The sequence below is a fragment of the Gigantopelta aegis genome, chromosome 9, assembly GCF_016097555.1.
Source record: "Gigantopelta aegis isolate Gae_Host chromosome 9, Gae_host_genome, whole genome shotgun sequence".
NCBI lineage: Eukaryota > Metazoa > Mollusca > Gastropoda > Neomphalida > Peltospiridae > Gigantopelta > Gigantopelta aegis.
Window position 1 is genome coordinate 55322250 of NC_054707.1, and position 51482 is coordinate 55373731.

Here is a 51482-nt window from a genome sequence, read left to right on the forward strand (position 1 = left end):
AGGTGTAAAGTGATTGTCAGTATGTGACAACATTATAATATTTCCCAACATTTCTGTGTTTCTGTGCCCGGCTGTGGACAGTTTTGGCAGACGGGTACCACATTTGCTTAATAATTAAAAATACACAGTTTAACCAAACACATTAAAACTTGGAGGATAACTAGCTAAGATAACACAGAAAAGTGTGCTCATTTTAGTTTTTTGTTAAAGTATTATATCTTGCTTTGGTGAGGAGGGGACGCTTTTTAGCAAATTTGCGAAATTGGCCTCTGGAATATCCATTGACGTGTCATGTTTACATCTATGCTGGACAAGATTTATGATGAAATGTTATTACATTTTGTGTGTTTTTCTTCTAATTAGGTCCATTTGCTTCAGTTTACATTATAAAAGTCATATAAAAAAGTCATATGTTAAAAAAAATGCTTGTTGTATGCTAGTAACTGACTCCAGTTTGAACCCCGTTGCTTCCACCTCCGAGTCACCGACATTTTTAAAGCAGTACATAAATATATAGCTGAAAGTAAGAGATTCGAGATGAACTAACTTATTATTCTGATTTTACTGCCCCATATAAGGTTAGCTCCAACAATAAGATCATTAATATCATATTTTTTCTCGACTATCCCATTTCTATTCTATCTACTCTCTACCTTTCATTACTATATATTAAAAAATATTAATTATGTTGATATTTCATGCCATTGGACATTGTTATTATGTTTTATATATATATACATATAATATTAAATCTACATCTGATGAGTGAGAGCAATAATTCAACTCTCTCACGAAACAAGCCTGTCATGTAGAGAAAAACATACACTTTTTAACGATATATATATATATATATATATATATATATATATATATGTGTGTGTGTGTGTGTGTGTGTGTGTGTGTGTGTGTGTGTGTGTGTGTGTGTGATTATGAATATTGTCTGATGTCCATCTTATTTAGGAGAGCACTTATATAGGCTTTGCCTGTTGTGCAATCCTTTTGATTCTTTTTTGATCAATAAAATATCTCAAAACAAAACCGACATTACCACGCCTATGCTAAAAACGCGCGTTGTGAACAGGAAAAAAGATAATGTGAATGATAAACACACGAATGAATGGTTTTTATTGTTTCTATTAGCAGCAATGGATCTTTTATATGCATTTCCATATACAGAACAGCATATACCATAGCCTTTGATATACCAGTCGCGGTACACTGGTTGGAACAGGAAAATCTCAATGAGAGAAAGGATCGGACATAATCTAGTAAGGTGATTTGATCGCGCGACGCAAGCACCTCAGGCGAGCATTCTACCGAATGAGCTAAATCCCGCACTAATTCATGAAAAGAAATGCATGCTTTCTTCGGACGAGCATTGTTCACCTTTCACTTTGGGGATTGGTTGTATTATAAAGTAGGATGGGTAGGCCCAGTCAATTAATGATATTTTATTTTTACCGTTTGGTCACACTTAACAGGTGCGTGATAGCGCCCCCTACCAAGAAACTGTTGTAAAACGTAGTGCGCAATAACCGATAAATTAATCATTTCGAAAAAGCTTCTGTTTAATATCCAAACATGGTAAACACGAGTAAAGCTGGTTTTAGTTATATGTCAAACTACAACACAAAATTATAAAATATACGTATCGGTTTTATCTGCATGCACCGAGCTTGTTCTTCTGGTATCGTTTAGTTTGGCCTTTTTGAGGCTAATAAACAAACATGGCGGACAGTACTAAAATGAACATCGACTGAAGCGAACAGATGACATATACAACATACATGGCACTAATTCACAGGTAACGTCATAAGTACTTGGTACATAACTGACTATAGCTTAAATGTTGGTCTTACACGTGTAGCTGTAGGTACACGCGTTTGCGTGCGCAGTACCCGCGATCGTACTTCAGTAGGTTATTCGATAGGGGATCGTGAATCACTGGCGCTGCGTAACCCCGAAGGCATTCACAATAACGGCAAAAAAATACGTGACTATCACGCCAATGATATCCGCCGTGTGTGTGTATGTGATTACATTACAGTTCGAAAGTTTATTATTAATGCATTGTAAAGATACCAGTAACAATCGCGCTGTAGTGTTCGTTAAAAAAATCTCGATGGATCTACGGGAACGATGGATGATTTTTCGCTTGACTGCGCCTGACCCAGCGGTTGAACGAACGGCGCTCATTATCGTTAGATAGGCGAATCGGATTACCGTGGTGCGGCGCTTTTGTTAAACAGCGAACGGCGGGCGGGCTATTTTTAGCTTCCATATACGAGTTGCTGCTACTGCGCCGACCTTGGCGTTTTGTAGAAGTATCACAGAAGTAAATAATAAAAGTAATTTGGATAACTTAATATGAAATAAATTATACAGGTAGGTTGTATGGGAGGGAAATATAATAATATTATATTAGGAGTCCATTATTAAGTGTTAAGGTCTTGTTTTTGGTGGATTTTTTTTACATGTAAGATAATTAATGTAAGTAATATTTATTGATCCAGCTTCTACTAAAAGTTCTAGTAAAATTTATTGAAGTGCTTTTGATACATGTACATATATGCTTGTCGCAGTATGCCAAAAATGCACGGAGTTACAGAATTCAGTAAATGAAACAGAATTTGTTTTTTTTCGACCATGCAAATTATAATTTTTTATTCATGCATTATATAAATGTTAAATCCTCATTGTCTCCATATTAAAGCCACTTATTCTAATTATTAGGCAATGTGAAATATGTTTGGTTATTACAAGATATTTTTGTTGTTGTTGCTGCTAAATTACTACAGTAACAATCTTTTACTTAAATGATTGAGTTTGGTAAACGTAACATCTCTCGGGTTATCCTAGGGATTTAAAATTTTAAGGGCTCGGGATATCATATTTTATTAAAAATTATTTATCGGTTATCTGCTCTTTGATCATCGGAACCTATTGGAAACTGTTGGGTTTTTTAATTAATCGTGATAATGGTGCCATACGTTACATGATAATGGGTTTACATACAACAGTGTTTTAGTTTCACGATTTTGCTCACGCACTACTGGAAGTAATCATTGCAGTGACATTGGAGAAATGCTGGAATTAATAGTAACTAAAAATTAATTTTATGCGAAATAAAAATAATATATAGTGGAACCTGTCTAAACCGAACCATGAACAAACTTAAATCCTGTCAAAACCGGCCAAGTTTGATGGTTCCAAATTGTTTTTAATTCTAAAAATGCAACCCTCTAAATACCAAATCCTGTCTAAATGAGATAAATATTGCGTCCCCCGTGTGATCCGGTTTAAGGCAGTTTCACTGTACATTATAGATAGATATTTTGGGATTCAGATGTGTGTGCAGACATTTTGTAGCACTAGCACTAGTAGCAGGGAGGTGGAGGTATAGACTATGGCAAGTGAAGTTTCTTGGGGGGGGGGGAGGTGGTAACTCGAGTCACTAGTTAATAATTAATTTTCAGTTGACTAGAAATATTGCTAATCACGATTTTAAAAACAAAATGTTCCCTGTAAGTGTAACATAAAAAATTGAAACAAATTAAATGCTGCAGAAGAAAAATGCTGGTGCAATCTCCATGACATTTCTGATTGCAGTAGTTAAGTGCCAGGGTAGCACTGTACAACTAATTATGAATGCGGTATAGCGTTAATCATTTTGAAATTGTTATGACATGTTGACTTTTATTCGAAAGTTTAATATATATATATACAGGGATGTGAGAGCTACGCGGAAACACGTAAATGCGCTTTTCCATTTCGTCTAAAAAAAACAACAACATGATATTCAATACCACACAAGGTTCATTTGCATGCTTTCACGGTTTCAAGTTTATGATGTGTGCCTTATATTGTAAGTTATAACCAGTTTAGATTTGTTAGCACTGAATGCAATTTTTGGCAGTTCTAGAGGTTGCAAACAACCATTTTCCTTCAGGGGCCCTTGAGCGGTCCCTGGACCCCAGCCTCAGTAGTATAAATTTATGTTAAAGTATATTAAAATTTGGAGGATATAAATATCACATGTAAGTATATATATATATATAGATATAGATATATATATATATATATATATATATATATATATATATATATACTTACATGTGATATTTATATCCTCCAAATTTTAATATACTTTCACATAAATTTATACTTGCTCAGCTCTTTACACCATGTTTTACTTTGGCATTGGAATTTTTATCTTGATGTTTATTATCAATTCATTCACAAAATTTATTTGATGTATTTTTGTGCCAATAATGTTCCAATGATATATTATAATTAAAAAATGGTCAGTTTAACTCTACTTACGTGATGATCGATTGAACAAACCAATAATCGATTACTGTAAATCAGGAAATGTTAGCGAGCGTAAACATTTAGCGAATTTAGCGAGTTTATACAGGATGCTAATATTTCATAATGCTAAATTTAAAAGACATACAATGTCAGACTGTTCCAAAACATGTTTTTGCAGTTGTTTTATCTGTGATTAACTGCAGGCACAACAATGGTTACATATATGTTATTGATCAAACCAAAAGGATAGCAAACAACAATAGTTAGTTAGCATGCACCTTACTGCAGTTTTTGACTAAATTCAAGATGTCTGTAAGCTTCATAATCGTCAAGATTCGGCAAAAACATTATTTCAGCTGATCCTACAACTTATGCTTATTCTTTTTTCAGTTTTTGATATATGATGACCTCACTTAAGTTCTATGTCGCTAATATGTCACTTAACTGGATTTCACTAAATTTTAAGATTGCTAATATTTCATGACTTGCAGTATTTGGAAAAATATTAACTAATTGTTAATCCAGTTTAAAGACTGTCCAGAGTTTATATTAATATGTTGGCTGTTGGGGTTTTCATGTGCACATACCATTGTTCGAAATAAGCACTTGTCTGTTTGTCCCGACAAGTGAAAATGTATTCGGACAAGTAAAATGTGCCTTAGTGGTTGTCCAGTGGACAAGTAGAAATTTTCAGTGCAGTTTTATTTTGAGCAATGAATAAAACAAATAATTTATTTGAATTTAAGTGAAAATATTGGTGGAGAAGTAGATTTCTGGGTGTGTTTGTCCGGTGGACTAGTGAAGTTATTCTGCTTATTTCTATCACTGCATACAAGTACATGTAAATGTAAATGAAAAAAGATAATAAACATTTATCATTGCGAGTGCGAATAATTTTTACATGCTCATATACCACTAGAGTTTCGAGCATGTCCGTCTCGGGGCCTGTCTCTGGATAGCCAGGGGCTTGTCCCGGGACAGAAAAAAATTAAGCGGACAATTTTGAAATTTACATCCAAAAATTAAATAGTGGGCCTTTAAAATTTTGATGCGCATCTCTAATATAATTAGTAAAGAAAATTCTACTCATTAAATTTGGTCGCTAGATTAGATTGGGTGGTCAAAAAGAAATTAGATAAGATGGATTGGGGGGTGGGGGGGTTAGAGTTGAAAATGGGCAGAATTTTGAAAATAGCAAATAGTAAAAAAAAGTTAATAGAATTTAAAAAAAAGAAAAAAAGAAAAAAAGTTACAAGCCAAAAATAAAAAGAATTGACTGCTCGGTCGAATATTTATATAATTTGGAGCATTTTAGGAGGACAGTCCAAAAATAAATAAGAGAAAGAAGAGAGGATCGGACTATTTAATAATATTAAAAAAAGAAAGTAATTTCGACATAAACTTTTGAACGAAAGTCTAAAACTTTAAAGACTGATCTATATGTCCACGTGAGTGGCCTCGTTAAGGCCGTTAGGGTGCACAGCTTGTAGGGACGAGATGGGTTGCATCCCGTCAAGAAAACCCCTAGATTGACAGTCAATAGACGTTGAAGGTGTAGTGCTGTGCTGAAATACAGATCTTGAGAAGCCGGATCCGTCTGAATGAGAGAATCAGACTAGGGTATAGTCCAGTCGTCATTGGTTGGTATAGTGGTGCGGACGGGCCCGACTCTGGAGGATACGAGATGGTATCACAATAAAACAAAGTAAAGTCTAGAAAAGAGTAGTAAGGGCCGACCCTGCTTCCTATTTCTTCTTATAGTGGGGCAGTCAATCTTCCAGTGCTGCTAGGACAGGACAGGCTCGGACATGTAGAGACTAAACGCGAACAACCGTGGTGTTCTGCAGAATGGCCATCATACGAGTCACGAAAAAAGCAAGTCAACATAGTGAGACAGAGAAATGACGTGGAGGCAAGAAATCTCGCTAAAAAAGAATCCAACCTGGTGGTGCAGACTGTTGAAATGAGAAGTGTTCCAGCGTGCAATCAGTTCCAATGGCCGCATACATCCCAGTAGAAAACTTCATTTCGCCGATAAAAACAACAAAAATGAAGGATCTCCAAGTCAAATGTAAAATTAGCGATGACAACAGGTGTATGGCAGGGTTGAAACTTAGCAGTCAGCCGGTTGCCCATGGTGATCTTTATTGGCTGAGGGCGACTAAGAATCTTACAAAGATAGTACATTGGGCGACCATCGATTTTAGGGTCTGGCGAGTATGGTGCCAGTTAGAAAAAGAAACGCACTGAAACTGAATCAAATGTGACAAAATACACTGCATCTGTGCTGGCGCGAACTACAGATGTGGCACAAAAAGACATAGAACATGAAATAAGAACTGATCAGAACCAATCAGATCTAAAGTCATGACACCAAGACTTACATGATGACATAACCGTTCAAATAAATACTCATTTCTGCTGTGTAATATGATACATCGTATATTTTTGTAAAATATTTGGTATGATTTTTTCACAGATTTATTTTTCAAATTTATTATATTAGTAGCCTACTACTGTAGCATTTACAATATCCAAATTAAACGCACACATGTTCGTGCACCAACACCCACACTCGCCCATACCCACACATTACATTTTACTGATCAGGCAGAAAATATTAATTTTGAAACTATTGTCGATTTGTATCAAAATGGAACTGATGAATTGGCATGTAGCTTCATAAATGAATAAACATAAAATTCATATAAAAAAACATATCAGTTTATTCAGTTTTAAACCCATACTATCTCAAATAACATTTTTTTTTTGGGGGGGGGGGGGGGGGGGGGGGAGTTCAGTAAAAACATTTTTATTTATTTATTTTTTAAAAATTACCATGAAACTGCGTAGGTTAAATCTTCTTGTTTTACATGTTTTAAGGCAATTGTTGGAAATCCAAGTTAATCTGAACAACAAAACCGAAATACATGATCAGGGCAGTATCTCTGCACAATGCAGAGTTGAATGAGCGTTTGGCAAAATAGTGGATTATTCCATGAATCTCTATCAAGTGCTTCGTCTATAGGAGGACAGCCACTGCCGAGGAATTCCTTCACTTGAAATTTCACCCCTCTTGCATTGCCACAAAGTTTATTCCTCCCCTCTTGCATCCCCACAAAGAGGACTGCCACTCCCAGACTAGTTTACTAAAGCATGTGCAATTCTGTTTGTACTGCATTATATTTTACTTCAGAGACAATGCAAGTCAATTAAAAATGAAATTTAATCTATCTATATAATTTAATTATAATTTTGTAAAGAATTTTTTTTATTTATGATGAATTTCTTTTTCAAATTTTGTTATTTCAGTTAGTAGGCTATGGGCTAAAAACTTAATAACATGTTTTAGATGAATTTTAACTATTCATTTGTTTATTATTGGTTTCCTTTTGACGCAACTGTATACAGTCAGCACATGGTTGTTAGTTAACAAAGAACATTCTAGTTTTAAATTTAGCTGCACAGGTATAATTTCAATGTGATAATTGGAGGGCTAGTTCAATATGAGAAGGGCCAGTAAGATTTATTTTCAAGTGGCCCTGCTTGCGACCATGGTTTTCATGTTAATTGTCAACCCTGGTATGGTCCTTATAATTCAAATCCTTCTTTTGTTCATATAATTATAACCGAATGTGTCGAAAATTTATTGGTTGGTGCAAACCGATTAGAATCAATGGTCGATGATGAAATTTCAACTGATTCCCAAAACTAATTATAATTTTTAACTTTATGGTTCCAAGTGAATGCTGGTCAACTCGCCCCTACCAACTCACCCCAGTGGTTGGTCAGTGTACCGTAACAGGTGCCACCCCCCCCCCCCCACCACCCCCCCCCACTTTATAGCAGCAGAGATGGGTTTAAAAAAATATATTTATACATATATATATATGTGTTTGTGTGTGTGTGTTTGTGTGTGTTCAGGGCTAGCTCTGGGTCAGAAGATAATTTCGCCAAATGATCTATTAAACTTTAAAAACAACACAAACCCAGTTATTTTCTAACAAAATATCAATTATTACATGAAATTATTTCGCCAAATGATCTATTAAACTTTAAAAACAACACAAACCCAGTTATTTTCTAACAAAATATCAATTATTTTATGAAATTATTTCACCAAATGATCTATTAAACTTTAAAAACAACACAAACCCAGTTATTTTCTAACAAAATATCAATTATTACATGAAATTATTTTGCCAAATTATCTATAAAACTTTAAAAACAACACAAACCCAGTTATTTTCTAACAAAATATCAATTATTTTATGAAATTATTTCGCCAAATGATCTATTAAACTTTAAAAACAACACAAACCCGGTTATTTTCTAACAAAATATCAATTATTACATGAAATTATTTCGCCAAATGATCTATTAAACTTTAAAAACAACACAAACCCAGTTATTTTCTAACAAAATATCAATTATTTTATGAAATTATTTCGCCAAATTATCTATAAAACTTTAAAAACAACACAAACCCAGTTATTTTCTAACAAAATATCAATTATTACATGAAATTATTTCGCCAAATGATCTATAAAACTTTAAAAACAACACAAACCCAGTTATTTTCTAACAAAATATCAATTATTACATGAAATTATTTCGCCAAATTATCTATAAAACTTTAAAAACAACACAAACCCAGTTATTTTCTAGCAAAATATCAATTATTTCATGAAATTATTTCGCCAAATTATCTATAAAACTTTAAAAACAACACAAACCCAGTTATTTTCTAGCAAAATATCAATTATTTTATGAAATTATTTCGCCAAATTATCTATAAAACTTTAAAAACAACACAAACCCAGTTATTTTCTAGCAAAATATCAATTATTTTATGAAATTATTTCGCCAAATGAAAATAAAGTTCGCCAGTTGTTTTTGAAATTCGCAGATTTGGTGAGTGACAGAGGTAGCCCTCTCTGTATGTGCCTCCCTCCCTCTTTTTGGCACCTTCCTATGCCTGTTTAGTTTACTCTCTTACAATTTACCAACTCATCTCAATGATTGGTTAACTTTCCCCAAACCCACTTTATTGTGTTCATAAACTACATGTACACAAATTATGACTAAATGACATGCCAATTTAACTTTTAAGGTTACAATCCCAAAATGTTTGCAAAATAGTTTTTTTTAAAATGGTATGTTGTTCACCAAATCACCAAATGCAAATTAAGGTTGAATTTGGTGATTATATAATTTATTATTAACTCGCCATAAAGCTAATTTGAAAAATGCTTGCGTTTTGTAAATCTAGCACCATTTTTGGATGTTGGGCTAATTGAAACTTTAATTCGGCTATAGACTTGAAGTTTTTATGACCAAATTCGCCTAACAGCTAATAATTTCAGGGTCCAGGTTGAACCCTGGGATAAATATTTGTATGTTCGTTCATTTCATTTTATTTTTATGCAAGCTATGTACATGTACACTACACATGTATATATCTAATTAAAGAAAATATGTCTCAGTTTGCAACTATTTTAACATAATTCTGGCTTATAGGGAGGTTTAGATTTCTTATAGGTACTTTTATTTCAGGGCTGGCCCTGTCATTCACCAAATTCAACAATTGCACAATTTCAAAAATAATAAATGAATCACTGAATTTTATTTTAATGTGTAAAGAATTTTATGTAGTGATTGATGTTTCGTAAGTTACTGCACATGTTTTTCAATTTTTGTATTTGATAGATAATTTGGTGAAATTTTCTGCTTATCCAGAGATTGCTCATTTTATGTTTACATGTGGGTACGTTAACATGACTTGAACTTAGGAATTTGTCTCCCACAGCAATTTAAAACCAAAATTGCCATGGGTGAAACGGCCCATGGGTGAAACGGCCCATGGGTGAAACGGCCCATGGGTGAAACGGCCCATGGCAATTGAAATAAAAGAAACCTTTGCAGCAAATAAATAACTTGGAAAGGTTATTTTTGCTGTATGTATATTTTAAATGGACTAATGTTATATACTGGCAGCTAATGTTCACCAGGTGTATACATTTTGCCATCATTGAGGGGCTTTACTGACAACACTTTTGTGCCTTCGGTGATGCTCCCGACCTACGGCAATTTATATCTCAATGACAACAGTTGCCATCTGTGCCATCATTAAGTTTGAGCACCGTGCACAGCATTAACATAATCTTGTACTATATATACATGTATGCAGTGAACAGGGCACATTATTGTACGTGAATTGTCGTTCTCTTTGTGTGTCAGTTACGCAACTTTAGATTCAAGCAAACAGCCAATCGGTTAGGCGGTGAACTTTTATATTATAAAATTAAAAGCTGAAATTTCAGGGTCACCATAATTTTATTTGTTATGCAAATATATTTTGTGTAAACAGTTACCTTGGTGAAAACCATGTAACCCGAGTTCCAGTTACCTATAATTTTGAAATATTGTCCACTGAGCGAATATATATTTAATGAAAGCCACTATGCTACTCAAAATTGAGTATTTTTTGTATTTCCTCATAATAATTTAAATCATATAAGAAAACTTATGTGAATACACAGGGTGAGCAAAACATTTCGCCAAATTATGTAAACCCAGTTATTTTCCAATAAAACATCAATTATTACTTTAAATTTTTTCGCCAAATTTGGCGAGTGGCATAGCTAGGCCTGATACAAAATGCAGGGTCCGAACTTAAGAATTTGTTGCTATGGCATTATTTTAAAAACATTTTCATGAGTAAAACGGGGGTGGGGGGGCTTTAGTTGACTAACCACTGGGGCAAGTTGGTAGAAGCCGGCCTCTGAGAATGGATCAATTTGCGTAAATTCAGGTAACTCATTTCCTTTTTCAGAAACCCATTATGTCCATGTAAATGAATTAAGTATTAAAATTAATATGTGAATGAAAAATAGGTTATATTATATACAAAAGTAGATTTGCGAGAGCGATTCCCAAATGAAACAATTGTTCTCACAAAGTTTCAGAGGTATGAGGAGGCGAGTTGGTTTGGGACGAGTTGACCTGCTCCCACAAGGAATTGTGAACTGGCAGTACCGTGACCTGACATGTGTACAATGTAGTGGAGTGGGAACATGAACATGACAGCTACATGTACACCACATAGAAGCAGACACAGTGGACTTTTATATTAATCACTGAACCATTTGACACAGGCTTACATTGTCTAAAAGTTTTAGCATGCATTTATTGGACTTGTTTTGCCTCATCTCCCCAAAACAACTGTGAAAATAGGGTGGATGCAGGATTTTTCCAGGGAGGGAGTGCAATGTTTAAAAAGGGACCAGTCTAGTTTTCAGGAATGGGTGTAACTTTTTTATTATTATTAAAAGGGCACTTATAAAAAGAGTATAATATTAAAAAATTCAGTGACATGCTTTGTAGCTTGTATATGGCAATACTCCTCCAAAACACCAAGCAATGTTTCATGACACCCACTAAACACAAATAAAATTGTGTTCATGAATACTTTTCAAGGCACACCAGAATTTGGAATCCCTAGTATCCACATCTGTCAGAAGCAATATAATGTAAATCATAAAAATATTAGCTAACTTAAAATTTAGCGAAATCCAAATAAGTGACATATTTATAATTAGCAACATAAAACTTTAGTGAGGTCATCATATCAGAAACTAAAAAAAGAATAGCAAAAGTAGGATCAGCTCAAATAATATTTTTGACCACTTTTGACATTATACAGCTTACAGACAACTTACATTTAGTAGAAAATTGCAGCATTGTGCATTCTAACCAACTTTTGTTTGTTATCCTTTTGGTCTTTAGAATCAATATCATGTACATAACCATTGTTGTGTGTTCAGTTAATGACGAAAAAAACAATATCAGAAAAGTGTATGGAACCATTGTTGTGTGTTCAGTTAATCACGAAAAAAACAATATCAGAAAAGGGTACGGAACCATTGTTGCATGTTCAGTTAATCACGAAAAAAACAATACCACAAAATTGTACAGAACCATTGTTGCGTGTTCAGTTAATCACGAAAACCCCCACAATATCCTGAAATTGTACGGCTCTTTAAATTTAGCGTCATGAAATATTAGGGATTGTATGGTCTCGCTAAATTCGTAAACTTTTATGCTCGCTAACATTTCATGATTTACAGTATACAAATTTTGGTGTGATTTTGACCGTGATACCACTTTAAAAAAAACGTGTTTCCCATACTTAAGGTTCAAGTATGCTGTCCTGGACATAAACCTCAGCTATAAGAAAGAAAGAAATGTTTTATTTAACAATGCACTCAACACATTTTATTTACGGTTATATGGCATCAGACATATGGTTAAGGACCACACAGATTTTGAAAGGAAACCCGCTGTCACCACTACATGTGCTACTCTTTCCATTTAGCAGCAAGGGATCTTTTATTTGTGCTTCCCACAGGCAGGATAGCACAAACCATGGCCTTTGTTGAACCAGTTGTGGATCACTGGGTTCGGTGCAAGTGGTTTGCACCTACCCATTGAGCCTTGCGGAGCACTCACTCAGGGTTTGGAGTCGGTATCTGGATTAAAAATCCCATGTCTCGACTGGGATCTGAACCCAGTACCTACCAGCCTGTAGACCGATGGCCTAACCACAATGCCACCGAGGCCAGTTAAACCTCAGCTATATGCACAATGTGTTAACAGTTGCAATTATTGGTGCTTAATTGAGAGAGAGAACTCGAAATGCTCTCTTGCTGGGAGTTGGTATCAGGATGCGAACCCAGTATCTAGCAGCATTATTTCAATTGTCTTAAGGGGTGGGATTTAGCTCAGTTGGTTGAGCGCTCGCTTGAGGTATGTGTGTCGCAGGATCGAACCACCTCGGTGGATCCGTTCAACTCATTGGGTTTTTTCTCATTCCAACCAGTGCACCACAACTGGTCAAAGGCCGTGGTATGTGCTTTCCTGAATGTCGGAAAATGCATATAAAAGATCCCTTGCTGCATTAAGAAAATGTTGCGGGTTTCCTCTATTGACTACGAGTCAGAATTACTAAATGTTTGACATCCAATAGTCAATGATTCAGTCCTTGGTTTTTGGAAAATCGCACACCTCAATATGCTAAGGCGAGTGAAAAATCACTCCAAAATAAATAAAATAGGCAATGTAGCTCCAATTGGATTTTGACTGGTACATCTACAAAATTGTCTATTAAACCAGTATTTCCCGATTTGTTCAACAAAGAGAAATACCAGTTTAATGACTGCATGGAAGCCACTAGCTGCCATGTTTTTAATTATTATTGTTTTAATAAAAGGATCTTCCTATCAGCTAAATGAGCTATGGAAACTGTTGATTTTTGTAAACAGTGGAAATAAATATACTACTAATATTTTACGTGTGCCGTTTGTTGAGTATAATGTGCGCAGTTTTTTACAGTCAGATTGAAATTATGTGCGCTGTACGAGCGCGATCGCACCCGCACACATTAAAAAGCAAGGTCTGATGATTAATATATCAATGTGCTCTAGTGGTGTTATTAAACAAAACAAACTTTACTTTACTCAGTTAACTTAAACCACACTACCACAGAGGCCTGCCTGACAGAGTGAACTCCTCTCACTAGGTACTCCAGGTGGCGTGGTTACCATTAGCCAGCTACGACCAGTTACATAACCAGTGGTCTCACTGAACAAAGACTTGTGATCACCAGCCCATCAACATGATGTCCACTCTCACTGTAGTGCTCCACAGGTCTAGACCGTGTACATGTTGGCCAGTGTTCTTGTATGTTTAGCGGCTCCTTGCTGTGGTAAAACTTAGAATAGGATACACGTGTTTAATTAAATCATTTGCATAGTATTCGCTCTGTGCTCTGTTTACATCTGTACATTGGTTTCAATACCATTGCTTTAAGTTTAACATATTAATACATGTAATCAGAAGATTGAAGCTGGTACCAGTGTAAAAGTGCCGTAACCAAAATGGCCGGCTTGTTTATACACACCAGAAAATATGGTAAGTATAATCTTTAAATAGTTTTATGCCTTCGAAAATGTTCATGCATAGTTTCTCAAAGCGACAAGACTTCTGAATGTTCCAGCATTCATTTCATTCAGGCTTAGGGTTAGGGTTAGTGATAGTACATGTATTAGCATACATGCTGGAACGTTCAGAAATCTTTCCTAAATTTATAAATAAAATGTAAACACTGTCAATCAGGAAATGTTAGCAAAGGTAAAAGTTAATGAATTTAGCGAGGCCGTACAAGACGCTAACACACTGTATTACATGATGCTAAATTTAGAGACGTATACCACAGATTGTTCCAAAAAGCATTTGTGCAGTTTTACCTGTGATTAATTGAAGGCACAACAATGATTAAAACAAAAGAATAACAAACAATACTTGTTAGTTAGCATGCACATTACTGCAGTTTTCGACTAAATTCAAGATGTCTGTAAGCTGCATAATTGTCAAGAACCGTCAAAATTTTTCTACAAATTAAGTTTATTCGTTTTTTAGTTTCTCATATGATCTCGCAAAAGTTCTGTGTCGCTAATATGTCAGTTATTTGGATTTCTCTAAATTTAAAAATTGCTAATAATATTTTTGTGATTTACAGTGTATACATACTGGAATGTTAACAATTATAAATAGCTATATTTCAGATGTGTCTACCTTGAGCACAACCTCTGACCTCACCAGTGAAATTATTTTGGTGTACTTGGCCAGATATCTAATTCGTAAACCACTTTAATGTGCCCATATTCAAGTACGGTTCAGGCAAGAAGCATGCAACACTCGGGAAGAGTGATGTGTTTGGGTGTGCTTAACAGTTGGTGTTTCAGAGTTGTATCATCGTAAACTTGAACAAGTTGTTTGCATTTGGGTATAGGGCCATGCACTTGTAAGGACATCTAGGTCATTAATGTATGTCACTTACAAATTCAGGTTTTTTTTGGTGGGAGGGGTTTGTTGGAGATGGGGGGGGGGGGGGGGAGTAAGGTGTTACCAATAATAAAACAAATAAATCTTAATAAAAAATAATATAAAAAACCTAAATTATTTGGCTACACCATTTAAATTTTATTATTTTAACGACTCAATTGGTTGAAATATTTTATATATATACAGTGAAACTCTGCTATTGCAACCATCGACAGGACTGCTTAAAATTGGTCTTAATAGTGGGGTGGTCCTAATACTGAAGTACTAGCATTACCAACATTAACCCTGACACTGCTATATGATCTGGGACAATAAATATTTATTTTAAAAAAACAAAAAAAACAAACAACAAAAACATTACCAACAACAGCAAAAACATTACCAACATTCAAAATGATTAGTTTTTGGTAAATATTGTGAAGTTTATGTCCCTCCTTTCCAGTTGTCAGCAATGTCTAAACTGATAAAATTAATGCACAGTGACAATGTGCTGGCGTCTATATTGAACAGCAAGAATAATCAAGTGTCAAGACTGCTTCAGTTATTTGTGAGCTTGGGCCTGGTCTTTTTCTAAATTATAACACAATAGAGATTAACAACCGTGTGGACAACTATCACCTTCCAAATGTTTTCAGATGTCCATTGCCTCAAAGGTAATACAAATGCCTGACTTCTGGCTCACGTGACTGATTGCAACCAGGGCTTCTAGGATTTGAAAAAAATCCACTATCCATGGGATCAGTGATCTTTAAAATTTACTAGCCACGATTAAAAATTAACTTGCTCTACTTTACATTAAGTTAATTATATAATTTTACTAAATAATAGTTATAATCAGATATGTTGCCTAAAGAGGGAGATAGAGATGAAAAACACTAACATTGGGGGTTGGGGTTGGGGTCAGGATATTCATATTTACAAATAGACTTTAACTGCAACATTTTACTTTTTTTTTCTTTTTTTCACTAGCTGTCGGGCATGGTAATAGTAGTTATTCACTTGCCCAACTTTGAGTATCACTAGCCATGGGTGTTGGGGCTACCATAATCTAGAAGCCCTGGTGACTAATCGTTGCATTTGTTGACATTTTGTGTGAAAAATAAAGTACTATTATCCTGTTCAATTATTTAGACCCAAAGTTTTTTGCAAATGTTACGTTTATTTCCTATTCGATATTTGTTTTCTTTGTATTTACATGAAAACAAACCCAAACCCTGACAGGTTTTATATACAAATCATCATATAAAATGCACGAAGTTGACTTAATTCCACTTTTTAAAAATCTCTGTGTGTTCGGAATGCACGTTATTTCTCCTGGTTTCTCTACCAATATAAATGTGTCACCAGAGTACCCATGCTAAACAAAAGTCCCCTTTCTAATAAAGAACAATGACTTCATTTATCAGACAGCACCTTCTCCCATGGATACAATAACATCACTAGTTGTCTAAAACAAACTGTTCATCCATCCTGTTGCATAAATTTCGCTTAATTAGAATTGAATCATACCTGTTAACATATCATTAATATCTATGGTTTTCCATCAAACTGACGAGTGTATCATGTGCCTTACTGGTACTAAAAATAATCTCCATCCACTTTTAGAGGCCTAGTTTCCTGAGATTACAAAGAATGCTGCATACTACCTGAAAATCCCAAGCTAGGCCCCTGAGTTTTGAAACAATCGATTGTTTTCAATGGCTTATTTAAAATGTTTACTTTATTTTTATCATTAAATCAGTTTCAGTGCCATTTTTCCTGTAAATTCAAAGGTGAAGTCATTCAGGTATTTGTTGTGTTTTTCTGAGTTGACTTTTGAATGTTATTTCAACTCGTAAGCTCACTGAACCAGAAATTATGAGCACACTCAAACAACTATACATGCATGTGTGTAGTCCCCTGAAGTCTCTTGTTTACGCCATCAAGGTACGTACATGTATGTTATGAGGAAGATACACACAGTTGAGTCATCGTTTAGTTGGGGAAATATACATGTAGTGCAGTACAGTTTATGTACATGTTCCCTTTTGATATTAGTGTTTAACAGAACTTTGTAACTTGCAATGTTACTGTCAGCACAGTATGTTAGCGTAATAGTCATTGTGTTAACGTAACACAGTCAGTGTGTTGGCGTAACAGTCAGTGTCTTGGTGTAACACAGTGTGTTGGCGTAACACAGTCAGTGTGTTGGCGTAAAACAGTCAGTGTGTTGGCGTAACACAGTCGGTGTGTTGGCGTAACACAGTCGGTGTGTTGGCGTAACACAGTAGGTGTGTTGGCGTAACACAGTCGGTGTGTTGGCGTAAAACAGTCGGTGTGTTGGCGTAACACAGTCGGTGTGTTGGCGTAACACAGTTGGTGTGTTAGCGTAACATTACATGTACTGTAGAGTACTGAAATATTTTTTTTACATAGATGAACTTGTCAAAAATAACAACAAGTTCAAGTTGAAGTTTGTTTTGTTTAATGACACTGTTAGAGCACATTGATTTATTAATCAATGGCTGTTGGATGTCAAACATTTGGTAATTTTGACATAGTCTTAGAGAGAAAACCTGCTACATTTTTTCATTAGTAGCAAGGGATCTTTTTATGTGCACCATCCCACAGACATGATCGCACATACCACAGCCTTTGTTATACCAGTCATGGTGCTCTGGCTGAAATGGGAAATAACCCAATGGGCTCACTGACGGAGATTGATTCCAAACCCGACCGTGCATCAAACAAGAGCTTTGCCACTGGGCTATCTTCCGCCCCATTTTCCCTTTTGATATTAGTTTTTGATAGAACTTTATAACTTGCAATGTTGATATATATATTTTTTTATGGATTATGCAAAAACAAATTCAAGTAACCCATTCGTTTTTAGGTAACCCATTCATTTTTAGGTAACCCATTAGTTTTTAGGTAACCCATTCGTTTTTAGGTAACCCATTATGAATGAAAAATGGGTTACGCTAAACTTTACTTACAAGAACGACGCACGAACGAAACCATCGCTCTCGCAAGTATCAGAGGCCTGTAACTTATTGAAAACCCACAAAAAACATGTTTGTTAATCATACAATAGTTTAGTTTGTACGACTGCCACGGTGCATTTTCAGTGCTGTTCAGTATTTGCATATTAATGAGGTCTAGCTCTGGCACTCACCAAATTTGCCAATTGCGAATTTTAAGAACAATTGGCAAATTTTATTTTAAGAATAATTGGCAAAATAAATTCATGTAATAATTGATATTTTGTTCGAAATTAACTAAGATTCTACATTTTTTGTATAGTTTATTAGATAATTTGACGACATTTTTCTGCTCAGCCAATGCTAGCCCTGTTATAGTGACTAAAACTACATGCAAGTCAAACAGACTGCCATACATGTGATTGTTTGGTACAGGCATTAGTGTGCGTTTCTTGGGTTGATTTCTGTTTGAACATCACAGGAGACCACCAACGCGTGTAACCCGATGAGTAAGGGGAAACGAGTTTACAAGCCTGTGGTGTAATAAAGCAGCTGATAACATTCTCAGTAAATATTCAAGTAAAGGAAAGGAATGTTTGTTTGAAGACACTCCAACACATTTAAACTGTTCGCTGCAGGTGTCTAACATATACACATTGTACACATGTACATACATGTGTATCAAAGATATGGAATATTTATTTTACAAAACTTCAGCACATTTTAAGCTAAAGCTATTTGGTGTCTGACATATATATACATGTATATGATTATATCGGAACTTGGTAGGGAGAGGGAGCGAGAAAGCAACGGGGAAGGGAGGGGAGAGAGAAAGGGACGCATGAGGTGAGAGAGGATGATGGATAGACAGGAGAGAGAGAAAGGGACTCAAGAGGGGAGAGAAAGGGCCACAGGAGGGGAGAGGAGGGTGGAGAGACAGGAGAGAGAGAAAGGAATGCAGGAAGGGAGAGAAAGGGACACAGGAGGGGAGAGAGAAAGGGACGCAGGAGGGGAGAGAGAAAGGGACGCAGAAGAGGAGAAAGGGAGGGACACAGGAGGAGAGAGAAAGGGACACAGGAGGGGAGAGAGGGTGGAGAGATGGGAGAGAGAAAGGGACACAGGAGGGAGAGAGAAGGGGACACAGGAGGGGAGAGAGAAAAGGACACAGGAGGGGAGAGAGAAAAAGACACAGGAGGGGAGAGAGGAGGGTGGAGAGACGGGATAGAGGAAGGGACACAGGAGGGGAGAGGAGGGTGCAGAGACGAGAGCTGCCACCACATACATGTAGGCTATATGTTCCAAGAACTTTTGTTTCAAAGAATCTTGTGTCTGCTCTTTCCTAAAAGTTAGGACAGTGTGTACCATGTCGTACCACAGACAAACATTAACATAAATAGAAGAACACAAAAAAAGTAAAGTTTGTTTTATTTAACGACACCACTAGAGCACGTTGATTTTTTATCTTATCATCGGCTATTAGATGTCAAACATATGGTCATTCTGACACTCTTTGTTTTTAGAGGAAACCTGCTGTCGCCACATAGGCTACTCTTTTATGACAGGCAGCAAAGGATCTTTTATTTGCGCTTCCCACAGGCAGGATAGCATAAACCATGGCCTTTGTTGAACCAGTTATGGATCACTGGTCAGTGCAAGTGGTTTACACCTACCCATTGAGCCTTGCGGAGCACTCACTCAGGGTTTGGAGTCGGTATCTGGATTAAAAATCCCATGCCTCGACTGGGATCCGAACCCAGTACCTACCAGCCTGGTATGCATTTTCAACAGTATTGCTTAATATCAACATATTTAATGAATAAAACTGTTAAATGTGACAGCTATTATATATAACTGGCGCAGCCATTTTGTTCCATTCCAGTGAAAATGCCCTCTGGCGAGCCAGTGGTTACGTAATACTTAATGCATAACATCAGGAATGAGTCTTAGAACTAGAGAAACAAATCTACCTGGTTTTTGCGGGATGATAAAATAGGCATACATTGCAATGTTCTGTAATAATATACATCCCAGTAAGCTAGCAATAAGTACATATTATTTTTCAATACAAAGTAAACCACCATTGTCAAAGTGGCTACACAACAAGTCAAAATAATTGTACCATGTTTTGTCCATGCATTAACCTATGTACTGAAATGACACAAGGAGTGTTTTTTTTTAGTTAAATGGCCTATTCTGTTAGTTGCCTCTACCTGTGATTCCTGATTGGCAGGTGTATATTTGATAGGTAACCAGACAAGCCAATTAATTACAGCTGTCTAGACACAAAAATACATACCGGTATTGTGGAATAACCTGTTGCCCCTTAAATGATAATGGATATGGTTTATTACTGTAAATAATTCTGTAAAACTATTGATTAAGTAGACTTTCCCATCTAAAATCACAGAACTGACCAATTATGAAGTCCCAAAGAAAAGAAAATGATCACTTGGGTATTGTCGTTTTTGCACCAACGTGGCATATCAATAGGCCTAATAGTGTACATTTTGTCCTTTGGATTATTTAACAGAGAAAAACACTATAACCTCATTTCGTTCCGTTAAAGGGGTGCTCTCGCGCAAGGCTTTTGGACTGGTGTGCATATTCAATGATATATTCCTTAATATCAACTAATAAAATCATATACATGTACTTAATTAATAAAACGGTTAAATGTGACAGCTATTATATTATTATGCAGCCATTTTGTACCATGCCAGTGAATACGCACTCTGGCGAGCCAGTGGTTACGTAATATTTAACGTGTCATGTCAGGAATTAGTCATAGAACTGAAGAACCAAAATGTACCTGATTTTTGTGGATGCATTGCAATGTTGTGTAATAATATCTATCCCAGTAAGCCAGCAATAAGTATATATTATTTTTTAATACAAAATAAACCATCATTGTCAAAGTGTCGAAATAACTATTATGATTTGTCCATGAAGTAACCCACATGCTGAAATAGTAATCAGAGTGTTTCTTAGTTAATTGGTCTTTTCTTTCCATGGCCTGTGCCTGTGGTTCCTGATTGGCAGGTGTATATTTAGACAGTCCCCAGTCAATGTGTCTAGACACAGACCCTTAAAATCACAGGGTATTGTGTGATAACTGCACAGACATTATCAGCTGTCCTGCTTTATTACTGTAAATAATTCTGTAAAACCCTTGATTAAGTAGACTTTCCCATCTAAAATCACAAAACTGATGAATTACGTGGTCTCAAAAAAAAAAAAATTATCACTAGAGTATCATGAGTGGTCGTTTTTTTTTGAACGTACCCTACCAATAGGCCTAATAATATGCTTTTTTTCTTTGGATTTTTTTAAAAGAGAAAAATACTATAACCCCATTTCATTCTATTGATGCAAATTGAAATATATTTAGTTAAATAGTTTATTATACTATCAAGTCATTTATGTTTTACAAGTCTGGTTGATGAAAGCGAAGTGCCTTGTAAATTAGAGCATTTGTTTACACTGTGCATATAGGAGTTGGTCGGAGCTGACGTCACTTCGCCCCAAGCTGTAGCACCGGACGCCACAAAAACAAAACAAAATGGATGTCCCCCAGTTAGCAAGAATAATCTCTTTTTTTTTTATGAACTCTAAAATTACGCGTTTTTCATTTGTTAAAGTGTCAGTATATGTTTGTGTTGGTGGTCCGGGTATGCATCTTTCTAACATATAAGGCTCTTGTTTAAGTTGACTGTCCCTTTAATGCAAATTTAAATATATTTAGTTAAATAAAAAAAAAGTAAAGTTTGTTTTATTTAACGACGCCACTAGAGCACATTGATTTTTAATCTTATCATCGGCTATTGGACGTCAAACATATGGTCATTCTGACACTGTTTTTAGAGGAAACCCGCTGTCGCCACATAGGCTACTCTTCTTTACGACAGGCAGCAAGGGATCTTTTATTTGCGCTTCCCACAGGCAGGATAGCACAAACCATGGCCTTTGTTGAACCAGTTATGGATCACTGGTCGGTGCAAGTGGTTTACACCTACCCATTGAGCCTTGCGGAGCACTCACTCAGGGTTTGGAGTCGGTATCTGGATTAAAAATCCCATGCCTCGACTGGGATCCGAACCCAGTACCTACCAGCCTGTAGACCGATGGCCTGCCACGACGCCACCGAGGCCGGTCATTTAGTTAAATACTTTATTATATTATCAAGTCATTTATGTTGATTTATGTTGATCAAAGCGAATCGCTTTGTCGTAAAATTACTGCTTTTGTTTACGCTGTGCATACAGGAGTTGGTTGGAGCTGACATCACTTCGCCCCAAGTTAGAGTACTGAACACCTTGAAAACAAAAGAAAATGACTGCCTCCAGTTAGCAGGAATAATAAAAAAAAAATTTTTAACTCTAAAATTATGCTTTTTTTATTTGTTAAAGTTACATGTACAAATATGAAATACAAGCTCAAATGCACTTTTTAAAAAGTCGTGTGTGTGTTCGCTATGAACGGATATCGTCAAACGTATACACTTGATTCGTCGACTGTGCCACCATAGCTCGGCAAAGCACAAATGACAGCCTGTAGTCAGTTTCAGTTAACATGTGCGTTTGCCGATTTCAAATTGTAGGGTTTGTCTCAAAATATTAAAAGAGAAATCTTGCACTGTACAAAGAACGTTCGGTTGAGGATACCTTACTAGAGTCTAGTTAAAACTGGTTTGATCTTGACAACGTATTATCAACAGTTGTACCTTCCTATTTCAGAATTGATATTTTATAAAGTGTTAGTAGAACTTTCAAAGTTTAGTTCGTATACTACTAGTAACACATTAATCATGTATATATTTTTAAAATAAAATATACTAAAGTAGACAATGAATGTTTTCACTTCTTAATTTTACATGTTAAAATCGAGAAATTCAAATAAATATTATTTTGTTTGGAAAAGGTAAATTTGGGGGGGGGGTTAACGACATCAAAGATAAAGCATATTGATTTAATAACCGTAAATAAAATGTGTTGAGTGCATCATTAAATAAAACATATCCTATCCTACCTTCCATCTGCTGTTGGATGTCTAACATTTGGTAATTTTGACATATAATTTTAGAGAGGAATCGGGTGCATGTGCAGGGGGAGGGTATTGGAGGTTGAAACCCTTACTTGCCCAAGCTTAAAAAAAATTGAAATGTATTTTTTGGGGGAGCATGGCCCCATATAAACTTCACTTAACAGTCTATAACCCCAACCCCGCTGAAATCCCTGCACACGCGCCTTGGAAACCCGCTACATTTTTTTTTTAGTAAGGGATTGTTTATATGTACCATCCCACAGACAGGATATCACATACCATGATCTTTTTGTATACCCGCCAATGGGGATCGATCCTAGACTGACCGCGCATTTCCAAAAAACACCTTTTTAGGTCTAAGTAATGAATAAAAATAACATATAGTCTTGAAAAATGTTATGTAAATCGAACACAGTACCCTCTTCCTCTACCCCTAGAGCGTTACGTAATTAGTAACACCCCCTTACATGTAACGCGTATGCCAACAGCTGGCCACTGTCAAAATTTCAAGGCAAATTTACCACTTACCGACTCCTGGAAAGGCGTTGTACCATACCTCTATGGATATAAATATGTTTTAGAGATATGAGATGACCCCTCAATCTCGAAATCTCACGTGATCTCTTGTTGGGGAATTCTATACTTGTGATAAGCCAATGAAAACCGAAATCGGTACGAGCCCATCAAAAGTGTTCCACTTTCAAAATCATGGCTTTGTTTTTGACCTGGATAAGCCAGCATAGTGAAACCAATGCGGAGTGCGGCATCATATATGCACCAAACGTAATTGGATTTTCTGTTCTATATGCTTAAATAAAAATATTCCAGGGAATGTAGTTTTAAAGTGTTAGTATGTGTTGGTGGTCTGGGTATGCAGCTTTCCAACACATAAGGCACAAGCCACATGTTTATCTTTATTTTATGGAATAAAAAACCCACAACAAAAACCTCCAAATAATTTGAAATCATGTTGGGTTTCTACAGGCCTACAGGGTATATTCATTGTTCTAGAACTTCACACACATACGTGTGCATGTTCACTATTTCTGATTATCAAAGTATACGATGCATATTACATTCGTGAACATGTACCATGATTGAGTGTTGTATGTGTAATTTCCTGTAGATTATGTGTACCTGTATAGTACTTGTGCTGCATTCGGGTGTACATGTTTGGAAATTGATATTTCTGAGTTGTCAATTGGTAAGTATGATCAATCACGGTCACTTGCTAGACTGGTTTTTGTGCCCAACGTTAGAGGAATGGGGTATGATTGATAGAACATGGTACCAGTCAAAGTGATTGTGATCGTTCGGCGTCCCGGACACACCACTTGTTTGTGTTTGGGTGCACTTGTAAGCAATCTGATTAAAATTAGCTCTACTGGGTCTAGCCAGCATTGCATGGACTGCCATGTCCAGGTGACATTTCATCTATAAATAACAATTTACATATCGTCCAATTACACTTCGCCTTTTACAGCATTATTTGGGAGCATACACATTCTAAAAATATCGGGCGAGACTATTTATGCAATAGGTGAACTTGTTGGTCTATTTCAACATTGAAAAAACAGGGAGAAAAGTGCAGTAATAAACTTTGGATTGTATACTAGTATAAACAGATTTGATGGCTATACCATCACGGGTTTTTTTTTTCATCTTGAAACAAATTTTATATAAAATTTTATATTGCAATTAGTTTCCGGCATACTTCGTAATTCACCCGAATCATTTTGTATACCCTCGGCATAATCCCGAATGTTTTCAAATTTTTTTCAAATCACTGGCATGATTTTGCAAGTAAGGTTTTGATTGGTCAAATGAAAGGTCAGCTGGACATGAGCTCCAACGGGCTGCTGTTAGATCCACATATAATAGTGGAGCTAATTTTAATTAGATTGACTTGTAAGGAAGTAGGTTCCAGTTCCATCAAAATAGACAGCACTAATGTATGACATTCACATTTTTTACTAATATTAAAACAAATGAATCTTGAAAAAAAGAAGATAATAACAATTTGGCTAAACCTCCAATTAAAATTCATTATGTTTATGACTTGAATGCCTGGAATTCATGATTTTTAAACACCGAAAAAAATGGCCAATCGAGCGACCTGCACCTTTTCAATTTAGAAGAAAAATGGTGATAAAATGCTTCTCTAAACTCCGTTTAAATGATAAAAATAAAGCATACATCTTAAAAATGCCATTGAAGACTGCAAAAATGGTGGGAGATTATTTTTAATACTTTTTTCTTCCTGGGAAAAATGGTGCAGTTCATACTTTATTGAAATTTTCCCTACTGGAATAGCACAAAATGGGATTAAAATAATTCCCCACTATTTTTGCAGTCTTCGATGTGGTTTATTTTTATCATTTAAACAGTTCAGAGAGGCATTTTATCACTATTTTTCTTCTAAATTGAAAAGATGTAGGTGGCTCAAGAGTTTACAACTCATAAATTCCAACTCCGGAGTATTTTGGGCACTATTTTAAATCGGAAATTGGTTGAGGTGGTACTAACAAGCATGCTCGAAAGTAGGATTAAATTGCAGGTTAAGTCTTTATAGATTATTTGCTCATTGTTTTACTGAGCAAAATGTCTACAAAGAATAACTCATTTGTACATGTAGATACAGAAAGCCATCTTTTCCTTCTCAGATTTTAAGCTGTAAATTCACTGTATCGATAAACTCGTGCTGAGAAACGCTCACGAAATTTTCCTGTGTGTTTGTAGGTGAGTGGTGCTAGCTTGGACGATGGAGAACTATCACCTGATGGAGAACTATAACCTGGTCGACATATAACTTATTTTCTTGTGTTTGTAGGTGAGTGGGCTAGCTTGGACGATGGACAACTATCACCTGGTTATTTTCTTGTGTTTGTAGGTGAGTGGGCTAGCTTGGACGATGGACAACTATCACCTGGTTATTTTCTTGTGTTTGTAGGTGAGTGGGCTAGCTTGGACGATGGACAACTATCACCTGCCGATGAAGATCGAGGCGAATGACGACGAGGAGTACATCGTAGAGCACAACGACAACGGTGACTACGACGACGACGACCTCATCAGCCCGACGGGCCACAGCGAGTCCGACTGGGCCAGCCTCCAGGACAGTGCGGCCGGCAAACTCCGGCTCAAGCGGCGCCGCAAGTGTGGTCAGTGCGGCCCGTGTCAGGTGAAGGAGAACTGCGACAAGTGTCACTTCTGTCTGCGTCGCGACGTCCTCAAACAGTCGTGCATCTACCGCAAGTGTCTGTACCTGCGCAAGAAGCCGTCTCGGGTTCGAGACTGCGTCCCGCCGTCCAGCAGCAGCAGACACCCGTCTAGCAGTCAGTCACCCTCGGCAGCATCGTCGTCGGCGTGTGTGTCCACCCCGGTGCAGAACAGCACGTCGCCACTGTCTCCGATCAGCGTCGACGGCTCGCACTGCAGACCGCCTCAACCGAGTCCTTCGTACATCCCGGGCAACAGCTCCGCGACCAACAGCCACCAGCATCTGACGCCGGACCCTCACAGGCCGCTGCTGGGGGTCGATCCACTGCCCGCAGGTTTCCAGCCCGATCCGTTACGACAGCTGCCCGTGCCTCCCCCTCCAGACCCACTCCGGTCGTCGTACCAGTCTCCGCCGCAAGCCGACGTCCTGAGGTCGCACTCAGCGGACCAGGCGAGATCGCCACACGCAGACATGCGCCCCATGTCGTCGGACACAGTGAGGTCGCTACCCACCAGTCAGGCTCCACCCACACCCGTCAGTGTAGACCAGCTGCGGCCGATGCCAACCGATCCTCTTCACCATATGCAAAGTGAATCGCTGAGACAATTTCAGAACAATCATTTACGTCCATTTCAGGCCGATCAGCTGAGACCCCCACTGGGCATGGAGTCGCTGCGGCCGTTTCCATCGGAGCAATATGGGATGGCATACGGCCCCCCCAGACATGTGTGGCCCCCACCGGGCCTGCCCAGCCCGTACAACTTTCAGACTAACAACATGAACATGGGAGCCAGTCCGTCGTGCAGGATGAGTCTCCCTGACGCGTGTCGCTACTCCATGCCCGCTCAGCCTTCATTCCCGCACCACCCTCATCACCACCACATGCCCTTCAACATCAACTCGGACTTCAGACCCCCAGTCCCGTTCGGCACACCTTCCTCTCTTGGACCACCCATGAATCCTCCATTCTATCCCCCACCCCCGGTGCCCCCGGTACCGAGTACCAGTCTTCCCACACTACCCATTGTACAGTACTCCGCGTCACAAGAAACCTACCCGGGGAGCAGGTTCGCAGCTCCGCCAATGTACACAGGGAGTCTCTACTCCCCTTTTCGTCCCCCCAGTGAACCATACATCTACCATGCACAGTTCCCACCCATGGAATCTGTATTCTCAGGAAACGGTAGCAAAATGGCGTACTTTCGGGATCAGTTTTTGAGACACTGTGACAAATCGGACCTTTCAAAAGATTTTCACTCAAATACTTTTGCCGATGATGACAAGGCAATGATGTTGGAGAAGTACAGATGTATCATTGAGGATTCTGTGATGTCTAGTAGTTCTCTTAAGCTGTCAGAGAAGATGGACACCAAAGAGTTCTATTCGTCGTGTAAAGACATTGACGATGACCTGAGGGAAGAGATGAGTCGGATTACGCGAGACGGAGAGTGCAATGTGTGTATCAGCATAGACGATTACAAGATGCAAGCATTCATTCGATCGGATGGTGTCAATAACTTGGAAATAGAGATCGAAAGTCCAGTGGAACTTTCACCCAACAATACCTGTAGCAATAAGAACAAACATCCAGAAAACCACAACAATAACAATAACAACAACAACAGTACAAACAACAACAATAATAATAATAAAACCAATAATAATAATAGTAATATAGCAGATACAGAGAGCCCCAAACCACGTGAGGTGATTGCCCCGGTTGCCCGGCGTACAACGGTTGTGGGTACGGTGTGTATAAGACAGGACCTGGGTGATGAGGGCATCATGCAGCTCGAAGTGCCTGGTCACCGCGTGTTCCTCGAGGAGACCATTCTTGACGACACCATCATCAGCCAGTCGGACAAACCCGCTGAGCTCATCCACTTCATACAGACTCCCGCCAAGACCTGCTCCGATTCTCTCGACGACCTAGTGTTATAGTCACGTGCTGTCATTGTTGGTATGCTAGGGTCACACTACCTACTGTCACACCATAGTTGGCCAACTTGCCCGTCTCTCAACTTGTATGGATGCTAGTCTGAGCATATTCTGTGGACAACCCAGTGCTGTAGTCACATGTTGTCATCAGTACGCTAGGATCAGGCTATCACCTTTCACAACAAAGTTGGCCAACTCGCTGATCTCTCGACTTCTACGACTGCCCGTGCTTATAAAACATTTAGAATCTGGACTCGAGGCTAATAAGAGCCAAAGACTTAACATCATGGCAATGCCATACAAAATTGTTTATGTAAAATTGTTTATGTGCGTGATGTCATTATAGATTGAGTCTAGACTTTCAAACGTTTTATAAGCACAGGTTGTTGCTAGTCTGAATACTCTTACAACTCGATTTCCATCATATACAACGTCTATGACCTATTAGTTATTAATCTGAGCACACTATTTGTAAGTCAGGAGTGGGGGAAATTAAGAGCAACTGTTAAATTGACAACTCCTTCATGACAGTTGGTAGTCTGAGCCTAGCTTTAGTGGTACTGTGTTGTCCTCGTGTGTTCTCTCTCTGTATGATGTGGCAGTTTTTACCTAGTCTCCTGGCACACACAGGGTTCATTCTCCGTGGGTTGGGTGGACATGTCAGTCTCGTAGATTCTGTCTTATTACGTCAGTTAATGCTAAAAATCAGTTGTTTGCTGTAGCCACACAGATTCATTCATGCCAGTCGCTTCAACTCTGTTGCTTTTTCATTTATTTTTTATTTTTTATTAATAAAAATTTGTGGCGTGTAAAAAAGAATTAAAACTCCTACTAACAAACCTCTTATTGAAATGGCATTCTGCAGGTATGTTACATAGGAAACGGTATATATATGTTTTTAAAGAAAGATTATGGACAAATGTATTATTGATGGGAAGACAGTGATGTTACTCAATCTGCCCTGGGGTACGTTCGGCAAACCACTTGTCACTGACATTCACTAAACGGGGTGTTTTTTTAATGCTATATAGTAAACCGAATTACCACTTGTCACTGACATTCACTAAACGGGGTTTTTTTTTAATGCTATATAGTAAACCGAATTACCACTTGTCACTGACATTCACTAAACGGGGTGTTTTTTTAATGCTATATACATTGTAGTAAACCGAATTACCACTTATCACTGACATTCACTAAACGGGGTTTTTTTTAATGCTATATAGTAAACCGAATTGCCACTTGTCACTGACATTCACTAAACGGTTTTTTTTTTAATGCTATATAGTAAACCGAATCACCACTTGTCACTGATATTCACTAAACGGGGTGTTTTTTTAATGCTATATAGTAAACCGAATCACCACTTGTCACTGACATTCACTAAACGGGATGTTTTTTTAATGCTATATAGTAAACCGAATTACCACTTTTGAAACCAGTCAAAACAGTTGCAAACATTAGTGAAAAACAGATTGTAGAACTTTGGGTTGTTGTTAAATAGAATTTAATTTCAAATGTTTGACTCAACAAAAATGTCCCACATTAGGGGATAACATTCAACCAATATTTGTATTCTGTTACAGTGATGTTAAATTATTAATAATTATTTTAATAGTATTTGTACTTTGATTGGGTCACCAAAAGATTTGGTTCGATCAGTTGAAATATCTAGTATCCTGCAATCACTGTGTATATTGGCAAGATATGAGTAAATATATTTCTATATTTTTGGTCACTGCTCAAAAAAATTACGGTAGCTTTTTTGGACAGAACTGCTTTTACCCTGCTTATGACCAGCAAAGGAATGTTGACCTGTAACCCAACAACGTAAACAACTGATGTGATGTCAAGAATATAACAATAAATAATTTGAATAATAATAATTTTTAATTTTGTTTTAAAGAAAAAAACCCAAAAAACTTGTTGCTATTTAAGTTCTATTTTATTTTGGTGTAGAGATATTGTAGCCAACAAGATATCAAAATGTGTGGACATGTATACAGTTTGCCATTATTGAGGAGCGGTGATGCTTCCTACCTACGGTAATTTATATCTCAAACCGGCAATTGCCGTCGGTGCCATCATTAACTTCGAGCCCTGAAATTATAAAAGTTGCGTATTAAAAACCGTTCATTTATTTATTTGCCATATTATGTAAGATTGCAGAATAAATAAAATTATTGGTTACTGTCTTAGCATATCGGCTTTATCCTGCACAGGTCCAATGGTTAATGCCACTCGGCAGAGACTCGCAGCTTTTGCCATTCTAACCTTTCGCAGGATAAATGTGATATCTTGAGACATTAACCAGTTATTCTCTATATTTGTGTCTAATTCAACTAGGTAAATATTTGTGCATGATGCCAACCATTTTGTATCAGATATTGAAGGTTTCACCTATACAGTGAGTCGAATAATACACAGTGATATAGGGTACAAAGAAGGTCTGAGATTCATATGACCATCAAAATAAGCCTAAGCAATCATTTATTGAAATTCTAATGTGTAAGACAAGATATTGTACTATTGGTAGTGTGAGGTGGAAGCCGGTTGTGTGAGTGGAGAATTCTGTAAATATACTCAACAAAATTAATTAAGGGTCTATAGACTTTGGTCAATTTCTGCTGCTACATGTATGTGTATTATAACTGTATTAACATTATGTCCAGTATGGTACTACATGTATGTCTTCATCACAGATGATTTCTAAATGTTGTTGGAGTAAATTATGTCCAGTATGGTACTACATGTATGTCTTCATCACAGATGATTTCTAAATGTTGTTGGAGTAAATTTTAACCATTATTAACATAATAACAATGATGAAGAATTCAAGCTTTGTTTGTTTTGTAAAATGAAAATCATTTGTATTTTGAATAAAGTCACAGACCAGTTTCAGGCCATGAGTGAAAACTAGCTGTACGTGTACATAGTACATCTGTTATGAGTGAAAACTAGCTGTACGTGTACATAGTACAGCTGTTATGAGTGAAAACTAGCTGTACGTGTACATAGTACAGCTGTTATGAGTGAAAACTAGCTGTACGTGTACACAGTACAGCTGTTATGAGTGAAAACTAGCTGTACGTGTACACAGTACAGCTGTTATGAGTGAAAACTAGCTGTACGTGTACACAGTACAGCTGTTATGAGTGAAAACTCTTTTAATTGACAGGCAGGTGACGTAAACCAGGGCTTCTAGAATGTTTACAAAATCCACTAGCCATGGGATCAGTGATTTACAAAATCCACTAGCCATGGGATCAGTGATTTACAAAATCCACTAGCCATGGGATCAGTGATTTACAAAATCCACTAGCCATGGGATCAGTGATTTACAAAATCCACTAGCCATGGGATCAGTGATTTACAAAATCCACTAGCCATGGGATCAGTGATTTACAAAATCCACTAGCCATGGGATCAGTGATTTACAAAATCCACTAGCCATGGGATCAGTGATTTACAAAATCCACTAGCCATGGGATCAGTGATTTACAAAAATGTACTAGTCACAATTAAAAAATCACTAGCCATACTTTATTTAATACAATTTTACTAATAGTAATAATCAGACATGTTACCTAAAGAGGGAGATTAAAAACACTAAGATTGGGGGTGGGGGTGGGGTTGTGAGCAGGATATTCATATTTACAAAATCAACTTAAATGCAGTATTTGACAACTTTTTTTCACTAGCCGTTGGACATGGCAATAGTAGTTATTTACTAGCCCAACATTGAATATCACAAGCCATGGGAGTAGGGCTACCATACTCTAGAAGCTCTGCGTCCTGCGTAAACGTGACCTGAGATATGAGGATTACTACAACTACACTAACTGGAACGCTTCAAGCTCAACAGGTTTCAAAATCCCATACCGGGCAACTAACTTTGGTTAATCTAAAACCTGTTAACAAGAGTGTGTGTCAGTGAAATGGGGGGAAACCCTCTTAAAAGTGACTAGAGATTCTTTCTATAACCGTTACTTCTCATAGGCACATGCGTTTTTAGAAATATGAAAAATGCATTTTGCAGTATTACAAACACCAGGACAACTATAAACACATGGCTGTACAACAATGGATAATCTAAACAACAAAATATAAGTAATGTCTGGTTTCAGTTACCAAAAATGGCTCGAACAGTGAAAAATATGCTGTAATGTTTAAAAACTAGGGTCTGTCACTTTTAAGAAAAATGTAGAAAATGTCTACTAGTACTAGTCCTTAATTAATTTTGTTGAGTATTTATACAGTATTTATAGAACTGAATCCAGCAACCTTCAGTTCAGTTTTAACTGGTGGAATTATTGATCATGGCATGTTATGAATGCTGCATTTTTTTATCACTACTTGTATGTACATTTAATACAGTACATGTACTGTTGTAGGGGCCAGTGGTTTCTGAATATTTGTAAAACATTGAATTTAAATATACCTGTACTTATGTGTACATCTGCCTTGTAGGTGTCAGTGGACCAAAATAACATAAACCACACCATTTTAATAGATTATTGTTATTTATATATACAGTTGTACGTATACGAACACAATAGTGTGTTTTTATTGTTAAAGAAACAAATGTTTAAAAAATGCTCTTTTTTTTTTAAAACCCCACACATTTAAAATTGGATATCTGAATATAGTATTTTGTGTATGTAGAAGTAGATTTTAAAAAACGTTTTGTAAAGGTAATATATTTGTATCTTTTTGCATTCTTGATAGTGATATAATAAATTAAAAAATAATTGAAACCATGAAGTTGGTTTAAAAAAACAATACCATAACCTAACTATGCATATCCGCACAAGATATGACCATACACAATAAAATTTATCAATAGTCCCCAAAAAATAAAATCCTAATATATGTTGATAGTGTATGTTAAAAATTAAATTTTCGATATATATTTTTTTTTAATTTTGAATTTTCCTTCAGTGTTGTGACTATTTTTGCTACAAATACATTTATTACCAAAATCACACAACTAAAAACTATGATAAATTACTCTCCTACCTTTAATTACTGTTAGATTTTCTCCACTTTTTGTCAAAACATAAATCATGACAAAACCATTACAGTGACACATACGAGACTAATGATGTCACCATTATCGACTCGCTGAGATAGCATAGGGTAAAATACATGCAATTTTTCACCATCTGCCATGTGGAAGCCATCTCACTGGAATTATTTTTTCACATTTTGTGTCTGGATAAAAAGTGGACAAAATCTAACGTTAATTAATGTAGAAGAGTAATTTGTCATAGTTGTTAACTATTTGGTTCAGACTTTAAAGCAAGGATATTTTTCTGTACATACATGTACGTGTATACTGGGTATATACCATGACAAAACATCGTTACACACCAGCAAGTTCTCTTTGATCACATATCTTTTACCCAAAATTAAAAGATACAGTGTAGTACAACTTATTTTTGGTTGTGAGGACCTTGTTTAATTTTTTTCTTTTTTTTTAAAGAACTCACTAGTTTTTTTATTTTTGAAAATATATATATATATTTTTTTTTATGGCAGGGCAGTATTTAATGTGACAATCACTTTTAGACAAATCGTCTTGCTAAGCTTTGTCACAACATACCTGAATCATTTATATAGATTTGCATTATAAACAAATAATATTTTAAAAATTTACCAGTTAAAGAATGCTAAAGTCTCATTTAATGTTAGAATGCATTGTACATGTACATGTATACTGTACATTTGAATGAAATATGAAAAGCTGAACAAAACTCTTTGCCAATGTGCATGTACTGTGAAACCCCTCAAAACAGGACCCTTTATAAACTGGAATTCTGTCAAAACCAGACATTTTTAGTTGCTTTTTAAAAATCAGTACAGAACTTAACCTCTGTAAACCAGATACCTCTAAAACTGGATATTTCACTTGGTTTAGAGTGTGTCCGGTTTAGTGGGGTTTCACTGTAAATACCATGTACTGTGTTCTAAATGCATTTACATGTATCTTACATAACAATTTTATTGTAATCAAAATATACGTTTTAAATGTCCATACCACAACCAGGTTTTAACCATTGAAGTGAGGTTATGAAGTTGTTATTCTATTATTTCTTGTTTTGGGAGGGTGCAGGGATGGGATAGATGTGGGGTTAACTAGTGTATATTAAGTAGTGCTCCCGATTTTAACAATCCTACAATGTGGGTACGTTTTAATACTATAGCTTCGTCCTGTCCCTCGTTCCATTGTTTCTGCCTGTCCTTCCCTCCCTGTCCTTTCTTGTTCACCCCACATTTCTCACATGTAATACACGTATGAAGTATCTCTCGTTCCATCCATTGCACCACGACTGGTAAATCAAAGGCTGTGGTATCTGCTGTCCTGTTTGTGGGATGGTGCATATAAACGATCCCTTGCTACCAATGGGAAAAAAGTAACAAGTTTCCTCTCTTAGACGATGTCAAAATTACCAAATGTTTGACATCCAATAGATGTTGATTGATAAATCAATGTGATCTAGTGGTGTCATAAAACGAAACAAACTTTGCTGCTATACAGTGGGATTTCTGGCACTATTCATCAGTTGTAGACACCAAATAGACATACAGTGGACTCTGTAATCTGTGTGCTGGGGTGTTGTTAAACATTCATTCATCCATCCATTCATTCATTCATTCATTCTGTCATCCATTCATTCTGTCATCTGTGTAATCCAGCTGAGTTTGTAGAGCACTCATATCAGGTGCCTGTGTGATGTAGGATCAAATCACCTCAGTGGAGCCATTCTCTATCAACGGCCATGGTATGTGCTGTCCTGTCTGTGGGAAAGTGCATGTGAAAGATCCCTTCCTGCTAATGGAAATATGTAGCGGGTTTCCTCTGTGACTTAAATTTAAAATTACCAAAGTTTAACAGCCAATAGCCAATGATTAATTAATCAATGTGCTCTTGTGGTGTCGTTAAAGAAAAAACCCACCTGCATAATCCAGATTTCTTTGTATACCAGCACGATCAATGAATCCATTGACAATATCACATGAGTCCATTGACAATATCATGGGTGACATCTGTCTAATCCAGCACTCTGTGTAATGTATTTACAAACACATTTTGTGGGTCCATAGTAGTTTTAAATAGAGCCAGAAAATACTTTAAAAGACTGAGGCAGCTTTCAACAGTTACTATTTAAAAGAATAGAATAGATGTTTAATGACATCCAGTATGAAAAATACATCTGCTATTGGGTGTCGGACTATGGTAAATCCAAAACATTAAGGGTTATGACTAAAAAAAAAAAATCTTTTATCCATTCTAAAAACAAATATACTGCATTTTGCAGTTATCTTTGGTGTATTTATTAGGAGATAATCTATACTCAACAACAAAAGAAACATACATTTTAATGTATTTATATTCTTAATAAATTAATTCAGTAAGTAGTAAGTGTGAAAATGCATGTTGCTAAAATGTTCCCAAGACACTGATAATTTTCACAGATACAATTTTTTTTTAATGAGAATCAGACTAAATAAAGAAAACTGAATTAAAATTTGTGTTTCTTTTGTTGTGCAGTATATATACAACACAGATCAATTAAGTTCGGAATATTTTCTTTATGCTGTGTACCTCCTCTTATATATGAGGACGATATTCTTCATTTGAATTTTTTTCTATCTATAATTAAACAAGGAAAGGAAGGAAGGAAATGTTTTAATTTAACAATGCACTCAACACATTTTATTTACAGTTACGTGGTGTTGATATAATTAAACAAAAACCCAAAAATTATTTACTTTATTTAAATACATGTACATTGCATGTAGTTAAATCACAAGTAGACTAGTACTGTTTGACAGTGAAAAGCCAGTTTTTATTTCATGCAGTGTGTATTGGAGTCAATGTATTTTGAGGATGGTTGGAAAACGTGTAACTGTAATTTGTGGGAGGGAGGTAATTATAAACACACTCCTCCTCCCCAAATATAATACAGTGAAACTCAAAACCAGACCCTCTGTAAACACTAATTCCCTCAAAACCGGACCTGCTGTAAACACTAATTCCCTCAAAACTGGACCCTCTGTAAACACTAATTCCCTCAAAACCGGACCTGCTGTAAACACTAATTCCCTCAAAACTGGACCCTCTGTAAACACTAATTCCCTCAAAACTGGACCCTCTGTAAACACTAATTCCCTCAAAACTGGACCCTCTGTAAACACTAATTCCCTCAAAACTGGACCCTCTGTAAACACTAATTCCCTCAAAACCGGACCCTCTGTAAACACTAATTCCCTCAAAACTGGACCCTCTATAATCACTAATTCCCTCAAAACTGGACCCTCTGTAAACAGGAATTCCATCAAAAACAGATGTTTTACTTGGTCCCTTTTTAAATATCTGTGTAGAAAAGAACCTTTCTAAACTGGATGCCTCTGAAAACCAGACTTTTTACTTGGTCACAAAGGTGTCTGGTTTAGAGGAGTTTCACTACTTTTCTGAATAACCGTAACATAATTGTAGGAACCCCTAAAACTTAACTTGCCTTAACTACCAATTACTTATTGATGTTTTTTTTTTTTTGAACGAAAATAATTTTATGTGTTTATATGAGCAAAATATATGTACTTAATTGAAAAGAACAGTTAAACTAGACTTGTAGACATTGTATGCATGTTTCCTTTATTATAGGCATACTGTCACGGATTTAAGGATCTTATTTCTCTAAAAATGGATAATAACTAAACATTACATTAATTGTTGGAAACCAAATCTAGCTATTGCATCACCCTAACTGAACCATGGTGGAGTGAAATCCATGTCAACCCTCTCTGCAATTTTAGTTTTTGAATTATGGAACATTACCATAATTCAATTATTTTTACAAAATGTCATTAATAAATGGAGTATGGTGATTATGAAGATGGTTGAATAAAGTACCTTTAGGGACAAATCAAATTATTTTTGTTCAGGTAATAATCTGTGACAATATGCCTTTAAGACATGCATATTTGTCATAATATTTTATTAGCGAAATACTGACATCCTCAGGACAAAAAACCCTAAAACTGTCTCATGCAGACTAACAACACAAAGAATTGAGAATTTGACTGATCCCTCGGACTTTAGCCAGTCGAATACTGTTCCAACTATTACTTAATTGTTTTTTTTCTCCCACCCTCGCCACCACCACCACCAACACCACCATTGGTCACAAAATTATTTTCGGGGTAGTATCAAGTTAACAATTTATGCTAAATAAAGTCAACAACTTTTCAGTAGGATATATTTGAAGGATATATTTTAGTATTTTATAGATTTATATGAACATATATTGACCCACTGAATAAGAAATCTTAGTTTTTTCATTGTGTTACTTACAAATATAATATATCTGTTGGACACCAAGGATTGTTATAGCTCCATGGTAGAGTACTTGCCTGCAAGCACACATCCAGAATATTTTTTGCTGGGGGTGGGGTTTGTGTGTCGATGACTACTTATACATGAGATCAAAACAAAAAAAGCAAAACCATTTTGCAATTGCATATACTCGGTAAGAACTTTAAACAGTAGAAGCAGGAAAGCTACACCTCACACACACCCCAATCCGCACCTGACTTGAGTTTCTGTGGATTGCAAGTTCAATCCCATTTGGTGGATTCATTGGCTTTTTCCAATTCCAACCAGTGCTTTACGGTTGTGGCATATGCTATCTCACGGCTAGCTCTCGGTGTACAAAATATTTTGCCAAATTATCTAAACCTACCATTATTTAAAGAAACTGTCAATCATTATAGAAAATTATTTCGCCAAATTAAAATTAAATTAACCCACTAAACCAGTTGTGCTTAAAATTCGCAATTGGCAAATGGCAGAGCTAGCCCTGTGTCTTGTCTGTCAGAATATGTGTTTAAAAGACCCTTACCCCCTGTTCGGAAGCAACCTATGTGAAAGAATCAGTTTTCTTGTGTGACAATTGGACAAGCGTCACAGTAACCATATGTTACACACAATTACATGTTACTGTAGTTTTAAAATCTACTGAAATTCCATTAAACAAACCTCTCTCTCTGTGGTCTTTTTTTCACACCTGATATAATAACCATACTTAAAAGAAAGCTTTCTTTTATGTTATGTGGAATTGTGTCTCTTATATTACAGATATATTGTAAAAATGTAGTCTGACCATTTTGATTGTCATAAGGGTGTAATAAAACACATATCAAATGTGTACAGTGCTGGGAATCTTACAAATCACAAGTACTGAGATGCTGTTTCATCAGGTACAGATCCACTATTTTTGCAGGGGGGGGGGGGGGTGCAGTTTACATGTACCTATTTAAATGGAAGTTGTATATTAGCTGTGAATATTTTTTAAAACACAGACCTCTTCAGCCCCCCACATTCCCTTCACGCCCACCCCAATCCACACCTGTTCATACGCTCTACAGGCAATATTCTGCTTAGTATGTTCCAAGCTTAATGAAAAAAACTATTTATTCATTTGAGTACATTGCCAATCATTTATTGGAGTATACAATTGGTGCCATATTTCGAATGTTCAGTATCTTTAAACTGCACTTAATTATACTCAGTAATGGTATCAACGTGTTTGGTATATGAAGTGAGGTTTTATTATTAACAGGAGAAATAGAACATTCTCCCAGTGGCCTTAAGATAATATTAGCATTAGCATTAATGGTTAACTTTATAGTAAGGTTAAAACCAGACAAAAATATGTTTTCCCAAATTGAAGTCTAATATCGGGAGGTGGCGTTACATGTGTTTTCATTTCCCATAAAGGCTATTTCGATTTTCTAAAACAAATTTTTTATTAAAAATCATGCTTTGAAATTTCTTTTTGGTTAAATTGAAAAAACGACCAAGAGTTAACAGTTTTGTATTATTTTCTACATCTGCTATATGGTGTACATGCTAAAAATAATGTCACGTATAAGGTGTCCTTGTTTTCAAATAAAATGTAGAACATTTATTATAAGTATGTTGTACGACGCTTTGCAACACATACATAAAAGCAAAACTAGGAATAATACTTTTTACTTCTTACTTGTTATTTGGAATGCAAAGTATAAAGTAAAGTAAATAAATTTAAACCATGTAAGCTCATAGTTTTTTTATTATAAAGTTGACCTTTAATGTTGTAGATTTTACCATGCACACGCACGCACGTACACACACACACACAGATATATATATATACTGTTACAGTAGCAGATGACTTATTGCAGAGCTTTAACTATGTGTCTAGATGAATCTGTCACATAAATGTGATACTTTGTTATTGAGAATACCTGTACAAATGTACATACCTGTAATATGATATACACCTGTAGAATGAAGGGAAGTTCATCAATATATAGATAGATATATATATATATATATATATATATATATAACTCGGAACATAAGACCCTGTTGTGTTTTGAATCTCGTTTTCTACGTCACTGTGCTCTGTATCGGAAATTCAACAAGTCCCTGCATTACTAATTTTGTAATGTTTTACTTTTTATTTATTTTTTATGTTTTTTTAATGTTTTTCTTTTTTTCATTTATTTTGTTTTTGTTGTATTTTTTCAGGGTTATTTTGTAAAGGATATACAGTGTATGTATGTCATTATCATTTGTAATCATGCACATTATGAAGTCATTTTGCAAAAATCAAAGTTTTTTATGTGTTTTTCTGTTTTTTTTTTTTTACCTGTGTACATTGCACTGTTTGTACAAATAGATAAAACCATGTGTATCATTGTCATGAATAAATCGTAAAATACTGAATTGTGATTTTCTCTTCTATTTGCATTAATAGCTGTCCAAGGGGTGGGGCATAGACCAGTAGTAAAGCACTTGCCTGATGCACGGCAGGATCTAGGATTGATCCCTGTCAATGGGCTCATTGGGCTATTTCTCGTTCCAGCCAGTGCACCAGTGTGTGATGGTGCATAAACATGAACCCTTGCTATGAATGGAAACATGTTGTGGGTGTCCTCTCTAGGACTGTATGTCAGAATTACAAAATGTTTGAAATCCAATAGCCGATGATTTAATAAATCAGTGTGCTTCAGTGGTGTCGTTAAACAAAACAAACCTAGTAACTGAACATACATCAAAGGTGGCTCAACTCTGTTAAAGTTTGGTTAGTTTAAGAACACCACCAGATCACATTGGTTTATTAATCATCGGCTATTGATTTAACAAACATTTGCTATTTTTTTTACACATGGAGGAAATACGCTACATTTTTTCATTAGTAGCATGGTATCTTTTATATGCCATAGCCCAATGGTAAAGTGCTCGCTTTATTCACGGTTGTCTTGGGATCGATCCCTGTTGGTGGGCCCATTGCGTTATTTCTTGCTACAGCAATGCACCACAACTGGTACATCAAAGGTTGTGGTATGTGCTGTCCTGTCTATGGGATGCTGCATATAAAATATCCCTTGCTGCTAATTGAAAAGAGTAGCCCATGAAGTGGCGAAAGCGGGTTTCCTCCCTCAATATCTGTGTGGTCCTTAACCATATGTCCGACGCCATATAACATAAATAAAATGTGTTGAGTGCGTCAAATAAAATATTTCCTTCTTTTATATGCACTTTCTCACAGACAGAACAACACGTATCACAGGCTTTGATATAGCAATTGTGGGGCACTGGTTGGGATGGGGAAAAACCCTTCCAGAGATTGGCTCCTTTTAGATGATTCGATTCTATGCTCTTGCAGGTTAGAAGCAAGGGGTATTTTTACATGTTTTCTCAGTCGTGTTAGCCGTCAGCATGGCCTTGCACTGGTTGCATGGAGGAAAACGGGGTGGGTGGTGGGTGGGGTGGAAGGTTGTATGATAATGTGTCCAATCGCACCTCAGGTGAGGCTGGCATTTAGCTCATTTGGTTGAATGCAATACCAATGTCTCACAAGTGCCATATCAAATACCATGGTATGTGCTGTTCTGTTTGTGGGAAAATGCATATAAATGTTGGGGTTTTTTCCTTGTGGAAAAATGCAATGAGGTTTCACTGAATACCACACACAAACAAAACTAAATTTTAAAGAAGAGATAGTATTGCACATTGGTTCATATCTTATGTCTTGTATGGAAAAAGAACTTGTCTTATAAGACCTTTAAGCAGATATTAATTTTGTATATTTTTTCATATATCTCTACAGGTGGAGAAAAATAGGGGGAAATGCTAAACATATTAAGGTGAAGAGCAATTGGGGTTAGTTTGGAAGGGACTCAACCCCATCTTTTCATAGTATGTACCTGAAAATATGAGATTGTTTAGATGAACTCTGGTACACCTAATACATTTAATTACTGTTCAGTGGTTAATACGACAGTACATAGTTTGTGAATGTATTGCAATATTTTCTAAATTCACTAAACATAGAAATAAAACGGAAACAAGAGCTGGGGATGCCCTGTTGAATAAAGCAGTAAAAGTAGATATATTATGTAATCCCAAACTATGAATCAATGTTACAGGGCTGGTACAGATTTCAAGTGGGGTGGGAGAACAGAGATGGCTGTTTTCCCATACACATTCACCTATCCTTAGTTTTCGTTTAAAATTACCAAGATATTAGTTTGTTTTGTTTAATGACTCCACTAGAGCACATTGATTTATTAATCATCAGCTATAGGATGTGAAACATTTGATAATTCTGACTTGTAGTCATCAGAGGAAACCCACTACATTTTTCCTAATGCAGGAATGGATCTTTTATATGCACTTTCCCACAGACATGAAAGCACATATCACAGCCTTTGACCAGTTGTGGTGCACTGGATGGAATGAGGAAAAAACCCAATCAGCTGAATGGATCCATCCACTGAGGTGATACGATTCTGCAACGCAAACACCTCAAGTGTGCACTCAGCCGACTGAGCTAAATCTCGCCCCCAATTACCAAGAATTCACGTAAGATGGAAAGAGGAGCTAGACCTGGATCTCTCCCTCCTGTCATTACCTGTGTAGTTCTGAACTATATAGGGTCAGGATTTTGTTCAGGTGGTTGAGTGCTCGCCCAAGGTGCTTGTGTTGCAGTATCGAATCATCTCGGTAGATCCTTTCAACTGGTTGGTTTTATTCTCGTTCCAGGCAGTGCACTACAACTGCTAATGAAAAAATGTAGCAGGTTTCCTCTGGTGACTATGAGTCAGAATTACCAAAGGTTTGACATCCACTAGTATACGAGTTGAGAAATGAGATGAGAAGCAGAAAACCCACCACAGGCTGAGTTGACAGTAGTTGGGCGTATTAATTTAAGACATTTATTAACAATAGGTATAGAACTTAGAAGACTGCATTAGCCCTTTTTTAATGTGATGTCATTCTAGTTAAATATCAAGCCAGTGCACCATGACTGGTATATTAAAGGTTGTGGTATGTGCCACCCTGTCTGTGGGATGGTGCATATAAAAGATCCCTTGCTACTAATGGAAAAATGTAGCAGATTTCCTCTCTAATGACTATATGTCGAAATTACCAAATGTTTGACATCCAGTTGCCGATGATTAATAAATCAATGTGCTCTAGTGGTGTCTTTAAACAAAACAAGCTTTATTTTCTAGTAAAATAATATGGCATTCAGTTCTATGTTTTACACCATAATGCGAGTTGGCCCTCATTCAACAAAACATATATCCCAACAGTTCTCATTGCAATACTCTCCCCCCCCCCCCCCCCCCCCAAAAAAAACAACCCCAAAAAACCCCACCCCAAAACCCACCAAAAAACAACAACACCAGCAACCCACTCTTTTCAGTGGGATTGATCGTCATCATTTTGCTATTTCTTTTTCCAGTCAGTGCTGCACAACTGGTGTAACAAAGATTGTGGTATGTACTATCCTGTCTGTGGGATGGTGCATATAACATATTCCTTTCTGCTAGTTGAAAAGAGTACCCCATGGAGTGATGGCAGTGAATTTCTTATGTCATTATCTATGTAATTTTTAACTATATATCTACGCCATATATGTAAATGAATGAATGAATGAATGAATGAATGAATGAATGAAAGAATAAATAAATAGCCAAAGTGCATTTTTATGCTTGGATGTAGTTAAACATTCATTCATTCGTTCGTTCGTTCGTTCGTTCGTTCGTTCGTTCGTTCGTTCGTTCGTTCGTTCGTTCGTTCGTTCATTCATTCATTCATTCATTCATTCAGTCAGTCAGTCATTCAGCCATTCATGCATTGTATATTAAAGATACTTTCCTGTTTAGAATATCATACCTATAGAAAAGGCGTTTGTTGTCATTCTAAAGTTTGTAGTAGCCCAAACCAGATTTTATCTTCCAATAATTTCGTACTTACAAAATAAACTTATTATGAAGTAAAGTGAAAAGTTACTGCCACAGACATTTCTACACGAACGCAAGTTCACACGTGGGATATACAGACACTGATATTGTAAACAGGGAATTTTCTAACACACCCTTTTGTGAGAACATCATTCGTTATTTTTGATAACACATACTTGTTTACACACGTACGTGTGTTAACTATTTCAAGACATACCACTGGCTGCTCCAAGATGATCAGGTCACCAATGTCATACTTTCAATGAAAAAAAACAGCACGATCAAAACTGATTACACTGTGACGTATAGTTAACCTGACAATCGTTTGTTTGTGACGCGTAAGTGTAAAGGTTGCAAATAACGATTAGTCAAACTTTTTAAAATTTGCTTAAAACCTGGTTTTTGGGGATATGTAAGAAATAGAATAATACATTCGTGTCTGTTAAATATTATTTATCTTAAAACTCGCTGTTTAAAAACGTATCAAACTCGCTTTCACTCGTTAGATACATTTTAAAACAACTCGTTGTAAGATAAATGGTATCTAACGGCCACTCGTGTATTATTCTCTATATATTCAATATGTAATTTAAGTCACCAAAAAGGCTCTATTAGACGGACGCGTCTTACAATGGCTGCAAAACACAGGACAGTCCCGTTAAAATACGCTGAGTGCATCTTTTAATAAAACATTTCTTTCTTTCTTTCTTCGTTTTTTTCATTCTTTCTGTCATTTCAATGGAAGCAAATTTCTTTCAGCTACATGCCGTTGATTGGCTGCAATAGTAATGAGATTTTTTTTAAACTCTCAGTCAAAGAAGATGGCCCAAATATTGGATAACCCCGACCTAAGTCGTCAACAGCCGACAATTGGTATTCATGTCGAGAAGTGTGCAACGATTTCTGCTGAATCAATCTTCCCGTCTTGATTTTTCGCATAAATCATAAATGGGAAGTCAATTTCCTGAATGGATACCTCGGTGCAGCTTTGGTGATTTTCAAAATAAATGAGTAGAGCATCTTTTTTTGTTTTAAAACCAAACGATTCAAAACATCCTACTTTGTATCAAGGTGATATGTGCCACCGCTATGCCATATGTTAATGACGTCACATAATAATTGTGTGGTGTGTTCTACCATATAGGTGTTTTTAAACAAAACAAATTTCTTGTTCTACCCTATCTCACATCCATCTTAGCTATAGTTAGGCGCACAAACAGTCTCGCGAATGACTGCGATCGCCCGCCCTTCTCAGCACACCTCAGTTTAATTTCCATGTCTTAAACTACTATTTCACTAGACCACACTGTTTGAAACACACGTACAGAATAATGTGTCAATATCGCTACTATTCCGTATCATGTATATCTATTTCTGTGAAATACTATTTGTGTCACTCACGAAGTCGTGACAAATCAAAGTAGGCCAATTTCATTCAGGGTATATACGTGATGAACAAAATGGACGCCTTTCTAGTAACCTGAAAAACCAATCTAATTAAAATGAGCTCCACTATTACATGTGGATGTCCACCAATCTAAACCTTACTTGCAGAATCATGCCAGTGATTTAAAAATAATTTGAAAACATTCCGAATTATCCTAAGGGTATACGACATGTTTCGTGCGAATTACGAATGCCTTAAAACATGTTTTATTTTATAAAATAAATAATTTGTAATGTAAAACTGAAAACTGATTTAGTTGTGTTTTTTTTATAAATAAATAAAAAAAAGTTTAATGTAAAAGTGAAGACTGATAACCCATCGCGTACGTATTGGTATGGTTCGCTGTACTGCGGCCACTAAAATAGACTCGCCCGATATTTTTAGAATTTGTATGCTCCCAAATAACGTTATAAAAGGCGAAGTGTGATTGGTCAATATTAAAATTATTATTTACAGACGAAATGTTACCTGGACATTGGAGACTACGCAGTGTTGTTAGCAATCTGATTAAAATTAGTTCTACTAGTCTAAATAAGGCATTCGTAATTCACATGAAACATCGTATACCCTCAGGATAATTCGGAATATTTTCAAATTATTTTCAAATCACTAGCATGATTCTGCAAGTAAGATTTTGATTGGTGGACATGAGCTCCAACCGGCTGCTGTTAGATCCACATGTAATAGTGGAGCTAATTTTAATTAGATTGCTGAAAAACATTATAATTATTTTGATAAAGAATAGTTAAGACATTATAATTATGTTACTATAATTATGTAGGGGCATGGCGTAGCCCAGTGGTAAAGCGTTCGTCTAAGATCGATCCCTATCGGTGAGCCCACTGGGCTATATTTCGTTCCAGTCAGTGCACCACTATTGGTATATCAAAGTCCATGGTATATGCTATCGTGTCTGTGGGATGTCCTTGCTACTAATGGAAAAATGTAGCGTGTTTACTTTCTGAGTATATATGTCAGAATTACTAAATGTTTGACATCCAATAGCCAATGAATAATAAATCAATGTGCTCTAGTGATGTCGTTAAACAAAAATTATTTTATAATCATGTTAATAAAGTGCAGCTGAAGACATTGGGCCGAACTTACGAAGCCTGTTTTTTTTTTAAACGCAGATGTTTGAGCATTGTAAATGTATGTGGTTACACGCAGGCTTTGTAAATCTGGCCCATTATAATAACGTTGGTCAAGCTACACGTGTATAGCGTTCGTTTTGTAGAATTCTGTTTATAGCACCATACCCAGGCTACCTAAAGTACCTGGGTATTCAGAACAATTATCATGGCAGAGTAATATAGGAGTCATATCCAGATAGACAAAAAGGGATCACCTTTTATATTTTTCTGAGAACTCCCCTTTACTCTCCTCATCCCCCCTAAGTCAGGGCCCTGGTTTGCATTCTATTATACATCTCACTGAAGATTGCATTACTTGAATTCCAGATTGTGTCGTTGAATGCAGTATACTTGTTAAATGGCTCAAAGAATAATCTGTTTGAATATTAGGACATAAGCGACAGAATATTCCAGCAAGTGGAGGGCCCAGTTATATTAACTCACTTTTCAATTAACAGGGCCAGTGCATAATTTTCAGAGTTGGAGGAGCCAATGCCCCCTGTCGAACTCTTTCGACGCCTGTGTAGGAAAGATGTGGTAGGCCTACGTATACGTAGTTGCTGATTTAGGAGGGTCCACCTAGTACCGAATGGATCTTTTATATGTACTTTCCCATAAACAGAACAGTACGTACCAAGGTCTTTGAAGTAGCAGTGGTGGGTCACGTCTGGGGCGAGATGTAGCTCAGTGGTAAAGCGCTTGCTTGATGCGCGGTCGGTTTGAGATCTATCCCCGTCGGTGGGCTCATTGCGCTATTTCTTGTTCCTCTCTCAAAATTACCAAATGTCCGACATTCAATAGCTGATGATTAATAATGTAATGTGCTCTAGTAGTGTCGTTAAACAAAACAAACGTTTTTCGTAGGTCACTTGTTGAGACGCGGGGATGGTGGTAGTAGGAGGCAGTTTGTTTATGGTAGTCGATCCTACAACTCGCCGCACCTGAGAAGCAAAAAGAAGAAAGGACAGCAACATCATCACCGTCGTTGACATATATTAGTCGTTGAGAATTGTTACAATGGAAAAATCCTGTAGTTGTGCTGATGGGGATTGATCCTACGTCCAATCGAACCTCAGGTATAAAAGGAACGAAGGAAATGTTTTATTTAAAGACGCACTCAACACATTTTAGTCACGGTTATATGGCGTCAGACGTATGGTTAAGGACAACACAGATACACTTAAGGTAATCTTAGCGTTAAGATCGCTTTGTGGAACGACGCCCAGGTATAAAAGTGCAAACGGATTTTATGGACGCAGATTGAATGTACCACAAGGTCAGCCATTTTGACAGAACTACAGCTAATACTAATTATATTGAATTTAGCACAGAAATGTAAAAATAAAATTATAAACCTATATAATTTATATATCGATTAATCTTGTAGTAAAAACCGTAAAAATCTGTTTTATTTTAGTTTAGTTTAATATGTTGTGCTATATTCAGCATGAATAAAGCTCTTCTGTTAACTATTTTCATTGTTGTCTATAAATATTCGGCCAAGTGTTATTTCGAAAACGCATTATCTTGTTAAACATATTTATTCAAATAAGCTTATCTGTGAAGATGTACACTCTCAACCAAGTCTGGGGATTTCGTTACTTATGAATAAACATAGAGTTACGGATTCATGTTTTGATATGGCTATGTACATGATGCGATTAGCTGCAGTGGCGACGCAAAAGGATGGTTGGAACGGGCAGCAGAACAAGTGAACAAGCGTGCCAGTCAGGGCCGGATTTAGACCTTGGAGGGGCCGGGGACAGGGACCCGGGGCACTTCAGGTTCGGGGGCCCCTCAACACAGAAATTAAATTACATGACAAATAAAAAAAAAATGAAGTAATTTTATAATTATTACATTTTTTTTATAAAGGAAGTCCTTTGTCTGGGGGGCCCCTCTAGCGGGGGGGGGGGGGGGGGGCAATTGCCCCCTTTGCAACCTTATAAATCCGGCATTGGTGCCAGTGGGTACAGAATGACTGAAAATAGATCTGGCTCATGTTCAGCGACAGCGAGCGAAGATAGCGTACCAGCCTCGCTGGTGTCGTGGTTAAGCAATCGGACATACGGCTGGTAGGTACAGGGTTCGCAGCACGGTACCGGCTCCCACCCAGAGCGAGTTTTAACGACTCAATGGGTAGGCGTAAGACCACTGCATCCTCCTCTCTCTCACTAACCACTAACCACTAACAACTAACCCACTGTTCTGGACAGACCACCCAGATAGCTGAGGTGTGTGCCCAAAACAGCGTGCATGAACCTTAATTGGAGATAAGCACGAACGTAAGTTGAAATGAAATGAAATGATGGTAGCGTTCGCGAACAATTTAACTGGTCCCCGATGTGGTCATTTGGTTTAACACGAAGCGCATAAACCAGTCTAGCGAATGTTTTTTCTGCTCGGTCTGGCTGAACGCATATGGGTCCCGTGACCCCTCTTTTGGAGAAAGTTAAGGATCACGAATCTGCTGTGACCCCTAAATATTTGTTATTCATGTAGATATAGTAGCTACATATATTGCACTAAAACAAATGGTGCAGCCTATATTATTTTAAGCTCGACAAATTGAGCAAACACCTAAATTAGGAATCCTTTTAAAAATGTACTAAATCTCCTCTTTTTTCTTATATATTTCATAACAAATGTCAGACTTTCGCCGATATAGACGAAAAGCATGGTCTATTCTAAGTGGTTAAATAATGCATATAAACCCCGAGATTAAAGCCTGGTCTATTCTAAGTGGTTAAATAATGCATATAAACCCCGAGATTAAAGCCTGGTCTATTCTAAGTGGTTAAATAATGCATATAAACCCCGAGATTAAAGCCTGGTCTATTGTAAGTGGTTAAATAATGCATATAAACCCCGAGATTAAAGCCTGGTCTATTCTAAGTGGTTAAATAATGCATATAAACCCCGAGATTAAAGCCTGGTCTATTCTAAGTGGTTAAATAATGCATATAAACCCCGAGATTAAAGCTTGGTCTATTGTAAGTGGTTAAATTAAAGCTTGGTCTATTGTAAGTGGTTAAATTAAAGCCTGGTCTATTGTAAGTGGTTAAATTAAAGCTTGGTCTATTGTAAGTGGTTAAATTAAAGCCTGGTCTATTGTAAGTGGTTAAATAATGCATATAAACCCCGAGATTAAAGCCTGGTCTATTGTAAGTGGTTAAATAATGCATATAAACCCCGAGATTAAAGCCTGGTCTATTGTAAGTGGTTAAATAATGCATATAAACCCCGAGATTAAAGCCTGGTCTATTCTAAGTGGTTAACTAATGCATATAAACCCCGAGATTAAAGCCTGGTCTATTCTAAGTGGTTAACTAATGCATATAAACCCCGAGATTAAAGCATGGTCTATTGTAAGTGGTTAAATAATGCATATAAACCCCGAGATTAAAGCCTGGTCTATTGTAAGTGGCTAACTAATGCATATAAACCCCGAGATTAAAGCCTGGTCTATTGTAAGTGGTTAAATAATGCATATAAACCCCGAGATTAAAGCCTGGTCTATTCTAAGTGGTTAACTAATGCATATAAACCCCGAGATTAAAGCATGGTCTATTCTAAGTGGTTAACTAATGCATATAAACCCCGAGATTAAAGCCTGGTCTATTGTAAGTGGTTAACTAATGCATATAAACCCCGAGATTAAAGCCTGGTCTATTGTAAGTGGTTAAATAATGCATATAAACCCCGAGATTAAAGCCTGGTCTATTGTAAGTGGTTAAATAATGCATATAAACCCCGAGATTAAAGCTTGGTCTATTGTAAGTGGTTAAATTAAAGCCTGGTCTATTGTAAGTGGTTAAATAATGCATATAAACCCCGAGATTAAAGCTTGGTCTATTGTAAGTGGTTAAATTAAAGCCTGGTCTATTGTAAGTGGTTAAATAATGCATATAAACCCCGAGATTAAAGCTTGGTCTATTGTAAGTGGTTAAATTAAAGCTTGGTCTATTGTAAGTGGTTAAATTAAAGCCTGGTATATTGTAAGTGGTTAAATTAAAGCTTGGTCTATTGTAAGTGGTTAAATTAAAGCCTGGTCTATTGTAAGTGGTTAAATAATGCATATAAACCCCGAGATTAAAGCCTGGTCTATTCTAAGTGGTTAACTAATGCATATAAACCCCGAGATTAAAGCATGGTCTATTCTAAGTGGTTAACTAATACATATAAACCCCGAGATTAAAGCCTGGTCTATTGTAAGTGGTTAAATAATGCATATAAACCCCGAGATTAAAGCCTGGTCTATTGTAAGTGGTTAAATAATGCATATAAACCCCGAGATTAAAGCCTGGTCTATTGTAAGTGGTTAACTAATGCATATAAACCCCGGGATTAAAGCCTGGTCTATTGTAAGTGGTTAAATAATGCATATAAACCCCGAGATTAAAGCCTGGTCTATTCTAAGTGGTTAACTAATGCATATAAACCCCGAGATTAAAGCATGGTCTATTCTAAGTGGTTAACTAATGCATATAAACCCCGAGATTAAAGCCTGGTCTATTGTAAGTGGTTAAATAATGCATATAAACCCCGAGATTAAAGCCTGGTCTATTGTAAGTGGTTAACTAATGCATATAAACCCCGAGATTAAAGCCTGGTCTATTGTAAGTGGTTAAATAATGCATATAAACCCCGAGATTAAAGCCTGGTCTATTGTAAGTGGTTAACTAATGAATATAAACCCCGAGATTAAAGCCTGGTCTATTGTAAGTGGTTAACTAATGCATATAAACCCCGAGATTAAAGCTTTAAAGGGACATACCCTAGTTTCAGTCCGTGTAAATTAACACTAAGTTTAGTTAATCTAGAAACCTGTAACACATTTGGATAAAGTTACAATTGAGTGAAACATGAGTCTGTGACTTTCAAATGGTAAATACCCTCTAAAAATAGACTAAAAGTCGACTCCATAACTGTTACTTCTCAGACAGACGTGGTTTTTAAAAATATGAGAAATGCATTTTGTGACATTAAAAACACTAGGATGACCAAAAACACTTCGAATGTACGGAAATGGATAATCTAAACAATAAACTCTAAGTAAAGTATGATTTTAGTCACCAAAAACGGCTCTAATAGTAAAACAAAAGCCTTAGTGTTTAAAAATAAGGTATGTCCCTTTAAGATACACTCACTTAAAGCGGCAGTCTCGAAGTTGCATAATGACCAAAATATTCATTTTTCTTTTGAAGTGTAAATATTAT

At 36.6% G+C, this 51482-nt stretch overlaps 1 protein-coding gene across 1 annotated transcript; it reads left to right on the forward strand.

The window, feature by feature from the left end:
- The first annotated feature begins 1727 nt into the window (after positions 1–1727).
- Positions 1728–31212, forward strand: LOC121382053 (ras guanine nucleotide exchange factor K-like). The gene is made up of 2 exons (XM_041511530.1): positions 1728–1804; positions 26167–31212. The coding sequence occupies exon 2, from the start codon at positions 26188–26190 to the stop codon at positions 28375–28377; it is 2190 nt and encodes a 729-aa protein (XP_041367464.1). The 5' UTR covers positions 1728–1804; positions 26167–26187; the 3' UTR covers positions 28378–31212.
- Positions 31213–51482: the final 20270 nt, after the last annotated feature.

What these genes read in the sequence shown, in the direction of transcription:
- LOC121382053 (XM_041511530.1), top strand. Translation starts at nt 26,188, where the DNA reads ATGGACAACTATCACCTGCCGATGAAGATCGAGGCGAATGACGACGAG.